Source organism: Nicotiana tomentosiformis, chromosome 11, assembly GCF_000390325.3.
Source record: "Nicotiana tomentosiformis chromosome 11, ASM39032v3, whole genome shotgun sequence".
NCBI lineage: Eukaryota > Viridiplantae > Streptophyta > Magnoliopsida > Solanales > Solanaceae > Nicotiana > Nicotiana tomentosiformis.
Genome location: NC_090822.1, coordinates 104,997,561 through 105,058,508, shown reverse-complemented (window position 1 = coordinate 105,058,508; position 60,948 = coordinate 104,997,561). Strand labels below are relative to the sequence as shown.

The 60,948-nt window shown below is 37.3% G+C and overlaps 3 protein-coding genes across 3 annotated transcripts; 1 reads left to right on the top strand and 2 right to left on the bottom strand.

Annotated features, from left to right (window-relative positions):
• The first annotated feature begins 19,054 nt into the window (after positions 1-19,054).
• LOC104106554 (N-carbamoylputrescine amidase) lies at positions 19,055-26,961 on the top strand. Its single transcript, XM_009615124.4, has 9 exons — positions 19,055-19,344; positions 19,995-20,043; positions 24,110-24,201; positions 24,307-24,458; positions 24,582-24,628; positions 24,721-24,754; positions 25,015-25,181; positions 26,200-26,296; positions 26,394-26,961. Exons 1-9 carry the CDS (start codon positions 19,256-19,258, stop codon positions 26,567-26,569), a joined length of 903 nt encoding a protein of 300 aa, XP_009613419.1. The 5' UTR covers positions 19,055-19,255; the 3' UTR covers positions 26,570-26,961.
• A 2,648-nt stretch (positions 26,962-29,609) lies between these two features.
• On the bottom strand, positions 29,610-30,874 carry LOC104106556 (protein FANTASTIC FOUR 3). Its single transcript, XM_009615126.4, has one exon. It carries the CDS (start codon positions 30,728-30,730, stop codon positions 29,810-29,812), a length of 921 nt encoding a protein of 306 aa, XP_009613421.1. The 5' UTR covers positions 30,731-30,874; the 3' UTR covers positions 29,610-29,809.
• Positions 30,875-33,064: 2,190 nt separating this feature from the next.
• Positions 33,065-40,434, bottom strand: LOC104106555 (rho GTPase-activating protein 5). The gene is made up of 5 exons (XM_009615125.4): positions 39,485-40,434; positions 35,893-36,013; positions 35,621-35,740; positions 34,344-34,574; positions 33,065-33,833 (listed from the first exon to the last, which is right to left on the bottom strand). The coding sequence occupies exons 1-5, from the start codon at positions 39,892-39,894 to the stop codon at positions 33,258-33,260; spliced, it is 1,458 nt and encodes a 485-aa protein (XP_009613420.1). The 5' UTR covers positions 39,895-40,434; the 3' UTR covers positions 33,065-33,257.
• Between the last annotated feature and the right edge of the window lie 20,514 nt (positions 40,435-60,948).

Sequence of the window (60,948 nt, the reverse complement as noted above, 5' to 3'; positions counted from 1 at the left end):
GGAATTTAGGAAAAGCGCAGGCAAGACAGGTGTGGAGTGGCTGACTGGGTTATTTAATGTCTTTTTAGGACGACAAAGATTCCCCAAGAATGGGGTGGAGTATAATGATTATGTTGTACAAGAACAAGGGCGATGATAGAAATTGCAACAACTATAGGGGTATCAAACTACTTAGCCACACAATGAAAATTTGGGAGAGGGTGGTGGAATGTAGGGAAGGTAGGGGTATCTATTTCCGAGAACCAATTCGGATTTATGTCGAGGCGATCCACTACAACATCCATTCATCTTGTTAGGAGATTATTGGAGCAGTATAGAGAGAGGAACAAGGACTTATATATGGTGTTTATTGACCTAGAAAACGAATAGGACAAAGTTCTGATGGAGGTTCTATGGAGATGTTTGGAGGCAAGAGTTGTGCATGTAGCGTATCAAGGCGGTTAAGGACATGTACGATGGGGTCAAAACCCGGGTAAAAGCAGTGGGAGGAGAATCAAAGTACTTCCCAGTACTGATAGGTTGCACCAGAGATCAACTCTTAGCCCTTTTCTCTTTGCCTTGATGATGGAGGTATTGACGTGGCATATTTAAGGGGAGGTGTCATGGTGTATATTATTTGCAGATGATATAATATTGATTGACGAGACATGCAACGGGGTTAACACTAGGCTGGAGGTTTGGAGGCAGACCCTGGAGTCTAAAGGTTTCAAGTTGAGTAGGACTAAGATGAAGTATTTGGAGTGCAAGCTCAGTAACATAACTCGTGAGATAGATGCGGAAGTGAGGATTAATACATAAGTCATCCACAAAAGAGAAAGTTTCAAGTATCTGGGGTTTATAATCTAATGAAATAGGGAGATTGATGATGATGTCATACATCGTATTAGAGTGGGGTGGATGAAATGGAAGCTTGCATCCAGTGTCCTGTGTGATAAGAAGTGCCACCAAGACTTAAAGGTAAGTTCTATAGAGTGCTTGTTAGACCAGCTATGTTGTATGGGGCGGAGTGTTGGTCTGTCAAGAACTCGCATACTCAGAAGATGAGAATAGGAGAAATGAGAATGTTGAGGTAGATGTCTGGGCATACTATGAGAGATATGATTAGGAACGAAGTTATTTGAGACAAGGTGGAAATGGCCTCCGTGGACGACAAGATGAGGGAAGCGAGGTTGAGATGGTACGGGCATGTAAAGAGAAGATGCACGGATCCCCCGTGAGGAATTTTGATATGTTGGCTACAACAAATATGAAATTTAGCTACAATACAAAATTCGTCACTAATTATTCACTTTTTGTGACAAAAATTATAAGTCGTCTTTAAATACATGAACCACATACTTTTAGTGACGAAACATAAAATTTTGTAGTAAAGTGTCCACTAAAGTTTCCCACCAAAAAATGAGTTGGCGTCATTTATTGAGTAATACTAGCCACAAATTTAAAGTTATCGATGACGTATTATTTTGTCACTAATGATGTACTCAATTAGCGACGAACCATCATTTGTCTTAAAATTAATTAAATTTTGGACATGAAAAATTTTCTGTCACAAAAAATATGTTGTTACTATAGTGACGAATTATAATATGTAGTCAAACATTTTAAATTTCAGCGATAACATTTTATATTTAATTGTGACCTTAGTTTTTGTCACTAATAGTGCAAACAATTAGTGACAATTACTTTATTGTCTCTATTTAACTTAAAATTCAGTCACAATAATATTTTGTCACTAAATATATAATTTTAAATGACTACAACTTACTTTGTAGTTAAATTCGTGCAATAATTGGCCACGAAAAAAGTTTGTAGTTAAAAATCAAAAACTCATACTTCGTATTTAACTATAAGTCTATAAGTTTATTCATGCAAGATACATATACTTATTAGTACTTTAAGACTAATTGTACTTGTGATTGAAACAACCATCTTATAAAAATTATCAAGTTCAAGAAACTCAAACCCCGCTTTTACTTAGAAATTTTTGGGAATATTGTTTTTCTACTTTGAACACAATTCAAAGTTCTTATCGGAAAGCATCAAGTTTATTTAATTTCATATTGGGCGACAAACCATTTAATTTGGTTCTTTAGGGTCTGTTTAAAAAAGCCATGTGTAATTATCTAGTTGTATAATTACTAGAATAATAATTACACAACTTGGTATTGCATAATATAGTAATTACAATGACCTGTTTATTTGCCAAAACGTAATAACAATATAATTCTCACAGTTATGTTTGGTTGGACAAGTGTAATTATATAGTTTAATAATCATTTTTTCATATTAACCTATCGAAATATATTAAATAATATATTAAATAAATTAATAAATAATATCTTAAAGGTAGTAAGTATCTTCCAATTAAATAATATTATTTCTCAAATTAATTAATCAAAATTGCAATAACAATTTTTTTTTTACTAACTCATTAATGTGTGATAAATACATGAACATATAAGAAATTCTACATATTATTTATAATCAGGTATTTAAATTATATTTTAAAAATAAAAATATTAAATAATTATAAATTGATAACTAATATCGAAAAAATTATCGGTGTCTTGACTATCTTTCAAATAAATAATATCTTAATTTAAAATAATTAATAAAAGTTTCAATTATGAATTGAATTTTTTTTACCAACTCATATCTTGAGTAAAATATGAAATTTATGATTTGTTGCACTTTTTAGATAATGAAAAGATAAATATGAGTTTAAAAGGTATTTTTTTTCTTAATAATTATTTTATACTAATGAATAGAAAGCAAAACTAGTGTCGTAAATTCAATTATACTCAAATCCATATTGATCAAGTAATTACTTAGCGAGACAAACATGTTAAATTTTATAATTATATCCAATTACATTCAAATATTCCTAACTGGATTTTCAAACACGATCTTATGGAAAATCTGTGTCGTAAATCTAACTTTAGATTCCAAAACTAGTGTTCCTTTTTAATTTAATTTCGTCTTACTTAAACTTCAATATTACAAGACAATTGTCGTCCATTGAGAAAGAGAATGTAAGGTATTTTATATATATATATATATATATATATATATATATATATATATATATATATAGTGGTACATATTCGTCCGTAATTATTTTTACCAATTTAAAATAATATGTCATACTGGACAAAATTATAATTTCGATTAATATGTTCTTTTTATATTTACATTAGAGATTGTTAGTAATAGGGTGAATCAAGAAATTCAAGAAGATGTATGCACTATTATGAAGAGGTAGTTCTTGGATATAAATTTTACATGTTCAACCTTTATATTATTGCCATTGAATCCATTATTTTTTTGGAACTATAGATTCAAAATTATTTTTTTTAAATGATAATTTTTTTTCCAATTTACATATATCTATACTTCGTGTCGAAAAACTTGGGATCAATCAAAGTTTATTGACTATATGTTATATGTTGTTACTAGTTTTATATAGACATTTAATTTAATTACATAAAATTTTACCGTGACAAAATAAAAAATAAAAATTTAATATGTCCTTGAAAATCTTGAAAGAATAAGCCAAAGAGAAAGAAAGAAAGAAAAATAAAAGGTACTTAGTTAAAATGCAAGAAGGGACACCACACAAGGCACTTGAGAGATCAAGTTCACAATCAAAAACTAAGAATAAATTAAGATTTAAGGAGTACGAGTAAAAATAATCTGTTAATTGAATTCAAAATTATCGTTCGTAAAAATCATATAGATTCAAAATCAAGTTCAAATGTCCTTAAAATTATTTCACATTCTTCAAAAGATGAAGTGGAGGAATCATAGAGACTCTGATACAGTATTTATAATATTTAAAATAAAATACTACCCTTTTTTACAATATCCGGAGCCTTGATTATTTTTTTGGCGCAAATTTATTGGCTACTACTAATTATATTAAAATTAGGATGGAAAATACATAGCTAATCCACTGCAATAAATAAAATATTTATCTTGTAAACAACTTTTACAACAAAATTTTGGATTTTTTTTAAAATAATCTGACCATAGTTCCATCGCTATATTTGGTAAGAATTAATGTGAGAAACAATTTATCTCAATCTAATTTATTTAAAGATTCTTCAGGATTAATGTCACGCTCCAAATCTGAAGTGGACGTAATTGGTACTCAATGCATTATACTAACCTTATTCTTGATATTCTCTTCTATGAGATTATTTTAGTTACGTTATTAAACCTGTAATTAAGGTATTTTAAATATTTCCTTCGGTTGATTTTAATTGATTTTTTGGCCTTTTTTTGTGGTGCATAATATTTTATTTTTTCAGATATCAAAAAAGAATTACCTTTTTTTTAAAACAAAATTGCCCCTGCAGTAAATGTGATGATCCAAAATGTCATCTTTAATTTAAACATTCATTTCTGTGTTCTAATACCTCGAAAAGCACTATTTATTATTTTTTGATTTGCGTGCACAGTTCGTAAATTTTTTCCGAAAAGTTTTTATATGAAAAATTGATTAAAATGTGAAATAGAACTTTAAAACTCACTTAAGTGGACTTCGATCAACATTTTGATCAAACAGACTCGGATCAGTGTTCTGATAATTCCAATTGCTCCGTTTGGTGATTTTGGATTTAGGAGCGTGTTTGAAAAATTATTTAGAAGTCCGTAGTTAAAATTAGGTTTGAAATGGCTAAAATAGAAATTTAAGTTTGGAAGTTTGACCGGGGAGTTGACTTTTTGATATCGGGGGTCGGAATCCGATTCTAGAAATTTGAATAGGGTTGTTATGTCATTTATGACTTGAGTGCAAAATTTGAGGTCAATCGAACTTGATTTGATAGGTTTCAGTATCGAATTTGAAAGTTAAAAATTCTTAAGTTCCTTAAGCTTGAATTGTGGTATGATTCGTGGTTTTAGCGTCGTTTGATGTGATTTGAGGTTTTGACTAAGTTCTTATGATGTTTTAAGATTTGTTGGTGTATTTGGTTGAGGTTCCCAGGGCCTCGAGTGAGCTTCGGATGGTTAACGGGTTGAATGTTGGACTTGGAACTTTGCTGGAATTTTTCTGATGCACTGTCTGGTTTCCTTCTTCGTGTTCACGAGAGAGGTCTCGCGTTCGTGAAGAGGAACTGGAGGCAGGCGAAATTTACTCTTCACGTTTGCGAAGAGGGAACCGCGTTCGCGAAGGGTAAAGGGCAGTGTTCATCGCGAAAGCGTGGGGGTGTTCGCGTAGAAGGGGCGAGGCCTGGCTGGGCACCAGCCGATAAGGCTTCGCGTTCGCAAAGGGGAGACCGCGTTCGCGAAGACCAAGTTTGGCAAGCCATCGCATTCACGAGACTACCCTCGCGTTCGCGAAGAAGAAATCCGGGGCAACACAAAAATGTGCTTTGCGAACGCGCGGGTGCTGTTGCGTTCGCGAAGAAGAAATCCCTGGACCAGCAGAACTTAAGTTCTGGAAATGGGATTTCGTCCCATTTTTTATTATTCACGATTTTGAGCTCGGGTAAGGCGATTTTCACGTGAAAACATTGGGGTAAGTGTTCCTTATCCTATATTGATTATATTTTATACTCATTTACATCATGAATCCATACATTTATGGAAGAAAATCATATTTTTATAAAATCTTCCAAAAATATAAAATGAAGATTTGAAGGTCAATCCGATGTCGGAATTCGATAATTGTTATATGGTTGAACTCGTATCGGAATAGGTGTTCGGATTTCGTGAATTTTTTCGGGATTCGAGACGTGGGTCCCACTGTCAATTTTTAAAATAAATTTTAGGTTTTTATCCGAAAAAATTGTAAATTCATATGGAATTTCCTGCGATTCGTGTTGAGTATATTGAATTGTTTGTGATTAGACTTGAAGTTTTTGGACATGAATTCGCGAGGTAAAGGTTTATTGGAATCTTGAATTTGGTTGTGAGGCGATGTAAGTATCGTGGTTAACCTTGACTTGAGGGAATAGAACCCTTGAATTATTTGTTATGTGAAATTCATGTGAACGACGTATAAGCGAGGTGATGAGTGTTTACACGTTGTCAAATTAATTATTTGCATAATTATTTGAAAATCATAAATCGTTTTAAATCATGAATTAATTATTATATTAATTATTTCTCTCATATTCCTTGCTCAATATTATGCCATGAATCCATGCTATAATTGTTACATGCTTATTTGATTTATGTGTCTTAATTGCTACTTGACATTTAGCATACTAATTATTAAATTGCCTATTTTCTCGTTAATTTTTACAATTAATTGCTACTTGTCATCACTTATTTCTAAATAAATCATAATTATTGCATGCTTGTTGTCTTATAATTTCATATTAATTATTGCATTTATTTGAGTAATTTCTTTTATAAGAATTGAAAAATTATATTATTTGAGGAGCGGGTTGGATGTCGCAACAGAAATAAAAGTGAATATATTGGAGGAGCAGGTTGCACGCCACAATATAATTGATTGAAATGAATATATTGGAGGAGAGGGTTGCACGCCGCAACAGAATTGATTGAAAAGATATATTGAGGATCGAGTTGCACGCCGCAATAGGATTAAATAAAAATGAATATATTATGGGATCGGGCTGCACGCCACAACAGAATTGAATATGAATATATTATGGGATCGGGTTGCACGCCGCAACGGAAACTGATTGAAATAATAATTGGTTATGACTGCCGAGTTGGCTTCAACTGTTGAAATGAGTTACCTGTTTTATTTCTAGTATTGTTGTTATTATTATTATTATTATTATTATTATTATTGCGTACATGTTAATGCAAGTGACTTGCCTTAGCCTCGTTACTATTTCGTCGAGGTTAGGCTCGGCACTTACTGGGTACATGGGGTCGGTTGTACTCATACTACACTTTGCACTTCCTTTGCATAAACCAGAGTTGGTCATAGTGGCGTACAGTAGATTTGCTCGGATTCAGCTATTTGCAGGAGACTTGAGGTATAACTGCATGGCGTTCGCAGTTCTGAAGTCCCCCTCCACTTTATCGTAGCTGTGTATTTCTTTCAGACAACTTCACTTTTATTCAGACCTTTATGGATTATTCACTTTATTTCGGACTTTATTTTCGCATCTGTTTCTTTGTTATTAATTAATTTTAAAATTATTTAAAAATAGCTAATATTATTCTAACATTGGCTTGTCTAGCAAGTGAAATGTTAGGCGCCATCACGGTCCCGATGGTGGGAATTTCGGGTCGTGACAGTAAGAGCCTAGGAGTATTTATTATATTTCTAGTGAACAAATTAAGGTTAATATGGTCAATTTTATTGTTAATTAATGCTAAAGAGTAAATTTATTAATATGTGTGAAAATAACTAAAAAAATCAATTAAAGTGAACCGGAGGAAGTATATAAATTTTTGGGACTTTAAAATTAATATCTACAATTATCTGCATATTTAAGCTTGATCAAGTGCATACATAATATCAATCATACACATAATAGTTTTCAACGTGCTCACATTTGTCCGAATAAAAATAATTAAAAAAATGTTGAAATAATTCATATACCGAAAGACAAAGTTAGAATATAATCTCAATATTTGAGGAAGTCAATATGGAGGGAAGATAAAATAATAGGAGTAAAAGTAAACTTTCAATTATTTTACCTTCCCTCCAATATTTTCGTGTAAAATTCCCTCTCTCATCCATTCCCTCCCTGTAAACCACGAACCACCTTCCACTAAGATAAACTTAAGGTATTCAACTCTAATACAACTACATAGACTCCAATAGAGAAGCGAAATTCGTGCATATATTTTCTACTTTTACTTCTTTTTCTCCCAATTGCTTTTTATTATTCTAACGGATGGCCATCCACATCCAACCATCGCAAGTGCCATCATCTTCGCCGTAAAGGCAACTCCTCTCATCTCTTGTCTAGTTTTAACCTTTTTAAAATTTCTACCTAATAAAAGTTCCTAACACCATTTACCAAGGCTCTATTAGTTTTTAGAGTCGGATTCAGGATTTAAAGTATATGATTTTCTATAGCGATTTTAAATAAATATACAATAAGTAAATTGATTCACAATCAAATATTTATGAATATTTAGTAGATTTTGTAATATATATACATAGTATATCCAAAAACTATTGGGTTCCCGAAAACCCACATGTAATAGGCTGGATCCGCCCCTGCAAGGAGCAGCTCCACAAGTATTTGCTGTGAAAATCGTCTTTTGCTATAATTGAGTACCTTAATTCATGACTTAAGGAAGGAATTCTTGATATTATTTTGATGAGGAGGTAAATTTCTACTATTTTTTATCCTTCATTTTAATTTTTTTCCGTGTATGGTATATCATATAGTTAATGATTTTGTATACAAGTTACTATCTATTTCTCATTTTATTATTATTGCTTCACTAAATAAAGTTAGTTTCTGATTTCCGTTTGAAGATATATTTTTCAAAATCTTGAAATTAAAAAATATTTATTAACTTTTTTCCCCCCGTATATACAGGGACATGAAGGTGTAAAAAGTGTTTGGGAAGTTTGTAGACAAGGGGTGTTACATTAGCACACGAGGAAGCAACATGCTTGTCTTTGTCTTTTTTAGTTTACCATAGTTCCCACAATTTCAATTTGACTTTTCATATTTTAGGTATTTCACTTTATTTACCCAATGAGTTTGTACTTACATGTTTTCTTAGAATAATCACATATGTATTAGTATCTGATTTTGTATGAATGTTTATATTACGTTTCTCTTTCATTTTTGTGAGCATTAAATATATATACAATTTGTCACAATTTTTTTTATCTTTAAATATTTATATAGTTTAGGACGATCACATTTTCGTCACAAAATATCTTTTTTAATCTACAGAATGTAAATTGTATTGCTACATTTTCATTCGTCAAAAATTGATATTAACATTTAGTGACAAATTAATTTGTCCAGAAATGGCCTTCATAATAATAATATAAACGTATTTTAACTACAAATTAACTTAATATTTGATGACAATTATGACAATTAAAATTGTCACTAATTAAGACAACATATAGTGACAAATTAGTCTTATCACTAATAGTATCATTTGTCGAGACACAAAAATAGTTTCAACTACGGAATTGCCGCTTCTCGGACAAACAAATTTGTCGTTAATTTATCTATTTAGAGACGAAATTTTCTTTTGTACATAAAGTATAACCATTTTGTGACAAAATCACATTCCTTTAACCACAAATTATGCATAGCTTTAAAGACAATCATCATCGTCACTAATTAAAATTATAATTAGTGACAAATTAGATTCGCTAGTATTAAAGACTTTTTTAGCGACGATATAGTGTTTTTAACTATAAATTTTTACACTTTTTATGACAAACAAGTTCATCATAAATATTACATATTTGAAGACAAAAGAATTTGTAGTTAATATAACTTTATTTAGCAACGAAACACAAAATTGTCTTTGCATACTATTAGTGACGGTGTTTTAGGGATCAAAGTTTGACAAAAAGAAATTTGTCACAAAAAAACTTTTGTGACAAAATATGAATTTTAGGTGATAAAATAATTTATCACCTATAATCAAATTTGTTGTAGTGCTATTGTGGGTCTGAAAAGATACAGAGATAGGCCGAAGAAGTATTAGGAAGAGTAATTAGACAGGACATGGTATGTTTTCTGCTGACCGAAGACATAACCCTAGATAGGAAGTTATAGAGGTTGGACCTTAGGGTAGAAAGCTAATAAGTTCTCGAGTGTATAACACTATATTTGATTCGTTTTTTCCCCATATTAGTATCATCATTTTCGTATTTCGTACTACTCTTCAATATTTCTTTTGCTTTGTTATTTTGTTGTTGTTTATGTTCTTGTCTTTAGTATTTTCTACATGGTCTCTTCTTTACTATCCTCCTATTCAAACCTGCTGAGAATTATTTTTCTTGAGTCGAGGGTCTCTCAAAAATAGTCATTTTACCTCCACAAGATAGGGGGTAAGGTCTGCGTACACATTATGCTCCCCAGACTCCACACTGTGGGTAATACACCGAGTATGTTGTTATTGTAAAACACTTGGAGTTATTTGCTCCCCAGACTCCACACTGTGGGTAATACACCGAGTATGTTGTTATTGTAAAACACTTGGAGTTATTTGAATTGCACTGAATTCATACAGTAACTTTGTTTCATATGTTATTCCACTTATACACCAACTTTTATAAGAATATCATTGGGAATGATTTAACAAAGAAAGAGCTGGAAATATATTTCAAAATGTCTTGCATATATGATTTCCAACGGAACGTTGTTCTGGTGGCAAAATTGAGGCCCTGTTATAACCTTGAATTTTCGGGTTCATTCTCCTAAAAATTAAATTGAGGCCCTGTTATAACCTTGAATTTTCGGGTTCATTCTCCTAAAAATTAGGACGTATAGCTCATTTTATTTCTATTCCTCCTTGGAAGATGTGCAACATTGTACTACTAGTATATACTCCATTGGTTTTGAACTTGTTTAGGGCATCTCCAACTTTTGGTCCTCCCGTTTTGTGATAAGTTACTTCAACCATTCTTTCATTTTTTTTTTCATAAAAGAGAATATTTTTTTTTATATTTTTCTCTCTCTTCTATATTATATTATTATCTTTTATTTCAATTTTTATTTTTTAAATTTCATTAAACAAATTTCATCTTTTATTTTCATTAATTTTTAATTTTCATTAAAACAATTCCATAAAATTTTAAATAATATAATTTGTAAGCAATTATTATAGATTAATTAATAATTCAAATAAAAGTGAAATCATTGTGATACAAGATTAATTAAATACATATTACATAACGATAAAATTCATTCAAAATACTACATAAATATTCAACTTCAACCTCTAGTATTCTCCCATAAATAATGTATTAATGCATTACGGAGTGCAAAATGAGCATCTTTGTCCTTAATTCTTCTATGTCGAGCTAAAAATTCTTGAAATCGTTGATTTTCATCTACTATTATTTCTACTGTTGGAGGTGGACCTTCCAAATTATATTGAATTGGTGCATTAAGATCACGCTCATTCTCGATTATCATATTGTGCAGTATAATACATGTAGTCATTATATCATGTAGCACTTCTTTTTGCCAAAAAACGTGAGGGTCCTGCAACAATTGCAAAACGTTGTTGCAAAACTCCGAATGCACGTTCAACATCTTTTCGATATGATTCTTGTTTCATCGCAAAATATTTCTTCTTTGCCGAACATGGCTCACGAATAGTTTGCACAAGGGTTGACCATTTTGGATATATACTGTCAGCTAAATAATAACCCATATTATATTCTTGTCCTTGAACAACATAATGGGCGGGAGGAGCAGTACCTGCAGCAAGATCGAAAAACAAATGTGATGACTCTAAAATATTAATGTCATTATTGGTGCCGGACATACCAAAATATTCATGCCATATCCAAAGGTCATAATCAGCCACAACTTCAAGAATAATTGTTGGCGATCCACGAAAATTAATTTATCAAAATTATACGCCAAAGTTAAGATATAAAATTAATATTATAAAGATATTATATAAACATAATTAGGTATATATAAAGAGATAAATTAAAAGAGTTAAATAATAAAATATGCATAAATAGTAATTGGGGAGATAATAGTGTACCCCATATTTAGAGGAACACTATTCATCCCCCATTTTGGGGGCAAAAATAGGGGAGGGTTGAAGCTTCATTATGACAAAAATTGACCCCATTATGGGGAAATGGGGAGGGTTGGAGATGGCCTTATTACTGAGTACTTTTTAGACCTAGTTTTATATAACAACAATAACAACCCAGTATAATTTTACTAGTGGGGTCTGGGAAGGGTAGATTGTACGTAAACTTTAACTCTCCACCTTGCTCTTGGGGTTAAGATGCTAATATTTGTACTTCTTTTCTAGACCTAGCTTTATAATTATCCCAATATTTGTACTTCTTTTCTTTTTAATAGCTTACTGCCTCCAATGCCACCAATAGCCTACTGAAGAGAAACTCCTGCTGACTGAGGAAGGTGGTTGCAACCATACTTCATCGCACTTCGTTTTGAGCTTTCTATTTTTCTAGAGCACAGTGTTAAGAAATTAAGATCCTTACGCATTTGGTTGTGTTTTTATTTGTTGTTTTTCACTTTCGGTTGTCACTTTTTAATGCGAAAATAATATTTGAACAAAAAGTACCTCTACTTAACACACTAGTATGAACTACTGAATTTTAGAATAAAATATATCAGAGGAAATTCAAAAATGTGTGACATGAATTCCAGATTTAATTATTTCTATATTCCAGCTTTTTTCAGCAGTGAATAGCACAAAATTTATAGTCAAGGTAATTTTAGAAAATTGAGAGCATTCAAATCAAATTTGGTTGTTTCACCCGTTTTCTTTCTCTCGCCGGCGACGGAACTGGAAAGCCAATGTTGCGACGTGACAGCAAACTCCGGTAGCGCTCAACGCTCTCTGAAAAGAACACTCCCGATGGCTCGACGGAACCATAACTTCAACGCTTCTGAATTCCAAATTGTGAAAATTAATTGGTATGGTTGAAATTGTCTCACGAGTAAAGAGGTTAGAGATGGTGATAGTTTTCTTTATTCAAATTCAGTGCAACTCTTTTGAGTGTTTTCACATGTATTCTCTCCTTTCATTTTCTGGAGTTTAAACTTCAGCACAAATTTAAATTCTGAGCAATTTTTGGAGTTCCAACTAATAAAAATTTAAAGAAAGAATTACAAGAAAATACACGTGAGTTTTGTTACGCGGTGCCTTTCTGAGATTCGTTGGAAGGGTGACGCAAGGCTAAGCAATCGATGTCAGTGCAGTTACTATCCGCCAACTGAGGTCCCCTCCATACGCTAGACGAGATTGTCAGTGCCATACGGGATAACCAATGTCAAGAGCAATTGAGAGAACAGAAACGAGAATTGAGAATGAAAGAAAGCTTGATTGCATTAATGAAAGCTATTACATAAAAGCAATACGGTGTCGAGGAGGAGAGACATCAATACATAGAATTGTTTGCTTGCTAGAAAGTTTGATTGATTTATCCTCCTAATGGTGCTTAAAAAAAATAAACCAAAGTTACAAGACTTGACCTAACTAAGCTAAAGAGATATAATAGAAATACATGAAATAAAACTACTCTATATTTACAATGAAAATGACTTAGATTCCTACAAAGTAGAAGTCGGTCAGTTGGCAGCAATCTTGTCTTTAGCATCAGGGTCTGCGTGCGCGGCATTGTCTGCGCATACGACGCTGTTGACATCTACCTGTGGCTGGGCGCTGGCGAGGGCTATCGGTGAGGCGACATAGGCACAGACGCGCTTTTCACGTGGCGCGGCCAAGACCACGGGGCCGACCATGGCGCTAGGCGTTGGGAGGCTTGACAGGACGCCATGGGGCACGTCCAAGGAGTCATGGGGTATGGTTGGAAAGGCGCCCATGACATTCTCCCCAACCTGAGTTAGCGACGTCCTCGACACCTTACTTGCAAGATAATCATCGATCAGGCTCTTGTAGGCTTTGAGGTTTGGTCCCCTCTCCCAAATATTCTTTTCTGCATCACAGCCCTGCCATTTTACCAAGAACTCTTGGTGATCTTTCCTTGAAGCATGAACCACTCGATCATCGAGAATAGCTTCTACCCGCTTTTTTCCGGTTGAATTAGGGCCTCGAATACTGGGTATTGTGAGTTGGCTCCGTGAAGAATCCTCCATGTCTTCCCGAAAGGGTTTCAGAAGACTGACATGGAATACTGGATGAATCTTCCATCAGGCTGGGGTATCCACCCGGTAACAAATGTCCAATGTATTTTTGCAATAGATGAGGGTCATGGACCCCTACAAACAAGTATCGCTTTAGAATTTTCACCATTACTTTGTCTCCTACTTGGTATTCAACAAAGCGACGATTTTGATCAGCACGCTTCTTCATCTGTTTTTGGGCTTTGACTAGATAGCTCCGCACTATCTCCAAATTTCACTTTCATTCCTTCGAGAAGCTATCAGCTCGAGGAGATTTCGACATGTTTGGGGCCTTCACAGTATGTGGGAGTAGCGGTTGTTGTCCGGTAACAATTTCAAAAGCGCTTTTGTTTGTACTAGAGCTCTTTTGCCAATTGAAACACAATTGAGCAACATCCAGAAGCTTCACCCAATTCCTCTACGATCCGGTAACAAAATAGAGGAGATATTCCTCTAGCATGCCATTAAACTGCTCTATCTGGCTATCAGATTGCGGATGAAAACTTGAACTATGTCTCAATTTGGACCCGAGGCACTTAAAGAGCTGAGTCCAAAAGTTGCTAGTGAAACGAGAGTCTCGATCACTAACGATGTCTTTAGGCAGACCCCAATATTTGACAACATGAGAGAAGAAGAGTTGGGTTGTATCTTATGCTGATATATATTGTGGGGCAGCTTTAAATGTAGCATACTTGAAAAACCGATCTACCACAACTAAGATAGTTATGAGATCTCCGACCTTGGGTAGCCTGGTGATGAAATCCAGCGAAGCGCTTTCCCAAGGTCTCTTTGGAACAGGCAATGGCTCCAAAAAGGCCCGCTTGTGTCAAGCAGTCTGACTTGTCTTTCTGGCATACTAAGCAAGTCTTAACACACTGAGCAACATCATCAGCTATTTGCATCCAATAATAAGCACGGCGCAACAACGCCATAGTGTGCACTTCACCTGGATGGTCGGCCCACAAAGTATCATGGCATTCCATCATAAGAGTCCTTCGCATATCTCCTCCTTTAGGAACCATAAAGTCGATTTCCTTTCACCTTCAAGAACCCATCTTTCATGTAGAAGTGGTGAGTCTTGCCCTGTCCTACCAAATCGACCAAATACTGTGCAGTAGGATCCTTTAGGAGTAGATCTTGTATCTCGTCTCTTATAGTGGTGGCCACTTCGCTCCCCCTTAGGGGCGCGAGTAGGCACATCGATGTTAAGTTGGCCCTTCGACTGAGCGCATCAACAACTTGGTTGGTCTTCCCGATTCGGTACTCTAGGTTGAAGTGAAATTTCGCTAGAAGTTCCTGTCACCTGGCCTATCGACCATTCAGCTTTGGCTGGGTCATGAAATGGCTAACAGTTGTGTTGTCTGTCTTGACCACGAACGGGGTTCCCAGCAGATTGTGCCTCCAAAGGCGTAAGCAATGGACAACAACCAATAAATCTTTTTCGTGGGCGGCATAGCGCCGTTCTGCATCCTTCAACTTCCGGATCTCGTATGCCATTGGATGCCCCTCTTGTAGCAAGACTCCGCCCAGAGCATAGTCAGAGGCATCCATCTGTACTTCAAATGGCTTGGCCAAATCATGAAGGGCCAAGATGGGGCTACTAGACGTAGCTGCTTTCAATGTGTTGAAGGCCTCTACTCGACTGGGATCCCAATCCCAAGGCGTGACCTTCTTCAGGAGTTCTGTCAACGGCAATGCAATGAGAGATCAATTCTTCACAAATCACCGATAGAAGTTGCATAGGCCAAGTAACACTCTCAAGGCGTGGATATCCTTAGGCCGCGGCCAGTCTGTAACGGCCTGAATCTTCTGTTAGTCCATCTTTATCTGCCCTTCCTAGATGACATGTCCGAGGAAGTCAATCTGCTTTTGGGCGAATGCGCACTTGGACAGATTCGCATATAATTCATGTTCCCGCAGTCGGGCTAGGACCTTCCACAGGTGTTCCTCCAATATTTTGCTATATATCACAATGTCGCCCAAGTAGACTACTACAAACTCATCAATGTACTTGCGGAAGACTTGGTTCATCAATGTGCAAAATATGGCTGGAGCATTAGTCAAGCCGAATGGCATGACCAGGAAGTCTGATAAGGACTGTGGCTGGAGAGTCACTGTGTTGAAAGTCTGATAAGGACTAAGTATGGATGCTGGGCTCTAAAACTGGAAAAAAGATGTGATGTAGAGGGTGTGAAATGCTTAAATGGAAACAGATCTTCCTTAAAAATCACATTTATGCTGACAAAGAATGTTTTAGCATGCAAGTCATAAAGTTTATAGCCCTGTTGAGTAGATGAATATCCCATTAGAACTGATAGAATAGCCCTGGCTGACAGCTTATCAGTGATATTTGGACTTGATGCATATGCAAGACAACCAAAAACCCTCAAGTGGTCAATACCTGGAGGGTGCAAGTGCAACAGTTCAAAGGATGATTTGTTTTCTAGAATAACAGAAGGTAGTATGTTAAGTAGATATACAGTTGTAGACATACATTCCCCCCCAGAACTTCACAGGTACACCCCTTGAAACCTCAGTGACCTAGCAACATTCAGAATTGATCTATGTTTCCTCTCTACTATACCATTTTGCTGAGGTGTGTAGACACATGAACTTTGGTGTATCATGCCATTTTCCTTAACTAATTCATCAAACTGAGAGTTAAAAAACTCACATCCATTATCTGTTCTTAGAATTTGAACATTGGAATTGAAAATGTTCTTTATCATAGCTAGAAATTGTCTTATAACAACAATAGTTTCAGCTTTATTATTCAACAAGAATATCCAGGTGTACCCGGAGAAATTATCTACTAGTATTATAAAGTACCTCTTACCATCATGTGTAGGCACTCTATATGGACCCCAAACATCACCATGTACTAGTTGAAAAGGTTTATTTAAACTAGTTATACTAGTAGGAAATGAAAGTTTAGACTGTTTTACAAGTGGACACACTGTGCAATGATAAGTTTTATCTGGCTTGGACAGTTTTAAAGACTCTATTTTCCTAAGTACATCGAGTGGTGCATGTCATAGTCTATTATGCCATATAGATAAAGGAACACTAACAGACATAGAAGAGCAAATGGAGATAGTTCTAATAGGCTGTTGTAATTGAGTTGGAGTTGAGGTTGCCTTCAGGTAGTACAATCCACAGTCTTCTCTACCAATCCCCCTCGCCTGTCCACTGAAGATATCCTGAAAGATACATAAATCAGGAAAGAATGCCACACAACATCTCAGTTCCTTTGTCAACTGAGAAACATATAGTAGATTAAACTTGAAATCAGGGATATGCAGGACATTATGAATCTCTTGATTTCTGAATATGCTAGATGTTCCTGTATTTGATATTGATACTGCATTATCAGTTGGTAAATATACTTTTCCACCTTTTAGGTTAGAGTCTTCATCCAATTTATTCAACAAATTAGAGTTTGCCACCATGTGATTAGTAGTCCCAGTATCAACTATCCACCTATCATCAACCACTCTGGATAGAAAGGAGAATATACTTGCTGCTGCTGCTGCTCCTACTGTTGGTTGAGTAGAACTTCCTTCCTTATTTATTTTGCCAAGCATTTGTAAGATTTGTTGATATTGTTCTGGAGCAAAGTAGGGTGTTGAGGCAGGAGTTGGAGTCAATTGTGGTTGTGGCTTAATCATATCACCATTATAACCTCCAATATTATTTTTTACAAAGTTAACTGCTGGAATAGGTTCCTGAGCTCCGGATGGATGCATTTGTAAACCAGCAGTTACATATCCTCCACTATTCCCTGCAAAGTTGGCTGCAGATAAGGCGCCTCCCTTTATTTTGCTTTTAAAATCAGCAGGATATCCATTCAATTTGAAACAGTTCTCTCTAGTGTGTCCCTTATAGTTACAATAGTCACATACAAGATTATAATTTCTTCTAGATTTCTGATGAAAACTACCTCTAGTAGAAGACACAAAGGCAACAAGATTCATGGCTATCTACAGAAGCACCAGTATGAGCAATAGCCCTTTGACTTTTCCTCTCCGTTAACATCGAATAAGCTTTGTTAACAGAGGGAGCATGAATCATCATTAACAATTGACTTCTCGCTTGTTCATACGACTCATTAAGTCCCATGAGAAATTGTAGAAGCTTCAATCTCTCCATAAACACAATAAATTCACGAGACTTCTCACAGTCACACCCAGAAATTGGTGCTAGACTATCAAATTTTGCCCACAGTAGACGTAATTTAGAAAAATATGAGGAGATTGAGCTAGTACCTTGATTTACTGTGGCAATGCTTTTGTGAATCTGAAAAATTTAGGAGAGATCAACCTTGTCGAACCTCTCTTTCAGGTCATTCCACACAACACTAGCATTTGAAAAATAGACATTTCCGCTGAGTAATTCTGGCGAAACGCAATTCATTATCCACGACAGCACTATTGCATTGCATATGTCCCAGAGATCCGCTAGATTTGGACCATAATTCTCTCGCTTGCACTTGCCATCTATGAACCCTAACTTGTTTCGTCCTAAAATGGCAATCCTCATAGCACGACTCCACACAGAGTAATTCTCTAGACCTCGTAGTTGTAATGAGATCAAAATTGTTTCTGAATTGTCATTAGAGTTCAGAAACAGAGGATGACTGTGACCTAATTTTTCTGGAGCTTCGTTATCGACTTCTGCCATTGTTGAGCTCACAAGCAATTACTGAAACGAGTGATTAATCTCAAGCGGTAGGCTCTGATACCATGTCAAATTGTTACACTACAGTAATATAAAGTATTTAGAAGAGAGCTTGAATTGAAGGAGAGGAAAACTTGGAGAGAAAGATTACTTCATTCTCATTTTCTTCAACTACAACAAATGAGTTGCATCACTGATATATATACAAGTTAGAGTTCTATATCACCAACTAACTCTAACTTTAATACTAACTCTAGTAAAATTACTAACTCACTTGCTAATCACCTATCTAACTAACTCACTAACCGACTAATGCCACATCATCACATCAGCTTGCTACACTCTTAACAATTACATCATGAAAATATCCTTGTCTTCTAAACGAGAAGTAACAGAAAAAAGAATAACTATAGAAAAAGGAATTTTAACACATAATATACCGAAGTATCCTTAAATTTTTGTGATGTTTAACGGGTCATTCTTCATATTAAAGCATATTACTAAAAATAAAATATTTAAAACTAAAATATTTCAACAATTCCAAATTTCAAATTTAAAATATGATAGAAATTTCCTTCAATAAAGTTGTTGGAGTGCTAATTTTTGGAGTCAAAACATGTGAACAAAAGAACATTTTTAATTTTCATGATGACAAGAGAATCCTTTCCAAGAAAATAAACAATCCACACACACCTACCGCCTTTGTTTTTAAATATTCTTCATTTAACTTTACTATTATTATATAGATTGGAAAAGCATACCAATTACTACATCTCAGTCCCCTCAGCAGAGAATCTCTCACTCTGCGAAAAATGGCGGAGAAGAAGCGATTGGTAACTGTTGCTGCTCTGCAGTTTGCCTGTACCGACGATGTCGCTACCAACGTCGGCACTGCCGAGAGGTATTTGTTGCTCTTTCTTTCATAGCCCCTTTTGCATATATGTATTAATTACTTATATGGCCAGTTTTGGTTATCTTTTTCAAGTTCAGTAGAAATACAATTAGGATTTCTAAAAAGTTGAAGACTTTTGTTGTGTCCTCATATGTCAATCACAATTAGAATGTTTTTGTAATCTAAGAGGTTAATTTTGTAGCTCACTGGTAAGGGAATTGGGATTTGGTATCATTGAGCAAATATGTGTTCTTTAGATTTGCAAAAGGGGAATTATTTTGATGACATTTAGGGGTCGTTTGGTTTATAAACCAGTGGTGCAGGAATTGTAATGCTGAGATTATTTTGAAAATCGGGCCTTTGGTTATTTGTACTAAAAATGGGGGTTATACAGGGCGTTAATGATGGGTTTGAGGAAAAGACATTAGGCTAATTTTGTTTTTTAGTGTTTAATCCTTATATTGTTATACCATGCTATAGGCGGGTAATAATACACCAATTGCTGTAGTAAAGTATACTAAGATTAGTTACGCAAGATTCAAAATACAACCAAACACCGGATAAAGCAGTACCAAATTTTATACCATGATTTCATCTTATACATCAAAACCAAACAGGTCCTTACATATTGTGGCTCTAAGATTATGGCTTTGATACAGATTGGTTAGAGCTGCTCATCAGAAGGGTGCAAATATCATCCTCATACAGGTACAAGACTGCCCCATTGTTGGAATATTTGGCTATTACACGAGAACCCATGTGTGAACATGTTGTCAGCTTTTTTATCCATTGTTTCTTGTTCAAGTGCTGGAACTTTATTCCCGAGCTGTTTGTTTTCCCTCGAATTGTGTTATTGCTTCCTTTACGTGGTAGTTTACACTGAGATTGTTGAAAGTTATATTTAAAGGTTTGGTGGTCCTTAATAGGTTAGAGATGAGACCTTTGGCCTGTCTTAGGGCATAGCTTAATGGAATGCTAGTCTGGTCATACCTGTCAACAGCATGTTAACTGATACTAGGAGTTGCTTGGCCAGTTCTTATGAGAGTTCCTGATCGAATGGTCCCTTAAGTTTGGGAGAAGATTTATTTCCATAAATATAATACAACTCTGAGCATATTTGAGAACTTTCGGTCTCCGTTAACAAACTCTGTAAATGTGATGGAATGGTTGTTGTGCTTTGTTATTTTAAACTAGAAGCATCTTTCTTTAATGTCTTGTTAATTCTGCAATTCAACAGTGGATGCAGAATTACATGTACAATCGAGATAGTCAATATCATTTCTAAGTCACAACTAGCCAAATAGTAAAGTATTTCAAAACATTCTGCTCGTAAAGGTTATAACCAGTCCAATAAAAACAGCACCTAAATAACCTTGGCTGCAGGACAGCTGTCTTTTTCCAGTATATTGAAACCATTATAAAAATAACTATACATGAAAACATTAAGAGAGTGAGAGAAAGAGAGATAAGAGGATAAAGAACAATCTATTGAATATCAGACCATTATACTAATATAATAGGCAAGTGTTCAAAAATTTAAGCGAAAATAAGTATGTGTCGTGAATACTTAGCATAAAGCATGTGCTTGCACCAAAACCAGATGAAGAATCTTCACATAATAAATAAGCTGAGGTAAGGGGCACGGAAAGGAAGAACCTGATAAGTGAGTCAATAGGGATTACTAGAAATCAATATGCATGATATTCAGAATTGAAGTTTCACTGATCGATTAAAGTAGTATGATGATTCTCCTTACTCTTCCTGTATTTTATCCTCTTTCGGGCGTCCTTTCAACCATTCTTTTCTCTGTGTATATATATTTCTTATGCGTGTGTAAAAATTCTGTGTCTTTCTCCGCTTGATTTTTGTTTCAGTTGCTTAGTATAACCAGTTCCTTCGCCTGCACCCATTCTTTTAAGCATTTAGAGCTTTATTCAGTAATAGTTCTGAAAATTTCCTGATAACTCCTAGATCCCTCCTGACCTCTTTCATAACTCCTGTGCTTCTTGGTCCATACATTGCAAGTGTGGAAACTTAACTTGAATGCAGAGAGAGCAAGCACCATTTAATGGCCAGTAAGGATGGAAAACAATAGCGGGTCTTTAACAGAGTGCTGGGTCATTTCATACGACAATTTTGTTCTGTTGTTACTGGCTCTTTTTCGTAGACAGGTGTGAGAATGAGGGATAATTGCTGAAGCAGGGAGGTGGTTATAGAAGGAACCATGAGCAGCGTCGGACCATTTTGTCACATTTAATGGAGCTTGTTATCTGATAGCAGAAGCACTCAGTTTTTTTAAATTTAAGTAAGCGACCAACAATTGCTATCAAAGCAAGAAGTATAGACTATAGACTTGTAGGACATGTCTCACAGCTACTAAACTTAAGGGGTTAGATATGCTCACGGTCATAATATAAGGACAAAGATAAACGTACCCCCAAACTTGTAGGACCATTTGAGTTAAACTCGTCTTTGTAGTTTCCTCTTGTCTACTTTCTTGCTCATGCTAATGCGTAACAAAGTAGTTCAAAAAATCTGTGCCACTTCTGTTCCAGATTGGAGGCATATTCTGGAGACTTGGCTGGTACTTGGCTTGGTTTCAACTTGCTTCAAACAACCTTGAAATAGAAATGTTCATTTGGTTTAGCTGTTAGATTCAAGAGAACATGATTGGGAAGTTAGCTAAAATTAGAGCTGTTAATATGGGCGGGCCCGGCCCCGCCCACGTGGGCTTTAGCAATTGACGGGCTGGGCTGAACTAGTCCACCATTTTGATGGGCCTTATAATGGTCAGTGTGGCCGGCCCATCATTTTTAAAAAATATAGTTTTATATTTTTTCTTTAAGTTCTAACCTAAAAAAGATAAAATTTTAAAAGTTAACAATCTTATTGGAAAAATTTCACAAAACTTAATAACTTTTTATACTGTTCCAATATATCACAATAAGCACTAAAAAAAGTACAAGACAAGACTATATTTCATTCACTAAAAGTCAAAACTCAAAACAAACTATTCAAGTGACCGTCCATGACGCTTATGGGATATCCAACACATCATTTTCATCAAACACATTTGAATCTGCTTGTGAGAAGGCTGTCTTAACATCTTCACTTTCATTTACATCTACAATTCATATGCAATATTAATTAGTTAAATATTAAGAATAATTAAATTTTAAAAACTAATTAACGTTTTAAGACGTTGATCTTTTAATACGATGAGCTTAATAAATTTTAAGCTTGGGATACTCTTCTTGTTATTTTTAGTGTCATATACTTTTTATATTTAGTATATTTTAAAAACATATATTTATTAAGCCCACGGGCTGGCCCAGCCCAGCCCCAGTCAAGCCTCACAGGCCATGAGCTTACTCGGGCTGGACTTAAAAGCCTCGTTTTTAAATGGGCTCCAAAAATTCTAGCCCAACCCTACTAAATCACGGGCTGGGCTGGCCCAACGGTCCAAGCCTATATTGACGGCTCTAGCTAAAATGAACGGAGAAGAATATTAAAACTGGTTATATAACATATTCGAGTCGGAGACAATTGCAAATATTCCAGTATCTTACAACAATAACAAACCTAGTGTAATCCCACAAGTGGGGTCTGGGGAGGATAGTGTGTACGCAGACCTTATCCCTATATTGTGGAGGTAGAGAGGCTGTTTCTGATCGACCCTCGGCTCAGGAAAAGCATAGTCACAGCATAGTTGAAAAGTATTCCAGTATCCTCCGTTAAGTAATTAGATCTTACCAAAGTTTTGTCAATAATCTTCCCCATTTAAGTTGGCCCAAGACTGTTCACTTCCAAAATCTCATCATTACACATCAATGAGTGTTCGGAGTTAAACAAGAGTAGTAAAAATGTAAAATATTAAAGTTTAACGGGGTTTTAAGATAAATATAAGAGAAGCTGTGCCTGAATCCTGAACAACTGTCCCCCCCCTCCCCACAAACACCCCGTAAGGGTTTTATTTTGGGGGGGGGGGGGGGGGGGCAGTATGAGCAGGCCTTGAGAAAAAAAAGATTCGGTTTGGCCTGAGTGTGTCAGAAAGGTTCAGATTTGGCTAAAACATATGAACTTAAGTGAACTGACTGAAATTGATGCCAGTTGAAGCTATTGAAGTGAATCAAACTTATGCAGTGTTGGTTACTGTAATTTCAGCATAGTGTACTGTTTTTTCTTGAATCTTTAGAGGGGGAGTCTAACTCTTCCAGTTATATATTATCATTATACTTTAGTATAAGTATCCTTGGGAGTGCGGCTAACAAAAAGAACAGGATTTATAGCCAAGGTGTTTACAATGTTATATAGGTGTTGGTAACTAATAAGTAATAACTATAGAATGAGGTAAAAAGTTGTATATGATTGTTTAAGTGTTAATGATTACCGTCCTAAGGAGTTGTCAGATCAATTTGAATTGACCTATCACTTTGACAAGTAATCTTGTTTAGCTCAGCATTTAGCAGTTGTGCTTATTCTTGACACAAGTGATTAAGCTAGACAGTCGAATTGTAACTTCATCTCATGTATTTTATACATACCATGACTCAGATTTTTGTTGATCTTCAAAAATTGCCAGTGTCCTTAATACATCAACATTAAAAGAGAATTGTTTTCTCTCAGTTTCGAGTTTCTAATGATATTTTTATAGAGTTAGGGTGATACTCTTGAAGTTTGTAGTCCTATGAACTTCGACTTTTTGAAAGTATTTGGTATTCATCTGCATGTCTGCAGTCCAGTATTCATTGATACTTCCCTATTTACATCTCAGGAGTTGTTCGAGGGCTATTACTTTTGTCAAGCTCAAAGGGAGGACTTCTTCCATCGAGCAAAACCATATCAGGGGCATCCAACCATTGTGAGGTGAAAATTCTGATTACTTCTGGTGTCTTATTGCTGGTTTCGTTAGCATATGTGTCAAGGTTCCAATAACAACCTGGCTTGTTCTTTCTATGTGCATGTTTGTAGGATGCAGAAGCTTGCGAAGGAGCTGGGAGTGGTTATACCAGTTAGTTTCTTTGAAGAAGCAAATAATGCGCATTACAATTCTGTGGCTATTATTGATGCTGATGGCACAGATCTTGGACTTTACAGGAAGTCCCATATTCCCGATGGACCTGGTTAGTAAAACTTGGAAGAACATTCCAAAATCATTGTGCTACTTGTCATTATTCTGTTAGATTTCCTTCAATCACTTTCTTCAATACTCCTTTTTCATCCCCTTAAGTTGTTTGTCTCTACAGGTTATCAGGAAAAGTTTTACTTCAATCCTGGTGACACTGGTTTTAAGGTAAGGAATACTGAAGTCCTGTTACGATATTGCGATAGTGATATTTTCCTGCTTTCCCCTTTGCTCATGGACGTAATGGTGTTCATAAACAGGTGTTCCAGACTAAATATGCAAAAATCGGAGTTGGTAAGAGAATATATGTTGTCATGGTTGTTCTTTAGGTTTCATTGTGTTCTCTACCTTTGATGAACATTTGGATACATAGGAGAAAAATAAAAGTTGTGCTGCTGTGGGCAAAAACCTTAAATCTCCAAAAGTTACTTACATACACTTCACTTTGTAATTTTAAGATTTTATTAAAGAGGACAAAGATACTCTTGTTGTAAATACAGTGAAGACTGAAGATACACTACCGATAGTATTGACTGTTATTAAATTCTGTCCAGCAATTTGCTGGGATCAGTGGTTTCCTGAGGCAGCTCGAGCTATGGCACTTCAAGGTGCAGAAGTACTGTTCTATCCTACTGCAATTGGTTCTGAACCTCAAGATGATGGACTTGATTCTCGTGATCACTGGAGGAGGGTGATGCAAGGACATGCTGGAGCTAATGTGGTACGTTTTATTTTTCATTTTTAACTTTTTTTCCGTTAAGAATGATAAGTAAAAGGGATGTTTATGTTGGCATGAGCAGGATAGCCTAGTTGCAAGGATCCTCCACCTTCAATCATAAGATTTTGGGGGTTTGAGTCACCAAGGGAGCAAAAGTGGGAAAAGGGTCACTATTCGACTCCTGGGCAAGGGGTTAGGATGGTGGGGTTTTAGCATAACCAAAAAAAAAACAAGGAAAGTTGTGTCCCAAGCTAGAATTTGGTCCAGCTAAAATGTTAATTATGCATCTTGATCCTAGTTTATTAATTTTATTATACACCGAGCTGCTTTAGCTTATTCTTTTCTTTTAATCATTCTTTTGCTCGGCTGAGCAACATACCTGTGTTACAATTGGGTAAAAATGTCTGTAAGGGACAAGAATTGAAGAGATGTACAACAAAAAGTTTATGCAAGAAAAAGGAAACACGGAGTCATGCCCCTCTTATATATTTGCTGGACAGATTGGAATAGCCATCAAAAGTGCTTTTCCTCTCTTAACCAACCCCTTCTATTGTAGCTCCTATTTGAGCTTAAAACTGGACTATTTCAGTAGTTCCCTGTGTGTTTTCTTGGTGTGGGTTTCTTCCTCAACTCTAGAGCTGACATTATATGTACCTCAATCTGGATTCATATTCTATTTGATCTTACAAGATACACACACACACACACACACACACACTGCTAATCAATTCTTCACGACAAGCATAGCATTTACTGTACGCTATGTATGCCATTTTCCTATGCATTCTCTGTGTAGAAAAGGAAACTAACAATTATTTGCAACTTTTAGCAAAAGAAGAATTTTGATTTCTGTGGTTTTAATACACCAAAATAAAACCAAACTCGAATTGTTGGTTCTCAACTCATTTTACAAGACCAAAGCCAAGAAAATGACTTTTAAATTGTTGGTTTGGTTTGAATCAATTTGGTTCAGTCTTTTTTCTAGAAACACTTTGTCCACTTTAATTTTTATCGTGTTCAGGTACCTTTAGTAGCTTCAAACCGCATTGGAAAGGAGACAATTGAGACAGAGCATGGGAAAAGCACGATAACATTCTATGGCTACTCTTTCATTGCAGGTAAGCTATTTGACAAAACTTTGTAGCTACAGAACTTGAAAAACATCTATCGCCTTATGTTGCTAAGGGGTTCTGAATCTGGTTTAAAAATGAACAGGGCCCACTGGGGAGTTGGTAGCAGCTGCTGATGATAAAGAGGAAGCTGTTCTTGCAGCGCAGTTCGATCTGGACAAAATCAAGTCCAAAAGGCAGAGTTGGGGGGTATTTCGTGATCGACGCCCTGATTTATATAAGGTTCTTTTGACATTAGATGGAAGCAACCCAGTCAAGTGATTCAAGATGGACCAAGTATCGCCTATTCTCCTGCCCTTTTTTTTGTCAATCTTATCAATAAAAGAGTGAGGACTAAAATATAATCTTGTACTCGAGTTCTGTTGTCATGTAACTCGTTATATGGTGTGATCTGTCACATGCTACACTTTCTGCAATGAATGGCAGAGTTCGGGAGTTTGAATCCCTTAATGTGTAATCAGTAGCATCTATGTGCAACTTTGATGGTTTTTGTCACATCCAAGTAGTGAACACATTCATCATTGGGACCTTGATTTGTATTTGTTTACACTGGTGGATGGCTGTTCTGGAAGATCCCATTTCAGCAAACCATTTCCAGACATAAACACTTGGAATGTCAATTTCTCAATATATCTCTGAAAGCATTGGAGCTATATCTGGTGGTGCACAATATCTTTCATCGTATCATTTTTGATTTTTAGATAGAGTGATTGCATTTTCGGGTCCCTCTATATTCTTTTTTGATCCATTTAGATAGAAAATTGAACATATTCTTTGCCTTATGTTTAGTTGTTTTTTTCATGTGTGCCTATTTAGTTTGGAATTATTTCTTGTGGAATGAATGATCCAATTGCTACAGCCACTTGGAAACACCAAGGCCGCAGATTTATTCTGCTTAGTAAAAAAATCTATGTTTTGATGAATGAATATTTCTGTGTAGAAGATTGTTGTTTCTAATTTTCAGGGAACTTAAGATACTTGCTATGCCATATGTTATACAGATGCATATTTTTGAAGCATATCGTGTTGTATGGTATTATATTGTACTATATCGTTTTGATGTATATAATGTTTGGGTAGATTGTATTAGTTGTCTTATTTCATCATGTCATGCACTAACAATGTAAAAAATATACTTGTCGTATTACAAAGAAAAAGTAAGGTATGAGGTAGGATTATTATATGAAAAGGTAGGGTAAAGGATAAAACATGATTATTTAATAATAAGGGATCTATCTTTTCTTGCACCTAAGGGTGTGACCTAGTGGTCAATGAAGTGGGTGAGAACCATGATGTCTCCGGTTCAAATTCCAGCGGAGTCAAATACTAGGTGATTTCTTCCCATCTATCCAAACCTTGTGGATAGAGTTATCTGGTATCTGTTGCTGGTGGGAGGTGACAGGTATTCCGTGGAATTAGTCGAAGTGCGCGCAAGCTGGCCCGGACACCATGGTTATAAAAAAATAATAATAATAAGGAAGTGCAAGATGAGAGAAAAAGACTAGGTGCGACCACAACAAATCGATCGTAAAGTGGTACTTTTTATCGTTACAAGCTGTATGCTTTTGTAGGAAAAGTGATTCCATACTTGTGTTACTGGGGTTAGCATATATTGGTGGCATAATTGAGGTGCGTCTGAGCTTGCTCAAACACGGGCGAAGTGCATAAGTAGTCACTTTTAAGCATATTATTTAAAATATATTTACAATTTACAATGTATTTCAATTCACTCAAACTTCGGGATTAAGTATCCTGAATTTTTGAACTGCTAATTTGGAGTTCAGGACTTAATGTCCTAAATTTTTGCGTTGCTAATTTGAAAGTCCTTAATTTCTAAACTACTAACTTAAAATTCAGGATATAAGATTCGGATTTCTGGATATATTTTTCGAACTTTAGGACTCGATGTCCTGAAGTTTTAAACTTTGAGGTTTAAACTTAAAGATGCCGTTTCCTGAAGTTTGAGCGAATTAGCTAATTTTTAAATATATTGTAATTTGTGGATATATTTTAAACAACATGTTTAAAGTGACTACCTGTGTCATTCCCACAAAATCAAATCATTGTTATTGTTATTGTTATTGTTATTGTTATTATTATTATTATTATTATTATTATTATTATTATTTCCTTTGAAAAAGGAGTTTCTGTGGCCTTTTGAGGCATTGTAAAATTTCCTCTTTTGTGGGTTGCCGTTAGTGATGATTCTGTTCTATTTGGTTCTGTGTTTTGTTATCTTTTCTCATCTAATCAATACCAGTTCTATGCTGAAAAAGGCAATCAGTATTGTACAGAATCTTATCACAGGAAAAGCGTCCTGTTTGTTAGACTGATTTGAAGGTGTTAAAACTACAAATGTCAAAACTTTTCTCCATTTTACTTTGTGATTGTGAGATAAACTGATATTTTTATTTGGTAAACTCACGTTGGCTCTTTCTTAGAGTGTCTCTTCTGTTGGTCCTAAGGACATTGGTAAGTTTTTGAGGATGTCTAGTTAGTGATTCAGACTGTTACATGTGTCTATTGAAATTAGAATATAGGTGGCTTCTTTAGGTCATATTCATATACTTTCGGCTACAAAAAGTTGTAGATATTTTGCAATTTATCTTCATCTGAACATAGGATTACTGTGTCTTTGAGCTACCTTCCCTGTCCTATCTCCCAACACCCCCCCCCCCCCCAATTGCCATTCGAAATTCTATTCTTTTAAGTTTTTTTTAGAGTTTAAGTTCTATTGAGGAGCCTTCTAGTTGGAGGGATTAAGTAGGTTACCCGGTTATAAAATTTGGGATAAAATGTATCATGCATTTGTCCGAGGATATTAGTTAAAATCAGAATAAGTTTTATACCACAATCAAGGAATATCTATATTTTATATTAAAAGTAGGATAAATAATCACGGTTTTAATCCCAGAATAACCTGTGATTGAACCGACCCCGATTGTACTTAAGTTATTTGCTATAACAAGTTACTAAATTAATACTATAATTTTTTTTATAGTTGGTCTTGGTTTGTATAATAAAGACACTGGCTACCAGTATTGGGGTAGTTTTTTTATCCAAATAAGTAGTGACAAGTTCAATTTATAGTAAGCGAAATGTTTATCTTTTTCTTAAACAGAAATTTTATTCACAGTACAAAAAAAAAGGGAACAAATATAGAATGTAGCAAGTGGTTGCTTGTTGTACAAAGTATCCCGTATTTCTGCAGGGTTCAGGGAAGGATCGCACTAGGGGTGTGTGATGTAAGATGTAGCAAATAAATAATTAAAAAAATCATATAGTAAAATGCATCCAGATATGGAATAAAGAATTCCTTTTGCAGTTTCTCTTTATTTGCAGATTTTGCAGAGAAGAAGAAAAACAAAGCTTTTAAACTATATCTTGCAGGTTTCCTGCAACTTTGGAATATAGCAGACAAAGGAAAAACCAAAACAAAAAAGTAAAAACTATGAAACAAAACAGCTTTCATGCAATACATGTTTTAATGATGTTCAACTCCTATACATGCTTTGCATCTTGATTATCATCATGTTCTTCTTCAACATTTTGTGTGTCGTCGTCGTCGTATTCATCTTCATCTTCATCTACAATTTCATCATCTGAATGAATAACATGCATCATTAAACGTCCATCTTCTCTGCATGCATGCAAAAATTCTTGAGTAGGAATTCTAATTTCTTTAAGAATAAACCTCCCATCTTCCCTGAATGATTTAAAGCAAACCCAAGGCTTCCCACTTCTCCCTATGCAAGAAATAGGAGGTGGAAATGACCCTTTGTTTGTTCTTGATCTCTTTGAATAATCATGATTAATTATTAGTTGATTCTCTGGCCTACAGGGAACGCGCGTTCTCCCTTTTTCTTCTTCTTGTTGTTTCTGATTCTCGATACTCAAATCGTTCATTAGGTCCTCAACGTCATCAGAGCTTTCGAATCCAAGGCCTTCTGTGCACATCGATAGACTATCCGATGTTCTTGATGAGAAGCTATCACTATGCCTGTCTTGTTTCTTGTGGCTGCAGCTATTGGTATTTGGATAGTAACTTGAAATGGGGCTCTTGTTTCTTTCATACTTTTCCTTAATATTGTCCAACCCTTCAATCTCAGATTGGTGAATTGCATCAAGGAAAAACGACGACGAAGAAGAAGACAATGATGATGAAGCAGATGACTGAGGTAGACAAGAAGAAAAAGAGGATGAAGAAGAAACAACGGACGAGGAGGAGGCAGAGGAAGATATAGAGTTGTTGTTTTCTTTGAAATGTAGTTCGCCGAAAATCTCAGTGAAGGAGGAGTTATCAATATTAGGTTTCAAGGATTTAGAATTTTTCCATGAGGTTGAGGAGAGGGATTCAATAAGTGTTGGATTTTCAGGCAATGGTTTCTCAAATATGTGTTGTAGGCTTCCACAGGCAGCCATTGTTTTTGTTGCCTTTTTCTCTTTGTTAGTTGGCACAAGACCAACAAAATAATGAATACTAGTAAAAATTTTAAGGCAAAGACCTTCTTCTTCTTGTGTAGAAGGAAGAAATTATGCACGAGATGGACATGAGATTGCTGATAAAGTCAAGAGAGGAGAAAGGTGCTGTTTTGTAGGAGTACCTCTCACTTTGGAAAGTGGAATAAAAGATGAGTGGTTATAAATCTTCTATTCATTTGGTGGTCTCAATTTTACATGTCAAACTGTAAAATCTCTTTCTCTTATCTTTTCTTAGTAACCATTGATATATATAACAAACGATTCAACTACTTTTTACGCGGAAATGAACTGACTTTGGAATATACTGCAAGTTCAACAGGATTGTTGGAGTAATGACTGAATGATAGGGTTATCTTTCTAATCTCTGGCTAGTTAGTGTATTAAACTCTTAATTTCTTGAAATTCTCACGTGGAACACATTTTGCTTCTATAATCAGCCAGACAAAAGCACCATCATTTGTTTATATATGATGACGCATCAAGAGTGTGGTCTAGTGATCAATGAAGTGACTGTAAATCTTAAAGATCGGGGTTTAGATCTTACAGCTTGTTTGGATGGTTGTTATGTATCGTTTTATAATGCATCGTATAGTATTGTATTATATTGTATTGTATCATTTTGATATATACAATATTTGGATAGATTGTATTATTTGCCGTCGTTTCATGATGTCATGCACCAACAATATGAAGAATAAACTTACAATATTATAAAAAAATAAAATAAGGTACAATGTAGAATTATTATATAAAAAAGAAGGGTAAAAGATAAAATATGATTATTTAATAATAAAAAAGGGCAAGATGAGAGAAAAAAGTAAGGTAACGATGCGGTCATACCAAATCGGTTGTTCCATAAAGTGACACTTTTCGTCGTTACGTAACAACGGATTTAACGATATAATACAATAAAATTTAAATAACAATCAAAACAAACATCGTATATAAAGTAATAGAACGATACAATACAACAAGTAACAACCATCCAAACAAGCTTTAAGTGTGGCAAAAAATACTAAGTGATTTCTTTCCATCTGCCTAAGTGTTAGTGGACAGAGTTACCCGGTATTTGTACTGGTAGGAGGTTGCAAGTACCTAGTGAAATAGTCGAGATGCACGTGCAAACTGGTTCGAACACCAACGTTATCAGAAAAAGAAGAAATAAATAACTACTATAACAACTACGTTTTAATTCCAAGCAAGTTGGGATCGGCCCTCTGAATCCTCATTATTCATATCACCTATCAAACATAGACCTAAAGTAAACGCACTACTAGTTGTTTATAAGGAACTACTATGAGAAATGTCAAGTGGTCTCTACTATGGAGTGAAAGCCACTTATACATGCAAGACAACACTAAAAAGGCTCAGGACCTCAGCAACTCTGTAGTTTTCCATCTCATCATGCAATTTGAAGTAGTGTTCCACAAGTATCTTTGATGTGATTGTTGAAAGGTTATACACCTATAACTAGCACATCCTGGTTTTGATTTATTATTTGGTTAACAAAATTGCTAGATTGTAGTCAATTTCCAGATACACCTCCCTAAACTAGTATACATTTCACTTTCTAAAATAATACCACTGCTGTCAGCTAAAGGGCAATGCGTGGGGTCCGGGGAAGGACCGGACCACAAGGGTCTATTGTATGCAGCCTTACCCTGCATTTCTGCAAGAGATTGTTTCCACAGCTCGAACGACTTCATGATCACATGGTAGCAACTTCACCAGCTCCCCTTCCCTACTGCTATCAACCAACACTCAATAATCAACCTAACTTTGCCTTCCCTGCCTGTAGTTTTCAACTAGCTGAGTATATTCCCAGTGGATCCATATTGATCATCCAATTCATTTCAAAGAAAATGAAAGGCCACTACAGCAATTTATCGCACAACAATACTATGCAACCACAAAAAATACTAGTTAGTGGTGCTTTTTCTTTATTTGGGGTGTTTTTCCTCGATCAACAACAACAAACCAAGTGTAATCCCACAAGTGAGATTTGGGGAAGGTAGTGTGTATGCAGACCTTACCCTTACCTTTAAGAAGGCAGAGAGGCTGTTTCCGGTATAGTGTTTTTCCTCGATCAGGTTTACTAATATGAGAACATTATTGTAGCATCAGAATATGAGAAACTTTATCTTTGTTGTGGTCCTGAAGCATCAACATTTCTAACATACCAAATACAGTTCATCAAAAGAAAAGTAAAAGGATTGGTCCTCCACACAGATTAGGCAATAAGGTATATGGAGGTGGACATCCACATTGTGCAGGTGCAGATCAATCATATTCGCGTTCTAGTATTTAGAAAGCAGACTGTATAATGTACACATCAAACCGTAACCAGTTAAAAAAAACCACCGACAGTACACTAAAACACATACATGAAGCATTAACCATTCACATTTTCACGACCAAACAGTAACTGTTACCATCTTAGTCAGCATAGAAAGTTGTTCGCTCCTCTTTACCGCCAGGCTTCTGTCCGCTCTGTCATTGAGTTTATGCGGCTCAAGTTGCTTATTCCTTTCGATTTACTATCATTTCCCAGAGACTGAACTGCAGTTGGCTCTAAATCAATTTTCAGAACATCCTTCATCGGACTAGAATCACTTGACTGGCCTATCCTTTGAGCGTCCTCTTCAAAGTTTGGACCTTTTGTCACACAGGCTTCTCTTGCCATAGTACTAACATGGATAGGAGTTTCACAAGATACACTATCGTCAGATTCCTCTGAAGAAGTTGTATAACTAAGATATTCATCATCAGTGATGTTATCTACTCGATTAGATTCAGACACCCTGGCTGAATCGGGCTCTTCTACAGTATAGACCTGTTCAGTCAGTTCATTTGATTCATTGGAGTTTCCCAGAGATAGTTGCGGTGGACTTTGGCGACCATTCTCATCAGGTCGGCCTAGGTTAGAAACAGAAGCCGGTTCGATAAGGGAATCTTCTCTTTCTTTTAAGGTCCTTTCGATGAGTGTCCTCAAGAAATTCATTACTTGAACAGCATACATCAGTGCAGTCAACGGATCTGCCATCTGCAAGGAAAAAGCTTAAAATTACTACTTATTATACTGATTCAGCCATTAGAGGAGAAACCGTTTGCAGATATCCACGGAAACAGAACCAGTTTAATGGTTCAGATGTTAATTATTTTTAAAAAATGAAAGAAGGAATATGAATAGCAACTTGTTCTCACTTGCGGTATTTTTTATTTCACTTTCTTCCAAAAGTTATGGAGCAGATTCACATTGAAAATGAGTTACCCGTAATAATGTAGGAAACCATACAACTGGCTTTCCAAATTTCAACTCATTCTCTATTTGCTTAGCTATAAACTCTCAGCTTATGGAAGGTAAACTGCCCCCTTGGAAGTTTCATGCCAGTATTGAGGAGAGAACCCCCACACCCCCTCCTCTTCGCTAGTTATAATTTTCCCTATCATGTTTCTGTTATCTTTTTTCAATACTTACTAAAATTATCTCGGCTACCAAAGAGATTGCCAACAATGTGCATATAGTCTCAGAAACCAAGTGCCCAGAAATTACCTGTGTCATGTTAGGAGCAAACACCATTGCGATGTTGCGCGTATTCATCTTGTTAAGGTGTTCTTCCTGGACAACATCAGCCATGAGATTGATAGCCCAGTCCAGCAGAGCAGCTTCTGTTGGCGGCAGAAGTCTCACGAGTGCAATGCTGTCATCTTCTGATTGGCACTGCATGACCTGCTCGGGAGAAAGTGTATCCAACACCCCACTTGGCAGCTCCCTGAACCAAGCCTGTTGATTTACATGATGTCAAATCAAGGATAAATATACCAACAACAGGTTTTCAAATAACCAAAACATAGAAACCATGAAACATAAAATGCTAGATTTACAGCAGAAACATCACAGTTCACAAAATAACCATAAACGTCAAGGACATAAAAGGAAGTTGCCTAATTGCAAGCCTGTGATACCACGGTCACTTTAGTGAGACAAATTTACAACAGAGTCATAAGGTGCAATTATGTAGACTTTTACTAATTAGGTGCACTTTAAAATTCATAAGTTTCTAGAGTTTTGCCTTCATTAATCCATCGCATGATTTGGCAGCCAAATGGTAAATTTTGACAAGCAAATAAGCATTGTTTCAATCTTAAGTTTTGGTGTCATCTACTGCAAGTATACAAGAAAAGAATGAAAGAACATGTCAGATTTGACTCCCAACTGAAGGAAGCAAGAAATACAAAATCTAGAAATGCTTGTAAAACTGGTCAGAGAAAGATGCATGTACCAGAATAGAAATCTAAAATCTCTATATATTCATCAATTCTAGGATATGATCAGAAGTCATATGCCTTGAGTTACCAAGAACTATAAAAAGCAACTGACCATGTGAAGAGTAGGCTTATTATTTCCACTTTTCTTATTACCTACACAGCTTTGGCAAGAAGGAAGTTTACAAGACTTCTATCGGTTGTTTGTGCTTAAAGCCTTTAAACCTCCAAAAGCGGCCAGTAATATAATGAGGCACTCAGAATCCCATTATCTGATGAATATAAAGGAACTAATGCAAATGTTCCAATCTGCATAATTTTGAGCAAGGTACCATATTATATGCTATCCAAGTGAAGCATTTCCTTTATCATGTATTTGTAATTTGCAGCATAATTTCAGGTTTTCCTAAGCATAATTAATTTCTTATAACATAGGTGCACACACCCATATGAAAAAGTGCACGTTTGTGCGCACACATGTTTAATATGCATGAATGCCTACAACATTAACAGTTTTTCTGTGCATTCACGAAGGGTGAAATATATTAGATAAGTCTGAAGTACCTTAATGAGGCCTGCCAAACAATGTACATCAATCCCATCCGGAACTATTCCCCTGTTTAATTGCTCCCTAACAAGCTCCTCCTCGCTGTTTTCAGCATTTATCCTAAAAATCCCTTCTGCCTGCTCACATAATACAAACAAATCGGATATGATAATGAGCAATTATAGGACACAGCACTACTCCTCAATGATGATGATAACAATGACATCCAATAATATTGTTAATGCAGTTTTTGAATATTTGAAAGAATAAGACAAAACACAGAGCGCACCTGTAGACCCCCTTGAGCATACAAACGCCTTTGCATTAGAAGGAGAATAGTTGGAACACTATTCCCACGGGAATCGAATGATAACTGCATGGACTCCGTTGACACTCCAAATACAGTGGTACTGCAGATGGAATACCAAAATCAATAGCACTTCAAGATGAAGTCATACTTATAGAAGAGTTTATATCTGCATGACTATCACGATGTATAATACTAGTAACATCATAATAATCTTCTATCAGCAAAAATTCCAAGCAACTCACTAACGACAGAAATGGAACTGTAGCAGTTTCTTTTCATGAAGATGTTTTCAAGGAATCCTAATTATCTTCAAGGTCTACTAGCTGGAGCAGGAATAAAAGATATGTCGCCATAAATATATAACTAAAATGTTACAGCATTTAATGCACTCAAGTATTACATTTCTTTTTAAACCAATCACCTATGACATTACATTGCCATTTTAAGATCACACAATCTTTTCACATAGTAGACAAGTCTGCTAGTTTATTAAAAATCAAAACAGGAGAAATTTTATTGAAGACCAAAACAGGAGCAGTGAGTAGAACCTACAAATTAGACAAGTGTGCTAGTTTATGATTTAAAAGAGAACAGCATGCTTGTATATACCAAAAATATGAGAAATTTTAACTTGATAAAGAGGAGATATGATAATTGCTATTGCTTTTAATGAAAAGTAGGAAACTGAGATGGCTATGTGCTCATTCATCGAAACTGCAACATGACTGGTAGCCAACAATTTAATGCAACAACCGCAACAAATGTAGTCAATGGTTCACCCACTGATGGAGGACATTATGCACTAAGATAAGACATACGCCCAATTTGGTTACGTTCTGAAGATTTTCTGATGAAGTGATTATGTTTTTCATCATATCATGACAAGGAACAACATAAACAAAAATAGCAGATAAATGAATCAAAAACTCACATTAGTTGGTGACTTCAGAGCAGAATATAACAAGAGGACATTTTTGCTACCAATGAGCCACGACCTCTAATGCAAATTAACATGATAAAGATCCAGTAAAATTCCTTCTAGTCGTCATTTATAAAAAAGAAAAAGATCTCTTTCCAATTTACCTATAGATCAACACGTGAATGTTTAAATAATCTAGAGATATATTAAGGTGTTTTATTAGCATATAACTCGCTTTGTAATCTTATTAAGGTAAACCCACAAAGATAATCTCTTTTCCATATTTCATTGCTAAACTCTCTTTCAATACTTTCTTTTCTTCTGGACGACACCATTGATATGGCCGATTGACTAGGATCACACTTTCTCTTTCAAAAAAATGTAAAATAGGAAAGATTTATTTTGAAAATTTAAATTAACTGTTGTCTAAGGTAAAATATAGAACTCAAAATGGGATATATGGTCAAGAACTAAGAATTAACCTATAAGGAGTCAATCACTAAATTATTTAACAATTATAGTTAGAATAAAAGTACAACAAAGACATAGTATAATATCTACTTGTAATAGACAGATGAATTCATCTGTAACAATGTTGACCACATGGAATGTCTGCTCACGCAAGAAGAGACACTTTGAAGAATACAATAACGGTCACACTCACAGAAACTTAGTTGTAAATAGTTCCATGAAAAGGCACCCAAGGGTGTGGCCTAGTGGTCAATGAAGTGGGTGAGAACCTTGAGGTCTCAGGTTCAAATCCCAGCGAAGGCAAATACTAGGTGATTTCTTCCCATCTATCCAAGCCTTGGTGGATAGAGCTACCTGGTACCTGTTGCTGGTGGGAGGTGGCAGGTATCCCGTAGAATTAGTCGAGGTGCGCGCAAGCTGGCCCGGACACCACGGTTATCAAAAAAAAAAAAATAGTTCCATGAAAAGCTGAAAAATTGAGAGATTCAATTCGTTGAAAGAACGAATTACCATCTTCAACCTCTTTCACCACAATTTGTACCAACTATATTTTGTTCACAAAGAAATAAAAAGGAAGTGGAAATGTAAGATCTTAAAAATGGATCATAGGATGTTCCCTAGGGGATGGCCTAGGGGTTGAGCTATGAGAGTGACAACATAGAGGTTTCAAGTCGGAATCCTAGCTACTTGACAACCCATGTGGCCGTGCTAGTGGGCTGAACCAACAAGCTGCTTGGTAGATTAGTCAAGGTATGGATAAGTTACCCCAAACACCACAAATATAAAAAAGATAAATCCCACGATTTGATGGTCAGGTGTAATACCCCAACAATCTTCCCCACAAATTCAATACAATGAGAGTAACTGCAAACAATGAGATAAACCTCTATTTCTAACGGGATTGCAATTCCAAGTTTTTCCACCGACAAAATTATTACTAACGGGAGGAACTTGGTAGAAGCAACAATTGTGGGGGACCAATTTATAAGAGAGATAAGGTTGGGGGGGGGGGGGGGGTTGTTGTTGTTGTTGTGAGTTTGTATACATCTATGTATAAGAAAGAGGTGAATTGGAGGTCATCCTTGTAGGGAATAGACTTCAATCACATAGAGTAATGATCAACAATTGATTGGAAAGGGAGTCCTAAGAAGAGGAGGCCGGGGAAGCTGTCGACAATTGCGCCAATGACAAGGCACAGGGACCTGATGGCTTCACTATTTATCCAACAGCATTTGGGACGCAGAAGCAATTCACTCCTAGACGGGAAAATTCAAAAAGACCTCAATGCATCTTTTATAGTAATCATAGCAAAGGAGGGGACACCAAACATCAAAGATTACAAGTGTATGAGTCTAGAAGGAATTATCTATAGGATCATAACTAAGTGCTAGACGTGTCCGTATCGAGTCTTCTCAAGAAGCTTCTGTGGAAGGGAGATGGATTCTCAATTTAGGACTTATAACTAATCAACTAGTGGATCTCAAAAGAAAAGAAAGGACCCCGGGAACATATCAAGGTGCTTACCATGGAAAAGATAAATGCAGCACCAAGTAACAGGAGACTTCAATCACTTTTTTTTATAACCGTGGTGTTCAGGCCAGCTTGCGCGCACTCGACTAATTCAACGAGACACCTGCTTCCTCCCACCAGCAACAAGTACCAGGTAACTCTATCCACCAAGGCTTAGATAGATGGGAAGAAATCACCTAGTGTTTTTACCTCCGTTGGGATTTGAACCTAAGACCTCATAGGTCTCACCCACTTTATTGACCACTAGGTCACACCCTTGGGTGCAAGACTTCAATCACTCTTAATGTATTGAGGTTGGATTTCCCTATCAAGCTTAACAGTACTGATAAAATCGATTATAATGAGGCAGCAGAAAACATAACATGTCTGCTTATAATTTGAAAACCCAACCTAAGCAATCTTTAAAGAGAGACTCTCTACAACTAACAACTAATTATTAAATGGAGAAGTATTAACTATCTTTTTTAAGTTTTCCCCAGGAGACAAAATAGCATAAGAGTAAAACTTCTAATTCCATATTTGCAAATGATAAATTACTAAAACTAATCACCACAAAGGATATCAAGATTTACTATACCACAAATTCTACAACATTTTGATTAACCATACAGTAAATCCTCAGCAAGAATCACAAAAAGTAAAACAATGTACCTAGCACTGGGGGCTCTTCTGGAAACTTCAGGCTCAAATTCAACAGGGAGACCCAAGAATCCATTGAACCTATCAAAAGTAACGTGCGCAACATGGCGCACATTAGTAGGCCATCCAATTTCCATACCCCTACTACCACCACACAGATCTCCTCCTCCTTCCCTATCTGTCTTACAAGCCATCCAAAAACTCTTCCTAAACAATGTCACTAAAAGGGCCAATAAAGACAAATGATCTCTTCTTTCTTTATCTCTCTTTTTCTCCTCTATTTCTTCCTCAGAATCACAAACAGCAACCTCAGAACCCCTCTCAATTTCTTCTTCTACAAACAATGTGTGGCCATTGCGGGTAGGTGTAGATATTGAAGGAGAAGAAGAGGAAGGAGAAGAGGAGTGGAGTACCTCTGTCATGGTTTTAAAGGGTGTATAAAAATGTGTTTAAGATTCCAATAAAGAAATGATTTTTTTTTCTAGATTCTTGAATTGAAATGGCAAAAACCCACCAAACCCAGTAAAGAAATGATTTTTTCCAGATTCTTGAATTGAAATGGCAAGAAACACCAAACCCAGTAAAGACCAATTCTCGGATTTTACAAAGAAAATATGGTTATAGTAATGGAAGGGAAAAAAGGAATTGGATTTAAGAAATGGGAAAATGGGGTAAGGCTAGTTTGTTCAAGTTAAGAGATGTGGGACGTGAGAATCACGAAGTCTGTCATATTGTTTATTGTTTCTTGAACTGGCCCTTTTAATGGCGCGTTGAAGAAGCAATAAAGACAGAGTCTTTTTAACAGTACTGATAGAAAGAGAGAGAGAGAGAGAAAAAAGTGTTGAAATGCTTTGCTGTGAAGTTGGATTTGAAAGGTATTTGTTTATTGCTTTTATTGATTTTGGGTTAGTGGGTGGAGAGGTTCTTGAATCTGTGAATCAGTATAGTTTTTGTTGGAGATGAGGAGGAAGAGAGAGCGGGGAGAGGGAGAGAGAGGGGTACTTTTGGAATTTATTGCTTCTACTAAATGTTCTTTATGGCGTCATCCTTGAGTGGCCAATGGGTTCTTGCCACGTAAGCTGTTGGCCCATTCGAGAGTTTGGGAGGAGAATATACAGCTGACAGAAAAAACAACAATCAATACTTTAAAAGCACACACAAAAAAACTTACAGTCACTCAATTTTTAATTTAATTCAGCTTAATGGTTGAATTGAAATGAGAATATAATTAATCATGGTTAATTGAGTAAAAAGTATGTATTATATATGTATTTACTAGTTTGATAAAGTACGGGTTGTTAAAAAAAAAATTATGGCAGGGTGGATTTAGGCTCAAATGAAGTGAACACATGATCTTTTTACCGAATTAGGTATTTTATACATATTTTATAAAATTAATCAAATATTATTTGTTGGTTCCCATACTATAAGAAGTTTGAATGGTGTACTTGGTTTAATGTTGAGTTATTTCTCCAAAGAAAGAGAGATTAATTCTCACTAAATATTTTTTTTTCCTTCTTTTTTTAGTGATGCACCCATATTTTAAAAATTCTAGATCCGCCTCTACTCCTACGTTGTGCCAATCTGGGATTAAAACTTTCGATAATCAGTCATCTTATGGCATATAGTGTGTAAGCTATTGATTATTTCTTGTTTTTGTTTGAAGTATGAAAGGATATTTAGTGCAACGTTTTGAGAATTTAGGTATGATTTTGTTATAGAACAGATTGTCTTAAGAAAATAGCTCGAGTCGCTCAATCTTGATTTTGACGAATTCAGTTATCCGTATAATTAAAGGCAGATTATGAGGGGTTAAACCTTAATTGACTCGTCAAAAAATGGGACCAAAATAGGCTGAAACTGAAAGAGTACAAATGTGCAATGCAGCAAGTTTATAGTATGGTTCGCCGTGATTCTAAAATTACCTTATTTTGAAAAATATTTTGATGAGAATTATTTTATGTTTAGCTAATTAATTTTAAAAACACTTTTGAATAGCAATTAATATTTGATCAAACTTTTAAAAAGTCTTCTAAGTGTATTTTTGAAGCTATATTTGTTCTCTTCTCAAAAGCAGTTTTTTATTTCTAAAAATTTGATCAAACACTTTAGCTTTATAAAAAAGTATTTATTTTGTTAAAAAGGTATTAAGTCTACGATTATCCCAAAAGCGAAGTTATAGTTATCTTCTATATAGAAAGAATTAAGTTACGTTATATTACCTGAATTAGCATAAATAATACCATATATAACAACTCTTCCACTCAATGACTAATAAACCTCCACCTTCAAACATCCAATTCACTAGATAAATTATATTCCAAACAATTAAACATGATGATCTCATAACAACAACTAATTGTTTCATTCCAACATAATCCAAAATTTAATTATTATATTATCTTATTATTTTAGCTTAGTGACTTTACTCCTTTCTTGAAGTTGTAAGTTAGACTGCCTTTTGAACCTTTTAAAGAACTGAAGAGTGACTTTGAAGTTCCTTTTCATCATTTATATTTTGAAGCTTTGCAACTTCTTTTGCTTTTTTGCCATTTGGTGAAGGAACCCATAAATTTGTGCTTTTGGAGGAGATATAATTTTCAATGGCAAGGTGCGGTGTGTAATTTATAATTAATTCCAATGGTTTTGAGTGGAGTTCGAGAATTAAGTTAGAAGGGACTAATTAGGCGAGTGTATCTCTTTTTCATAATTGTAGTATTAATATTATTCTTGTACTTTCTTATACCTATCTATCTTACCGTTGACATCGCTTCTTTTCTATTAATGCATCTATTGTTGAATTTCTTTTCAACAATGAAATAATTATGTTTTATTGAGTCGAGTATCTATCGAAAATAAGATCTCTACTTTCACAAGACAGAGATAAGACTTGCATATACACTACCCTTTTCAAACCTCACTTGTAGTTTACACTGAATCGGGGGCAGAGCTAGAACACGACCCACTGGTTCGGCTGAATCCAATAGCTTTTATTCAAATTATATTTGTTTTAAGAAATTTATCGAATATGTACAATTTATTAATTTAGAATCCAATAACTTAAATTTATTAAATTCTCGAACTCAAAAATTTCAAATCCTGGCTCTGACTCTGCACTGAATTTGTTGTTGTTATCATCGTCTTTGGATTGTTTAACTTAGATATTTCTGTTTAATAGTTGGTAGATTATATTTAAATTTGTTTTTGCACTACTGATTGTTTACTCATTGTGGAGTTCTTTTTCCGATATTTTCTTTTCTGAGAGGAGAGCCAAGATAAGAAAAAGGAAGAAGATGGCTTGATGAAAATGGAACTTTTATATTTAAAAAATAAATTTAAGTGATACGCGCTAACAGTGTAAATAAAAAATGCTCTCCATATCAATGTAAGTTAACAGTTTATAACGTGATTATTTCTTGCCATTTTTTCAGGTTATAATCAACTTTTATTAAAGAGAGTCATTTGCAATTAATTAATTACCTAATTGTGTAATTACTTAATTGTGTAATTTTTTGAGCGATCAATGCTAGAACTTAAACTCTTTTAAACTATAAATGAGGTACTACTAAATTCTCGAGCGAGTTAATTAAGAGGGTGTTTGACTAAACTTATAAGCTGGTTAAATTGGCTTATAACCACCTTTTGGTTTATCTACATATTTGATGAACATCTAAACTCTAAAGTGCTTATAAGCCAAGTATTTATAAGCTAAAATCAACCATAAATCATAAGTTGGTCATGCTCACTTATGACTTTTCAGTTATAAACACTTTTAGTTTGATCAAAGTTTTTACTAGTTTATTTTTAATAATATATTTTAATTCACAAAATATTTTTTCCAAAATAAATTTCTTAACTTTCTCTTCATTTCATATTCGTTGTTTATCCTTTTCCTTTTACAAAAAACTTTTAAATTTATAATCTTTTGTAATAATTTTAAGGATATTTTTGTTATTATTTTATCAAAAGAACAACTTAATGTATAGGATAAAATATGTTTATATTAAATGATCGCATGAGAAAGTGACACGTGGAGCAGAAGGCAGAAGACAGTCGGATCCGAAGGCAATGATCTCGTCTGTTACCGGAGAGAATGATACTCATAAAAGTGAAATAAATGCCTGCCACCTGGTAGCATTTAATGAAGAATATTCTACATCATTAAGTATGTGGCGTGTTACAAAGAATATGGCATTCACTGCCTACCGTTACACATTTTTCAATGGCCCTCATAATTGTCATTAAAGAGGGGCTTGATCCCAGGGCCTTGTATTATCATTGTAAAGGACAAGAATTTTCTGACAAACATATGCTACACTCTGTTCAAAGCTTCATATAATTCTATCTTCTTGCTCATTTATATCGCTATTATTGTCCTCGGAAGCCCTGCTCCCGGAATTACGATTTCTGCTGTTTTATTTTCTTCTCAAGGCTAATTTATTTTTATCTAAGTATTATATTTTTATCTATTACTAACTCGTTTGATTATTTGTTCTTAGCAAAAAATCATAGAAAATGTCAGATAACAGTGTCAATATCTCACACAACGTTGAGGTCCAAGGAAATCAGCTTCAGTACGGGGATTCAATCAGTGATACCCGCAATGAGGGGAATGAGGCCACGCCAGTCCACAACGGTTAGTATCAACGACATGTTCGTGAGGTGACTCCTGATGATGCTGAAGAAGAGCACGTCGTCTAAGAAATAAGGATCTTGTAGGAGCAACATGAGGCCATTATAGGCCATCTCACACGACAGGATAAGTTCATGACGGAGCTGAAGCAGGCGTTGTCGGGTGCTTCCAATAATGCGAATGGACGAGGTCCAGTTTTTTCCGGTACTCCCGCAAATCAAACAACACAGAGGGTCGACAACAATACCTCGAGGAGCGAGGTCGGCTTCGATGGGGCCGGGAGGAGCGGATCTGGTCAAAACAACGAGAGTGATCCCTTTAAAATCGAACTCATGCGGTTTATGAGGGAAGTAAACACTCAAATGGATCAAATTCTAGGCGCTCCACCAGTACTGAAAGGGCCAGACTCAAAGAAGTACACACAATTGCCGTACAAATTAAGTACAACACTAGAATTGATCCCGAAGCTGTTTAAAATGCCAGACGTGCCAAAGTATGATGGGACTTCAGATCCTCAGGAGCATATCACCACATATACATCGGCGGTGAAGGGGATTGATTTAGCTCCCCACGAGATTGAGTTAGTCTTACTGAAGAAATTCGGGGAGACTCTTACGAAGGAAGCCCTGACATGGTGTTCTCTTCTGCCCGAGCATTCCATAGACTCCTTTGAGATGCTTGCGGATTCTTTCATCAAGGCCCATGCCGGGACCAGAAAGGTACAGGCCCGAAAGGCCAATATATTCAGGATTGCACAAGGAGAGTCTGAGTTGCTGCGGGAGTCTGTGACCAGATTTCAGAAGGAAATGATATTGCTACCGTCCATACCGGAAGAGAGGATTCTCCACGTTTCGAGAAGCTCCGTGGAGAATCCTGACACTTCCCGAAAGTTGACGGTAGCCTTCGAAATCAAGAGAGGATTCTCCACGTTTGACGATCAACATGATTTTTTGGGGGGACGAGATTAATGGTGTGACATTTTCGACGGCAAAAAAGACAAAAGTATCGGTAACCCACAACAAAAGACTCCGAGAAGTCACCGAGGATGACATTACTTTCACGGAGGAAGACGCGGATGGGCTGCTGCCACCACATAATGACGCCCTGGTAATCTCTCTAAATATCTTAGATTTTAAAATTAAACGTATTTTGGTGGATCCAAGAAGTTCGGCCAATATTATCCAATGGAGAGTGTTGGAGCAAGTCAAGCTCACCGAAAGTATCAATCCGACCACGAAGCTTCTCGCCGGGTTCAATTTGGCAAGCGTGACAACCTAGGGGGAGATCCTGCTGCCTACGAATGTCGAGTGGTGATGTCGCTCAAATTCACACCATAAAGTTAGGTAGTGAGGCGGTTGAAGCAATAATAAAACCCAACGCAAGTCGGGTCGAATCCTCAGGGAGTTAGAATTGGGATTAGGTATATATTTAGTGTAATTATACGATATGCCTTAGATTACACTTCCATATTCTTGTTTGTTGTTTCTACTTCTACTTTAAACTATTGATTGCAATTATAAAACTAGAAGACAATATTTTTGGTTTTGGTCATTTTCCAAATAATAAAAGATCTAGGGTCGTGACTTTCACCTAGGCAGTTACCTGATGGATTGCAAACTCTAGGGCAAGTTTGATTGGTCGGGGTTATAATATAGCAATCACACGCAATTACCCACTCTATACCTCTTGGTAGTTTGAGTGATTTTGCCCAAATTTGGATTTCTCAAGTCCAAATGGGTATTGCACAAAACAAGTGATAAATGCTCAAGTCGGGTCTTACTATATCTAGATTCAACCCTTTAATTGGGGCTATCAATTTTTTGAGTTCTCCCCAATTTCTTGTTAGCCAGATTTTTCTAGACTTACTCTCTCTTTCTCAAGTAGAGATTAAGTCAATTAGGCATGAATCAATGTTTGCAACCATTAATTCTTGAATTCAAGCAAGAACTAGGCTAAATATCACTAACCCAATCACAAACAAGTCATAAATCAAATACCCATTAAGTGCCCACACTAGGGTTGGTCCACAACCATAGCTAGAAATTTAGCTACTCATGAAAAATAAAAAAATACAAGAAGGAATTAAGATAGAATGCATAATAATTTATTAGGGAAAGAAAATCTAATGTTTAGAAGCTAATCTAGTACAATATTACTCAAAACAGTAAAAAAAAAAAAAAAGGGCTTAGGTGCTCTCCCAAAACAAAACTTACCCTAAAAATGATAAAAAGTTCTATTTATACCAAGATAACAAAAATGCCCCTGCGGAGGTTGTGCAGCCGCATAATTCTGAATGCGCTCTGCACTCTAAGCTTGACTGGTCAATTGGGCCTTCTGCGGTCGCATAAATGTGGGATGCGACCGCACTTCATCTAATTGTGCGGTCCGCACATTTGTGAGTGCGGTCGCACACTTGACTTGGGCTGGGACTTGGACCTTCTTCTGCGGACCTCATAATTATGAATGCGGCCACACCTTTGAATCCCGCAGCCGCACAATAATAGTGCGGTCCGCACAGCTTCAATCAAGGCTCTCTGATTCTGGTCGTTTGCGGGCCGCATAATAGTGAGTGCGACCGCACTTGGCATCCTGCGGCCGCACAATAATGGTGCGGTCCACATTTATTCAGCTTGCACAAAAATTCCAACTCTCTGAATCTCTCTTCTGCGGCCGCACCAAAATTATGCGGTCCGCATACTTTGAAGTTAATCTGACAGGGCTTCTTCATTGTTTGCGGCCGCACTGTAAGCATTTTTGCCTTGTTTTGGTCTTTGTCCAATTTTGACTCCTTTTTGAGTTGATTTTTACTTCTTTGGCTTGTCTCCCAATATTCCTGCACGAAAGCACATTTTATTAGTTCCCGGGAATACCTTTAAGCATTTTTGAGCTAAAACGCAAGTAATAGAGAGCAAATTAGCGGTCAAAATCCCTACTTATCAACTCTCTCAAACTTAAGCTTTTGCTTGTCCTCAAGCAATTAAGGCAATTCCCACCTCCACTAGAAAAAATGATATTTCAGCTGGCCTAAGGTGAATCAATCACACATCAATTGGGAACAACAATTACCCACAACACGTATGAATTATCAACAATGCAATGATTTGACTTTTTTTGAGTATAATAGTTCTAATGTGACACTAGAGTATCAAGAGTTAACTTTATTCATCAAGGACGCTCGCTCTTTCATGTAGGTCTTTGTGGATCCCAAACTCCTCATCCTCTACTCTTCATTAGCATATCTCACTTTAGAATGCAACACTCGATGCAAGGATTGTGAAAAGTTCGCTCAACTCTCTCAAAAGAATGCCACAAGTCCGGCTCTAAGTACCATAAGCTTGCCCCTTATGTAAATCACCACTAATGTAAGCTCACTCAACTTGAAATCATATAGGGCTTTTGCGGGACGTAATGAAGGCTTTTGGATTAAGGTAGGGCTTGTTGGAATAGAATGATTTCATCTTTCCTTAAACACTCCATTTTCTCTTTGGCTCATACTTTGCCGACTCTTAAAGTCAATTCCTTTTTCCTCGGGGGAACTAGAGACGTAACGTCACTCTTTCTTGGTCATGACATTCATTTTTTTTTTTTATCCTTTTCTATTTACTCCATTCCCTTCATCATTGTTTTCTTTGAATCCCTTCAACTTTCTACCTTATTCACTTTCTTTTTGGCATTTTTTTCTTTTTTATTCTTTCTTTCTTTCTTTTCTTTACCTTCCCTTTTCTTCCTTTCTTTCTCTTCTTTGTACCTTTTTTCACCTTCAAACTCCTCGTCTCTCCCCCAAACTTATGTTTTTATCACTTGTTTCTCAAGAATGCTAAGGAAAGATTGGGTACCAAGAGAGGGTCATTACAAAATGGATAAAGGCTTGTAACGTGGTTATTAAAAGAAAGAAGGCTTAGGCTCAAATGGGTTGACTAGGGATATCACATTGGTAGGCTATGAAAGATTTTAAACTTTAAATCGGATCAAGGAGAGACTACAATCATTTCTCAAGCCAAGCTACACTTAGAATTTCGCCTAGAAAAATATTCAGGGCAAGTTCTAGACTATTAGCACGGGAACTTGGAATTGCAATTCAATACCTCCCCTTTCATGTTGCTGAATTGCTGAAGAGACTAGAGTCGAGGGCTCAGAATAACCCTAGTTAAGATTGAGAATCACAAATGGCTCTACTGAACCACTCGATGACTGTTTAAGTCAACACAAGAGTCAAAAGATCACAACTAGAGCTATTTTATGTCAACACCTTTATTTTTAACCATAAGGTTGGAGGTAAATGTGTTGGTACCAAGTGAAGCATGCTTGAGACCTTTTTATTCATTACTACTATATTTGCCTAAACATAAAAGAAAACGGACTCAATCCCTTAAGAAGGTTGTCACGCCATCCATCATTGGGAAGAGTCACCCAGTTCACACAAAATCCACCTTTGAAAAGAACCGTGGCATTAAGAAAACCAAAGGCTTATTGATCACTCAAACTTAAAAAAAAAGCTAACAAATCAAAAAGAGACTACTAAAGTAAATAAGAAGTTATACTACTAAGAAAGACAAAGTAAAGAATCTATGAAATAAACTACGGAAAGCACGATAAATGAATATACAAACCGAAGTAAAATGAATATATACATAAGGGAGATTGAATATATACATCAAACGAATAGGAGAATATATACATACCAAAGAGAAAATAAAGATAAAGAAAAAATAGTATGAGAGTTATTACAGGCCACATGTCAATGTCAATCAATCAAAATAGACCACCCCCCGAATAAAAATAAGCATTGTCCCCAATGCTTAACAAAAATAAGAACATGGAAGGGTAGAGAGTTAAGATAACTCCCTATGTGGTCTCAGTCTGCATGGGATCCGCAACACCCTCTGTTTCCTCTAGCTGTATCAAATCATCACCTGGCTGAGGGACAACAGGGTTGTTGAGCATTTGGATCATCTCCTCAGCGGTGTGGGCAGTCGCAACCGGCTCCTCAGACTGGCCAACTACTATATGTGATGCCTCTAGTACTGCTGGTGCTGAAGGTGCTCCCTCCATAAGTAAGTCCAGTGGTAGATCTCCGGCATATGCAATTTTGGCAACCATTTTCCTCAACTTGTCCACTGACCTCTTCGATGCCTGGGACTTCCACATCTTCTTTGTTTGATTTCCCAACTCCTCAATGACCTCCCCATGCGCCACTAGAGTCTCCATAATGGTTTTCTAGTTGTCCAGAATCTTCTTCAATGTTTCCTCTACTGACGGAGGTTCCTGTGGTGCTGTTGGGGCTGCTGACTATGCTGCAACGACACTGGATATGTCAGACAACTTTGAAGTAGCTGCCTGCATCCAGTTGTTAAGACTCGCCAATGTCTGGGAGACTTATAGTGCAGTCTGTGGATAAGTGGATGAAGGTGGCACTGATAATGGCACTGATAATGAGGCTGGTGGTCTAGAAGATGACAGTGGTGGCATGGCTGCTGTCCCGCTAGAAGGACCGACTGCTATGGAAGGTTCAACAGCTAAATCAGTAACTACTACCACTGGCTCCTCAGACTGGCTAGCGGAGGTAGTTGCCTTACCCTTGAACTTCGGGTTGTCAGCACCCTGCAAGTGGTAACATGAGAAAGGCTTCTTGTCCTTTACTTCTGTATCATATTGCCTCGGCTCCACCTTTTGATCTTTGAAGTATTCTGTGAGGAAGTTCGGGTACGGGTATGATCTCTCATCTTTCTGGACAGCTAATGTGATGTTGGTGGACATGATGGCACCAACATTAATAGGATATCCAGCCATAATCGAAGCCACCAAGACTGCACGGGGAAGTGGGAGGTTGTTCTCATTTAGGCATGAATCAATGCGGTTGCACACAAATGTTTGTCACCCTTTTGCTTCAAAATTTAGTGTGGCACAAACTATGGGAACCCCTGCTGTAAGCCACGGAGGTGTTGATCCTCGAATAGCCAAAATCTCAGCTAGCCACGGGCGAGTTGCATCACCCATAGCCAGCTTTTCCAAGTATTGGGGTGCCTCCACTTCTTCAAATCCCACATAAGAGTTCAAAGCACATGAGTCGAATCAGACTTTCAGATTTCGCACTTTTGTTACCTTGGCACCCTTCTTAATGTGAACCACATTGGCATTAAATTCTTTAACCAAGTGCTTATTTGCATCGAGGTCGCTTTGGGTGAACCATTTCCATCATTTTCTCTCCTGGAACTGTCTGAGAACATTTGGGTTGTGCTTGTCCAAATCCTTCATCAAGAATTGTCGCTCAAGAGTGAGCGATATTTGGGGCCACCACTCTCTAAATCTGTTGAAGGCAGTCAAGATGACAAATCTGTCTTCCCATATCTCCCTTTTTCTCGACCTCTCTAAACCCTCCATGTAGCATCACCCCCTCTACCATCGTCCGGGACATCATCATCATCATCAACATTGATTGGTGCAGCCGGGGCATGTGAGGAAGAGGGCTCAGAATCTGGGCTACCCTCTTCTGAACCTTCGGAAGAACTAGCAGCGGAAGATGACTTATCTACCAAGTGGAATCTACCCGGGAGTTATTGTGATTGGGCTTCCAGCTGTGCTTGCACGGAGTTAACCTCAGAAGCTTCCTCAGATGGGAGATACTCACTGGTCTCGGAGGGTTCAGGAACTCTGTTGGTGGTTTGCTTCTTTCCAATTGTCCTCTGAATGGCAAGTGGTAGGTTACTCTTGCCTCGTCCTCGGCCTCGGGAGGGTATTGCCCTCCGTTTTGATGTATCTCCTCCACAACATGATCTAACCATCATCTACAATTCATAACAATAAGAATCAGTTAGAGTTCAGGTTCATATGACACAGATATATGCATGACAATTGTAGGCCAGTTGTGGAAAAACAGAAGAGGCAGTGCGGATCGCACAAAAGTGAGTACGGTCGTACAAACAAAAGTGCGACCGCACAATTTTGAGTGCGGCCGCACAGCCCCAGGTTCAGAATACTGGGCTCTCTGATCATTCATCAGTGCGGACCGCACAATTTTATAGCGGACTACATATTTTTGAGTGCGGTCTGCACAAGTCAAGCACACTGAAGCCCTAAGTTAAAGGACTGCGGGCCGCACAATTTTGATTTTCACGGGTAGTAAACTAGGGCTCATGCAATTTTTTCACAATTTAGATATGGTTTGCACAAATTGACAAGCTTAGTGGTCTACTTAGTCCCTAATTAACACATACGAGGCTACCCACATGATTTTAAAGCACATATTAAGCACATTTGACATTTATAGGCCTAAAAATAACTAACTAATCAAAGAAAACAAGAACACAAATTAAAAAGAAGGAATAAAAATCTAACATGGATTGAACATACCAGTAGTGAATGATGCATGTGAGAATCTAACTTGATGAAATGAGGGAAGATTTAGAGCTAATGGGCTATGCACTGTACTTGCTTAGGGCTTGAGTTTTCAGAGAGTGTAAAGTGTGAAAAGTTTTGAAAAGCCCTATTTACAGGTTGACCCGTCGGGCCAAGGACTTACCTGAGTGTGGCCGCACAATTTTGAGTGCGGTCTGCACTCCTTACCTGTATCTAGGAAGACTTTTCGCGGTCCGCACAAGAATGAGTGCGGCCGCAATTTGTTAAGGAAATTTGACAGTCCAAACTTCAGAGACCATGCATTTTTTATCATCCAGTTGTGCGACCGCACAGAGAATTGTGCGGTCGCAGAGTGATTATGCGGTCCGCATAATTTTGGTGCGGTCCGCACTCCTGTGACACTTAGCCAATACTTTCTTGCACAGACCCTGCAATGCACACCCATTCCTGTATACACTTCAAAACTAGTTAGCACAAAACAAAGCTATCTAACAAAGAAGAAAAACAAGAAAAAAGAAAAAGATGCATGGGTTGCCTCCCAAGAAGCGTCTGATTTAACGTCGCGACACGACGCAGATTACAAATCATTTGAAATGAAGAACCGCCACAATGTGGCCATCATCAACCTTGCCAAGATAATGTTTAACCTGATGCCCATTGACTCTAAACACCTCATCATTCTTATTTTTCAAATCTAGAGCACCAAAGGGGGTTACATTCACCACTTCAAAGGGGCCACTCCATTTTGACTTCAACTTGCCCGGAAACATCCGTAACCGGGAATTGAACAATAGCACAAGATCACCCTCTTTAAATTCCTTGTCGTGGATGTACTTGTCATGGAGGTACTTCATCTTCTCCTTGTAAAGAGATGAGCTTGTGTAGGCATGATACCGGAATTCATCAAACTCATTCAATTGTGACATCCTTAGATTTGCCGCGACATCCCATTCATGGTTCAACTTCTTCAAAGCCCACATGGCCTTATTCCAAGTTCAACCGGAAGATGGAATGCCTCCCAAATACTAACCGGTATAGAGACATCCCGATCGGTGTTTTGTTGGCCGTTCTGTAAGCCCAAAGAGCATCATCAAGTTTTCTTGACCAATCCGTCCAGTTAGCATTGACTGTCTTTGACAAAATACTTTTTATCTCTTGGTTGGAGACTTCAACTTGTCCACTTGCTTGAGGATGGTAGGGGGTTGATACTTTGTGAGTGACACCATACTTTGTGAGTAAGGTATCAAAAGCTTTGTTGTAAAAATGCGAACTCCTATCACTAATAATGGCTCTTGGGGTACCAAACCTCGTGAAGATATTCTTTTACAAGAATGCCACCACACTCCTTGCTTCATTGTTGGGCAAAACAATGGCCTCAACCCATTTAGATACATAATCCACTGCAACTAGAATGTAGGTGTTCCCACAAAATCTAACAAATAGACCCATAAAATCAATACCCCACACATCGAAGATATCTATCTCCAAAATGGTGGTGAGAGGCATTTCATTCTTCTTTGAGATCCCACCGGCCCTTTGGCATTCATCACACTGCTTGATAAGCTCACTAGCATCCTTGTAGATAGTAGGCCAATAGAATCCACAACTCAAAACTTTTGCCGCCGTTATTGCTCCACCATGGTGACCACCATACGGTGAAGAGTGGCAAGCCTCAAGAATACCCATTTGTTCTTCCTCCGGCACACATCGTCGGATCACACCATAGGTACATATTCGAAAAAGATACGGTTCATACCAATAATAGTCAAGGCAATCCCGTTTGAGCTTCTTCCTTTGGTTTGAAGAGAACTCATTCGGTACAATGTCACTCACAAGATGGTTTGCTAAATCGGCGAACCATGGCATCCCGGTCATTGAAACGTCTAGGAGTTGCTCATCGAGAAATGAATCATTGATCTCAAGGCCGTCATGTGGCCTCCCCTCCTCCTCCAATCGGGACAAGTGGTCTGCCACTTGATTCTCGCTACCCTTGCGGTCTTGAATCTCTAGATCAAACTCTTGCAATAGAAGCACCCACCGCATCAACCTTGCCTTAGAATCTTTCTTGCTCATCAAATACCGAAGTGCCGTGTGGTCGGTGTGAACAATTACCTTTATACCCATCAAGTACGGACGAAACTTCTCAATAGCAAAGACAATAGCAAGGAGCTCTTTTTTGGTCACTGTGTAGTTGACTTGGGCATCATTCATGGTCTTGCTTTCATAATAGACCAGAAGGAAGATTTTGTTGATATGTTGCCCCAACACCGCTCCAACCGCCACATCACTTGCGTCACACATGAGCTCAAAAGGCAAGCTCCGATCCGGTGCGGTAATAATAGGAGTCGTAGTCAACTTGAACTTAAGCAACTCGAATGCCTTCATGCAATCTTCATTGAAATGGAACTTGGCATCCTTCTCCAAAAGTTTACACAAAGGGTTCACCACTTTGGAAAAATCTTTGATGAATCGGCGATAGAACCCCGCATGACCCAAGAAGCTCCTCACTCCCTTCACGGATGTAGGGGGAGGGAGTTTGGAGATCACTTTAATTTTGGCTTTATCAACCTCAATACCATACTTTGAAATCTTGTGACCGAGGACAATGCCTCATCGACCATGAAGTGACATTTTTCCTAATTTAAAACCAAGTAAGTTTCCTCATATCTTGCCAATACCTTGTCCAAGTTGTTCAAGCAATCATCAAAAGAATTCCCAATGACGGAGAAAACATCCATGAAAACCTCAAGAATATCTTCCACCATATCGGTAAAAATGGCCATCATACACCGTTGAAAAGTCGTCGGTGCATTACATAACCCAAATGGCATCCTCGAGAATGCAAAGGTACCATATGGACAAGTGAAAGTGGTTTTCTTTTGGTCCTCAGGAGCAATAAAAATCTGATTGTAGCTGGAGTATCCATCCAGAAAGCAATAAAAAGCATGTCCGGCCAACCTATCCAACATTTGATCAAGAAATGGAAGTGGAAAATGATCTTTCCGAGTGACTTTGTTGAGCTTCCTATAGTCCATGCACACTCTCCACCCGGTGATAGTTCTTGTGGGGATCAATTCATTCTTGTCATTTGTTATCACAGTCATGCCCCCTTTCTTTGGGACACATTGCACCGGAGAAGTCCATGAGCTATCGGAAATAGGGTAAACAACCTTAACATCCAACCACTTTATGATCTCCTTCTTGACCACCTCTTGCATTGCTTCATTTAGACTCATTTGATGTTCAACGGAGGGTTTAGCACCCTCCTCCAATATAATCTTGCGCATGCAAAAGGCGGGACTTATGCCCGGATATCCGCCAAGGTCCATCCGATTGCTTTTTCCTCCTTTTTAGCACCTCCAATGTGGACTCTACCTGCATGTTAGTCAAACAAGAAGAAAGTAACTGGTAAAGTAGAAGAAGGGCCAAGGAATTCATACCTGAGATACGGAGGCAAAGGCTTTAACTCCAAAGTCGGAGGCTCCTTGATTGAGGGCTTTGTTGGAGGAGTCTTCCAGTTTTAAAGATCCAAATATAGCTTGCGGGGCACATAAGTGTATGACTCAATCCCTTGCAATGCATTCACACACTCCGCATAGCCTTCTTTATCCTCATCATCACCAAGGTTGAGCAATACGGCTTCCAAATTACCCTCAACATTCATTGTGGCACTAGCATCATCAACAATTACATTGGTCACTACATCCACGAATGAACAAATTTCGTTGCTATTTGGTTGCCTCATCAATTTGCACACATGGAAAACCACATTTTCGTCACCCACCCAGAAAATGAGCTCACCGGCTTCCACATCAATAAGAGCCTTCCCCGTAGCAAGTAAAGGTCTACCCAAGATAATGGGCACCTTGTAGTCAACCTCACAATCAAGGACCACAAAGTCCGCTGGAAGGATGAACTTATCAACACGGACTAACACATCATTAATAATTCCCAATGGCCTCTTCATAGTCCGATTCGCCATTTGCAACCTCATAGATGTGGGTCTTGGTTACCCAATTCCCAAAGATTTGAACACAGAGTAGGGCATCAAGTTGATACTTGCCCCCAAATCACATAAGGCTTTGGCAAAGTCGGCGCCCCAATAGTGCAAGAGATTGTGAAAACACCCGGATCTTCCAATTTCGGAGCCATTGAGTGCACAATAGCACTCATTTAACGTGTCATGTTGATAGTTTCACAATTCATCGACCTCTTCTTGGTGACCAAGTCCTTCATGAACTTTGCATAACCCAGTATTTGTTCCAATGCCTCAACCAATGGTACATTGATAGACAAACTCTTCATCATGTCAATAAACTTTTTGAATTGGTTCTCACTCTTTTGCTTTGCAAGACTTTGAGGGTATGGAGGAGGAAGGCCTTGACATTGGTGCCTTTGCCTTTGGCACTACCGGTTCCGGTATGTCAATCACGTGCTCCCTAGACGGGTTCACCTCTTCTTGCATCTCCTCTACATTTCCATCAATATCAATTCTCACTTCGTCATTAGCTTCAACCACATTGCTTGGAATTTCATATTCTTGAACCACAACATCATAATCCATAATTCTTCTTTGATTTGAGGTGGTTGCATCCCCACCTTTTCCACTTCTCGTAATCACGGCCATAGCATGTCTCTTATTATTCCCACCCTTTGGGTTCGCCACCGTATCACTTGGTAGTGCCCCCTTAGGACGAGTGTTCAATGCTTGTGAGATTGGCCAAGTTGAACCTCCAAATTGCGGATTGAAGTGTTGTGGGAGGCTAATTAAGCATCGGAGTCGGCATTTTTCTCCATCATTTGTTTGAACATAGTTTCAATCCATCCCATCTCATTGTTAGAAGAGCTCGGACCTTGAGAAGGATAGGTAGGTGGATTGCTCGATTGTTGGAACATCCGGGGTCTTTGAAAACCCGACCCCGATTGTTGTTGTTGTTCTACCCTCCTTGATTACCTCCCTAATTACTTTGATTGTTGCCACCCCAATTGCCTTGGTTTCCTTGATTATTCCAATTTCCTTGATTATTGTTATTTCCCCAATTGCCTTGATTGTTGTTTCCACCACTCTAGTTGCCTTGGTGGCCTTGGTTGTTCCAATTTCCTTGTGATCTCCATTATTGTTGATTTTGAGCATTGTTTCTTTGACCTTGATAATTGTTGACGTATTGCACTTCTTCTTCTTACTCATTCTACGAATAACCTTGGTCATACCCACTATCATCTTGCATGAATTATTCTGAACGGCTTTGCCCTTGTTGACCTTTTTGACGTCTCTTGTTCATCATCATATTTACGCCTTCCATTGCATTCACTTGTTTCGGCCCTTGAACTTGTTGCAGCTGAGCTTTGGCCAATTGGTTCATTGTGGTTGTTAACTCTGCGATAGCTTGCCTATGATCATGTAGTTCCTTGTGTAAGTGAATGATTTTGGGGTCACCTTGCGGAACATTGGCCCTACTTTGCCATGCCGATGAGGTATCCGCCATTTCATCCAAAATTTCACAAGCTTCAGCATAAGGTGTGTTCATGAAGTTCTCGCCGGCGAGTTGATTTACCACACATTGATTTGTTGTGTTGATCCCCATGTAGAAGGTTTGTTGGATCATGTCCTCGATCATATCATTATACGGGCACTCTTTAACCATGGTACGATATCTTTCTCAAATCTCGTGCAATGGCTCTTTGGGCTCTTGCTTGAACACTAGAATTTCATCCCGTAGTGTATCCATGTGCCCCGGAGAGAAGAATTTGGCAATGAAGTTTTTGGCCAACTCATCCCATGTATGGATGGAATGATTGGGCAATCTCTCTAGCTAGTCCAATGCTTTTCCCCGTAAAGAAAAGGGAAATAGCCTCAACCTCAACGCGTCCTCAGTAACATTGGTTTGCTTGCTCCCCAACAAGTATCGACAAACCCCTTGAGATTCTTGTAAGCATTTTGATTTGGAGCCCCGGTGAAGAATCCCCATTGCTCAAGTAGAGTAAGCATCACGTTGGTGATTTGGAAGTTGCCCGCCCTTATGCGGGGCGGGACTATAGCACTTGCAAACCCTCGTTTGGCAACACCCGATGTGCTGCCGCTCTTGGTGGAGGTGGGGGAGGGACGAGAACATTATCTTGAGGCGATCGGCCTCGCCTATTTGCTTGAGATTCGGGAAAAACCTCATCTCCTTGATCATCGTCCACTTCCTCCCCCAATGGCAAATGACCAATGGGCTCGTTGTTGAGTGCCATTCTCATACCTATAAGCAATTCCAAAGCAAAATTAGTGACTCGAAAGGAAAAGAAGACAAATCACACAAAAACCTAGATATATAGCTAAATCCGTTTAACTCCCCGACAACGGCGCCAAAAAATGATGTCGCCCAAAACTCACACCATAAAATTAGGTAGTGAGGCGGTCGAAGCAATAATAAAACCCAACGCAAGTCGGAGTCGAATCCTTAGGGAGTTAGAATTGGGATTAGGTATATATTTAGTATAATTTTACCATATGCCTTAGATTACACTTCCACATTCTTGTTTGTTGTTTCTACTTCTACTTTAAACTATTGATTGCAATTATAAAACTAGAAGACACTATTTTTGGTTTTGATCATTTTCCAAATGATAAAAGATCTAGGGTCGTGACTTCCACCTAGGCAGTTACCTGATGGATTGTAAACTCTAGGGCAAGTTTGATTGGTCGGGGTTATAATATAGCAATCACACGCAATTACCCACTCTATACCTCTTGGTAGTTTGAGTGATTTTGCCCAATTTGGATTTCTCAAGTCCAAATGGGTATTGCACAAAACAAGTGATAAATGCTCAAGTCGGGTCTTACTATCTCTAGATTCAACCCTTTAATTGGGGCTATCAATTTTTTGAGTTCTCCCCAATTTCTTGTTAGCCAAATTTTTCTAGACTTACTCTCTCTTTCTCAAGTAGTGATTAAGTCAATTAGGCATGAATCAATATTTGCAACCATTAATTCTTGAATTCAAGCAAGAACTAGGTTAAATATCACTAACCCAATCACAAACAAGTCCTAAATCAAATACCCATTAAGTACCCACACTAGGGTTGGGCCACAACCCTAGCTAGAAATTTAGCTACTCATGAAAAATGAAGAAATACAAGAAGAAATTAAGATAAAATGCATAATAATTGATTAGGAAAATAAAATCTAATGTTTAGAAGCTAATCTACTATAATATTACTCAAAACAGTAAAGAAAAATGGCTCAGGTGCTCTCCCAAAACAAAATTTACCCTAAAAATGATAAAAAGTTCTATTTATACTAAGCTGAAAATATCTGACAAAAATGCCCTTGCGGAGGTTGTGCGGCCGCATAATTCTGAATGCGCTCCGCACTCTGAGCTTGACTGGTCAACTAGGCCTTTTGCGGTTGCATAAAAGTGGGATGCGGCCACACTTCATCTAATTGTGCGATTCTCACATTTCTGAGTGCGTCCGCACACTTGACTTGGGCTGGGACTTGGACCTTCTTCTGCGGACCGCATAATTATGAATGCGGCCGCACCTTTGAATCCCGCGGCCGCACAATAATAGTGCGGTCCGCACAGCTTCAATCAAGGCTCTCTAATTTTGGTCATTTGCGGGCCGTATAATAGTGAGTGCGACTGCACTTGGCATCCTGCGGCCGCACAATAATGGTGCGGTTCGCATTTCTTCAGCTTGCCCAAAAATTCTAACTCTCTGAATCTCTCTTCTGCGGACGCACCAAAATTATGCGGTCCGCATACTCTGAAGCTAATCTGATAGGTCTTCTTCATTGTTTGCGGCCGCATATAGTATTGTGCGGCCCGCACTGTAAGCAGTTTTGCCTTATTTTGGTCTTTGTCCAATTTTGACTCCTTTTTGAGTTGGTTTTCACTTCTTTGGCTCGTCTCCCAATATTCCTGCACGAAAGCACATTTTATTAGTTCCCGGGAATACCTTTAAGCTTTTTTGAGCTAAAACGCAAGTAAAAGAGAGCAAATTAGCAGTCAAAATCCCTACTTATCAAGGGGTGATAAAGACGACCCTTTTCGAAGTAGTGGGCGGCGATATGTGTTATAATATCATCTTGGGGAGACCATGGTTCATAAGATGAAGGCTGTGCCATCGACATATCATCAATTGCTGAAATTCCCGACTCCCGAGGGAATTAAACAAATAAGAGGTGACCAACCGACAACAAGGGAGATAAATGCAATCTTAGTCTCCAGTTGCAAAGGGAAAGAGGTTGCGGCATGGAAATTACAGGAACTGGCGCCCGCTCCCAAGCCAAGCGAAACCAACCAGGGGGAAGAGTCGGAATCCTATTAGGTACCAAGGTATTTCCAGGTGCCAGAAGAGACGGACGCAACAAAATCCACAACGGAAGAACTTGAACAAGTTGCATTGTTCGAAATAATCTTGAGAAGGAAGTTCCACTTGGGGACAGGACTGCACCCCGAGCTCAGGTCTGGATTTATTAAATTCCTTAAATTTAATGTAGATTGGTTTGCATGGTCCCATAGGGATATGACAAGTATCCTGCAAGAAGTGGCTGTGTACAAGCTAAGACTGGATCTCAGCATCCCTCCGGTAAGACAGAAAAAATGTTCTAGCGCCGAGGTCAGAAATAAATTTGTCAAAGAAGAGGTAACTCGCTTGCTTGCTATCGGTTCAATTTGAGAGGTAAAGTATCCTGAATGGCTAGCTAACGTAGTATTAGTTTACATGTGCGTAGACTATAAGGATTTAAATAAGGCGTGCACAAAAGATTCGTTTCCATTTCTAAACATTGATCAAATGATTGATGCAACGATCGGGCATGATTTAATGAGTTTCCTCGATGCATACTCTGGGAACAACCAAATCAAGATGAACCCGTAGGATCAGAAAAAAACTTCGTTCATAACGAATTTCGGCACATATTGCTATAATGTGATGCCCTTAGGGCTAAAAAACGTCGTAGGCACGTATCAGCGGCTCTTGAATAAAAAATGTTCAAAAAACAAATAGGGAAAATCATGGAAGTTTACATAGTTGATATGTTGGTTAAGTCTTTGAACACAGTTGATCATCTTAAACACTTGCAAGAAACTTTTGATATCTTAAGAAAGCATAACATGAAGCTTAACCCCGAGAAGTGTGCGTTCAGGGTCAGCTCCGGCAAGTTCCTGGGATTCCTGGTGTCACGAAGAGGAATCGAAGTTAACCCTGATAAAATTAAAGCCATCGAAGACATCTCGGATCAGCTGTCAAGGGTGAAAGAGGTTCATAGGTTGACAGGAAGACTGGCCGCTTTGAGCAGATTCATTTTACTATCTTTAGAGAAATGCCATCATTTCTTTTTGCTTCTCAAAAAGAAGAACAACCTCGAATAGACCCTGGAGTGTCAGCAGGCTTTGAGGGATTTAAAAAGGTATTTGTCAAGCCTTCCATTACTATCAAAACCGGAGGAGGGAGAGCAACTGTTGATCTACTTAGCAGTCTCGGAGGTAGAGGTAAGTGT

What these genes read in the sequence shown, in the direction of transcription:
- LOC104106554 (XM_009615124.4), top strand. Translation starts at nt 19,256, where the DNA reads ATGGCGGAGAAGAAGCGATTGGTAACTGTTGCTGCTCTGCAGTTTGCC. An exon ending in CCATATTCCCGATGGACCTG is followed by an intron (nt 24,459 to 24,581) that starts GTTAGTAAAACT and finishes TTGTCTCTACAG; the next exon opens with GTTATCAGGAAAAGTTTTAC. An exon ending in GACATGCTGGAGCTAATGTG is followed by an intron (nt 25,182 to 26,199) that starts GTACGTTTTATT and finishes TATCGTGTTCAG; the next exon opens with GTACCTTTAGTAGCTTCAAA.
- LOC104106556 (XM_009615126.4), bottom strand. Translation starts at nt 30,730, where the DNA reads ATGGCTGCCTGTGGAAGCCTACAACACATATTTGAGAAACCATTGCCT.
- LOC104106555 (XM_009615125.4), bottom strand. Translation starts at nt 39,894, where the DNA reads ATGACAGAGGTACTCCACTCCTCTTCTCCTTCCTCTTCTTCTCCTTCA. An exon ending in AGAAGAGCCCCCAGTGCTAG is followed by an intron (nt 36,014 to 39,484) that starts GTACATTGTTTT and finishes TTCCATCTGCAG; the next exon opens with TACCACTGTATTTGGAGTGT. An exon ending in GTTTGGCAGGCCTCATTAAG is followed by an intron (nt 34,575 to 35,620) that starts GTACTTCAGACT and finishes GTAAATCAACAG; the next exon opens with GCTTGGTTCAGGGAGCTGCC.